At 34.7% G+C, this 72,089-nt stretch overlaps 1 protein-coding gene across 1 annotated transcript; it reads left to right on the plus strand.

Moving 5' to 3' along the window:
• Positions 1-7,361: 7,361 nt before the first annotated feature.
• LOC128547024 (uncharacterized) lies at positions 7,362-58,791 on the plus strand. Its single transcript, XM_053518582.1, has 5 exons — positions 7,362-7,517; positions 35,337-35,420; positions 42,125-42,179; positions 51,372-51,506; positions 58,451-58,791. Exons 1-5 carry the CDS (start codon positions 7,500-7,502, stop codon positions 58,729-58,731), a joined length of 573 nt encoding a protein of 190 aa, XP_053374557.1. The 5' UTR covers positions 7,362-7,499; the 3' UTR covers positions 58,732-58,791.
• The last annotated feature ends 13,298 nt before the right edge of the window (positions 58,792-72,089 follow it).

Consider the following 72,089-nt stretch of genomic DNA (forward strand, 5'->3'; position numbering starts at 1 on the left):
ATAAATAAGCAAAGCATCTCCAGATGTATGTTATTTATTAGCTCTAAATTTCGAGATACTGATTCAAAATTTAAACAAGTATCTTGCGAAATTTTAAAACAAGCCCGTCTGTCAAATGCCTGATATTTCAATGTGCTATTTTTATTGATTTTAAGATAGTGAAATTGCAAAATGGATGCAACTACCTACAAAGCAATATATGATATCCTACTTGTTGAGGATATACTACCGTACATCGATGTATAACATACACTAGTCCCAGTCCGTGACTCTAGTTACCTCCCCTGACGGTCCGTTCACGACAAATAAAATCACAGGAACCCTGCGGGTGGAAATATAGCCATCGTGTTTTCTACCCGCCGTGATTTGAACGTTATGTCTCATATTTGAAATTATTTAAATTTATATATATACCAAGTTTAAATGCTTCTTTATGATATTCAGAGTTTGCCGATTATATTAAACAAGAGGGTCATGATGACCCTGGATTGCTCACCTGAGTAATATGAGCTACATGTTTAAAAAGTGAAACGTATGCCAAAATATTAAGAAAGTAGGTCGGTAGGTCACATTCATGGTAACTGAAGTCAATTTGAGATCGGTGTGCAAAACTATATTTGTCATCAAAAGTTCAAGGCTCTTAAAAAAGTAGGTCAGTAGGTCAACGTCAAAGTCAAGTGAGCCCTAATTACTTGGGATCATCAGGTAATTATAATAAAACAGTCTAGGAAATATGGTCAGAATTTTTTAAAGTATTTTTCCTATATCATTTAACAACTCCCGGGGCAGGGCCTCTTTTCAAACCAGGGGCATAATTTGAACACTCATGTTAGAAAACTACTAGGCAATTCTACATACCAATTATCAAAGGCATATGCCTTGAACTTTCAGACAGTAAGTTTTCTTTCTTTTTTTTAAAAAAAATATGTATGTCTGTGTAAAAACTGGGAACCCGCGTAGGTGTCATTTTTCACCCCAGGGGCATTATTTTGTCATAATCTTGGTAGAGGACCACTAGGCAATGCTACATACCAAATATCAAAGGCCTATGTCCTATGGTTTAAGACAAGAAGATTGTTAAAGTTTTTTTCCTATATAAGTCTATATAAATCATGTTACTCCCAAAGCGGGGCCAAATTTTCCTATTCAAGTCTATGTTAATCTACGGACCCCGGGACGGGGCCTTTTTTCACCCAAGGGAAACAGTCTTAGTTGAAAACTTCTAGATGATGTCATATACCAAATATCAAAACCCTTCTCTGTCGTTTAAGGCAAGAAGATTCCCAAAATTTTTCCCTCTAAAAGTCTATGTTCACCATGTGACCCCAAGGGCAGGACCATTTTTGATCCTGCGGGGATAATTTAAAACCTCTTGGTAGAGGAACACTAGATGATGCTACATACCAAATATAAAAATCCTATGAACTGTGGTTTTGGACAAGAGGATTTTTAAGTCTTTCCTTTCGGTTGCCATAGCAATCAGAGTTCTGTATGAAATCTGTTGGTTGACATGCTGATGAATGATTTTTATTCACAGGTTGAGTGTATTACCTTCAGCAAATTAAATCTTTTTTTATTCGTTTCTTATGTTCGGGAGCTTACAATGTATGTTAGGGTGAGAATCACTAACGATTACGCCTGTTTTTGTTCGTGGTTGAGTTGGACGTAATATCAGACTGAAATGGAATGACAGTGATAATTACGTCCATGAGTTGGACGAGACCTACCCCAACCTCTATAGCTACAGTTACAAGGATAATACCTGCTGTTATGTTAGTATGTTTTATGTTTTGGTGGTAGGGTTTCGAACTAGGTCGAAAACCTTCCAGACATGGTGAAAATATTGAGATATATTTACTTCAAACACTTCAACTTCCAGGATCTCTCCTTAAAATTGAGAACAACCTACTTATCTTGAGTGGACTCATAAGTTCACATTTATGTCGACTATGTCTTTATTTCTTTGCCATGTGGGTTCAAACTAGGTCGAAAAGCTTCATAAATTGAATATAAATTCAATAGTGACATTTTATGTGCGAATGGTGCAAGATGGTTACGCAAGGTACCTCATGTTGGCAACGACATATGCGCATACTTCCAGTTAGACATAAACTCTGAATAAATCTTATTATTATTCAACTTAACAATTCAACACACTGTACGAGGGTCCTGCAAAATGATTTGTCACTAATGGACTTCCGTAGTTTTATCCCAGGTACTTTTTAAACGCTTCATTGCACTTGAATGGTGTGTCCAGTCGCTAACAATATAACAATATCCGTTTATTTTGTGCGAATTGCTTTTCAATAACCGGGTTATTTCAAACTGAAATACATGCAGTCATATACACTGGTGAATTTACTTGTCACACTGTAAAACGGACGGAAAGACTGAAATTCGTAGCTATACTAAATGCCGATTTAAGCTTAATACAGATTCAAAGCGGATATTTGATGAATTGTGTGGTATATATGGACCTCAGGCTTTTCAATACGCACAGTTTTTAGGTGGGTTGATACTTTCAAAATATGGAAAATATCTGTCGAAGATGATACCCGTTCTGGTAGGCCTAAAACAGTTGTTACCAAAGCAAACACCGGTGTTGTAAAAGCTGTGGTCGAACAGGATGCGCGATTGTTGGTAACAGATATAGCCAGTTGTACTGGCATATCAGAAGGCAATGTGCAAACAATTCTGAAAAAAAAGCTTTTGGACCTTAGAAAGGTTTGCGCTAAGTAGGTACCTCATTTGCTTACTGGGGAGGAAAAGAAACAACCCCTTATCTGTGCCCGTGAACTTTTGAAAACATACAAAGGCTGTTATAGTCGGATTATTTCTAACTTGCTAACAGGCGACGAAACCTGGGTGCATATGTTTGAGCCACAGAGAAGGGATGATAATAAGCAACGGAAGCGAAAAGATCAAACACGCCTCTGTATTCCCAAAAGAACCAGAAAAAAATACGTTGTAAGGGATTTTCTTCACGAATGAGTGTATAATATGTGTAACATACTGACTAAAGGTTAGGATTAAGATTACCATGGTTACAAAATATATACATTCAAGATACTTATTCAAATCGCTCGAGTCTGGTACATACAGGAGTCTGTAAATTAATCACAAGCACTACAGGTCTGCACAGGCACTCCAAGTCTTTACTAAATTAGAGGTTGTTCTCTTCTTTTTAGACTAAAATCCTTCTTGAAAGGCAGTAATTCACTTTGAAAAAATAAATGTTTTCATATTTCAGTTGCAATTGTATTCTTTTTCAACTACCGTCATGAAGTCTACCATATTTATTTCATGCAGGACAAAGCATTATGTTCAAAATTCTGACCGAGTGTGCTGCAGCGGTGAGAAAGAGTGTTGAAGGTATGAATTATGTTAATATTATAGTATGGGGGAGACATATTGGTTTTGCCATGTCTGTCCATCACACATCATTTCTGGCTATTGAGTGGTGAACGGCCATTATCGGGACTAATTATGATAATGTGATAATGCACTATTTTTTCTAATTTAAGCGCAATGACTCTGTAATTACTGCTTAAAGCACTAATTACAGTCATGGCGCTTGAAATAGATAAAATAGTGGATTTTTTGTTTGTGATGCTCTTAGCTCGAAAGGTATGTCTTAGAATAATGAATCATTTGTATAAGAAGTTTGTTGAGGCTATACCCCCTTAAGACTGCAAACATTTGTGTTTTTGCCCCTTGTGTGTGACAAGTGTACCAGTGGGGACACACTCTGGGTCCTACAAATACGTTTTAGTTATACTATGGACTGTCTCCCTCAATATTTCTACAGCTAATATCAACATTTGTATTAATATTCTTCTTATATAAAGATGATGCTACATTATCGATAATACTTTCGAAGTGTTGTATTTATATACTTCAGTTTTACATAACACACAATCTATGAGACTACACCCTCGGTTATTCACAAATGTAAGTATTCCTATCTTAACCTTTTCTATCACTTACAATTCGAAAATATTCTTAGCAGTAATATACCGTTATTCTTTATATGACCCTGGTTTTGAGAGCACCTTTGCATTTCAACTTCAGTAATATTATTATCTGGAAACATGTCTGTGTGAGGCAATTATTATCATTTGAGACAAAGTCTGATAACAACGATGTTCTGTAAATGTAGTCTGCTATAGTGACAACCAAGACTACTACTGTTTTCTTCATGTATAACAAAATCGGAAAGTCTATCACAAATGTTGTTTTCTACCATAATTTTCCCAGTGTTATCAAGACAAATCTTACTTGCTGATTTATTACACAAATGATATCATCTAGACTGGTGAAAAATACAGTATTCTCCGAAAAAAGCTCATTTCAATAACAATGCTACCGGAATTGCATTTACTCTTACTTTATTCGATTTAAAGCAAAATGGTCAAAACCTTCTACATATAAATCTGAGTATTAGCCATTCAAAGTTTCTGTGAACAATTTGTGTTAAAGAAATGTTAAAAAATTAGAGGTTTTTTTATCAATTGTTTTCTTTAACAGACACTGTACTTTTAGCGATGTGCATCGTAGGCGAACCTTCTCCGCATCGTCCTGCTTTTGAAGTCGAGGATTATTGCCAAGGTTACCATCGCGATCATGATCTTGGGAAAACCCGTTCTCTATTTGTTGACACACTACACCAGCGGGGTTTTGTGTGTCTAATACTGCGTTTATGTTTACTTTATTTGCGGGGACATTAACTAGAGCATTAGACCTAAAAGTAGACTGTTCACTGTTTGAAGAATACAACCATTTCGAAATCGTGACATGTGCAAATTCTTCGGATGATTTTGGATTACTTATGTCTGCACTTGGAGTATTTCATTATTACAATGACTAATATTGCTTTTTTCGCCTTAAACTAGCGTTTCATCATAATTTGATAGGTCTACATCATTGCTGAGATTCCTCTTTCCTTCACTTTGAGGTGTAAATGCGGGTGCATAATCTGTCTCGTATATGACTGTCATTACCCAATGATACAGGTGCACCTTGCGCTATGGATACTGTTACAGCTTCATGGGGAGATAAGTTTACTATTTCATTAAGTGTGAGCCCTTGTCAAGTCAAAGTCATGTTTTGGGTTAAAGGTCATACAGGAGGTATTTTACAGTTGTCACAGGGATAGATTTATTGAAACAGGTGTGTTTTATTTAACGAGATGACGGGAAATTAAACAAGCCCACTTACTTATTATACAGATCTATGTTAAAGGCATTAGTTAAGCATGACATTGACCTTTTAATTTCATACCATGGGTGTGGCCACGTCTGTGACATCAAATAAAATTCGTTTATTCCAATTGTTATGCTAAATATGTTATATTTTTTATATTAATCATAATAAGAGTAAATGCTACTGTTTGTTTTGCATCGATAAATATGCACGCGCTCCTTAACAGGAACGTTACGTGTCTAAAGTCACGCAATATATCCGCTGCAGAACTCGTGCAAATTTCTCCATACATAGCTGATAACCAATACATATTGTGATAATCATTGTAATTGTACAGAGTTTGCAGAGGTTAAAATAACTATGTAGTACAAAATCTCTTCACCAATTTCTAATAATGACGGTATTACTATTGATTAAACACACTTCCATTTTAGTTAACTAATACATCGCTATTTTCAAAATATTATTCGATTTTGTTGAAATCGCCGAATGTTATGAAGGCAATAGTAATAGTTTAAAATATGTTGGCCAATTATCAGGTTTATCATTAAAAAGTTAAATATTTGATATGTGTATATCGTAACTTTTGACAGGAGAAAGTTGTAATTTTGTGTACGATAAATATTCTTTTTGTTTCCAATGAATGACATATTATTTACACTTACCCTGCTAAATTTCTAAAATGGACTGGTCTGTCATTCAGTTTGGGCAGTACCATTCGAAGGGGTGTTCACTGAAAATTTACTGACTGAATAGCTAACAGTGCAGACCATGATCTGACTGCACGAATGTTAAAATGACCAAAGTAGGCAGTTTTGCAATAACATGACCAATAATTGTATAAGCAGTATCAATTTAAGGTGACTAGTATAAGCAGTGCCACTACAAATAAACAAATAAAGGTTAAGTCATCTGATGAGTGTTTAAAATGACCAAAGTAGGCAGTTTTGCAATAACATGACCAATAACTGTAAAAGCAGTATCAATTTAAGGTGACTAGTATAAACAGTGCCACTACAAATAAACAAATAAAGGTTAAGTCATCTGATGAGTGTTTAAAATGACCAAAGTAGGCAGTTTTGCAATAACATGACCAATAACTGTAAAAGCAGTATCAGTATAAGGTGACTAGTATATGCAGTGCCACTACAAATAAACAAATAAAGGTTAAGTCATCTGATGAGTGTTTAAAATGACCAAAGTAGGCAGTTTTGCAATAACATGACCAATAACTGTAAAAGCAGTATCAATATAAGGTGACTAGTATAAGCAGTGCCACTACAAATAAACAAATAAAGGTTAAGTCATCTGATGAGTGTTTAAAATGACCAAAGTAGGCAGTTTTGCAATAACATGACCAATAACTGTAAAAGCAGTATCAGTATAAGGTGACTAGTATATGCAGTGCCACTACAAATAAACAAATAAAGGTTAAGTCATCTGATGAGTGTTTAAAATGACCAAAGTAGGCAGTTTTGCAATAACATGACCAATAACTGTATAAGCAGTATCAATATAAGGTGACTAGTATATGCAGTGCCACTACAAATAAACAAATAAAGGTTAAGTCATCTGATGAGTGTTTAAAATGACCAAAGTAGGCAGTTTTGCAATAACATGACCAATAACTGTAAAAGCAGTATCAGTATAAGGTGACTAGTATATGCAGTGCCACTACAAATAGACAAATAAAGGTTAAGTCATCTGATGAGTGTTTAAAATGACCAAAGTAGGCAGTTTTGCAGTAACATGACCAATAACTGTATAAGCAGTATCAATATAAGGTGACTAGTATAAGCAGTGCCACTACAAATAGACGAATATATATGCCGTATTATTACAAAGAGAACAGAATATGCCGTATCATAATAATCAGTCGCGAGAAAAATAAATTTATGAGTTCATTGCACATGAATATGTAAGTATCTAATATAACTAAAAGCACAAGCATATTCGAATAAAATATGATAAATACAATCATATGAAGTTTATCATGTCTTTGCATAAACGCTTTGATACAAAACGTGCCTGGAAGCCTGAATCATCATTTTGTCAAGACAAAGGGCTGTCACTTTGTTCAATACATTCCAACAAAAACAGAACAATGCACTGCAAATGATCAAAAGCCGTAAAGCAATTCTTCCTCTTCGCTTCGTAAAAACTTTGCAACAGCTGACATAACAACTGCACTTTTATAAACAACTGCGCATTTAAATTATTGCAATTTTGTCTCAACAATTGAAGAAAGTGAGCATTTTGACGCTGCCTTTACGTGATAACAGAAGTGTTTTACAAATATGATGATCTGGATAACTGTAAGTAACTTTTTGAAGTAACTTAGGGTTAATTATATTAAGAAAACATGGTTATGATTAATGTTTAGATTATAATAATCATACAGATATATTGTTTGTTTTTTTTTCAACCATTTTGATATAAAAATAAACAGTTTGTGGTCTTTTTCATATTTTTAAAACAGATAAGATTTTTTTTCGTTTTGAAAGAGTTATCTTTACAGACAATTAGGACACATTTCTATCTTAAATAAATCTAATTTTATTTTATAACTAAATATGAAATAAAACACAAAGATAAAATTAACATTTTTTTTTTATGAATCTTTAGTTTTATAAATTGAAATACTTTTTTAAAAAAAGTTACGAGTGACACATTTCACGTTTAATTACATTCAAGTTATCTAATAATTGTCGGAGCTTATTAAGCATAACATGGGCTTAAAGAAATTTTAATCTTCGCTCCATCTTTACCTTTAAAGGGTGTTTCCCCACTTTAACCAGAAAATGTATTTTATTCTAAATGTTTCTGTGAATTCTGGTAGGGATTAGAAGACCTAGAATAATGCATAATTTAAAACGTATTTGTTTGGCATTGTCCGTATACATGCTATCATATTCAAAATACATAATTATGTATTGGACAAACAGAAAGTAAGAAAAGTTAACTGATGAATGAAGTAGTGTTAGTCTTAACCTAGCAGACAATGATCCGTGTATTTACCTTAATTTCACAGACATGATTTGAGGTTTTGATTTGATAATGTACTTGCATACATATAGCCTATCCCCTTAGATATTTGGTCTTTTAAAATGTGTCCGATAAATTTATTCGAGGTGCATGCTACAAGTTATGTTACTTCTTTTAGACTTAAAATAAAAGTTTTGTTACAGGAATAAATAAAAAAAAATTGTCTGAATGTTTACATTCCACATGCTTATTTGAATAAAAAATAAAGTCCTCAGTATACGCATACTCGTTCGAAACCTCTCTCTCCGATACATTTTGCAATTAATACCACCGTTTGGTGGAATAAGCATTATTCAATAAATTTCAAATAATCTGATTGCAACATTAGCGAAATGCCATGATTAAAGGTAAAACGAACGTTATCACCCGTACGCCTGTCATTGTCTCTTTAAATACTTTTTATTTAAGGATGTACGAGCGTTTTTCTTTTCGGGATGTTAGCCATTTTGAAAAAAAAAATCTTCAAATATTTCTTTCTAACAAAATTTATGCCGAAAATTAATGCTTTAATAATCAAAATATGGCTTATTATGTACCATTTGACCAAACGGATTATACTTGTTGTGAAAAACAAAATCACCCTTATTTTTGGCTCGCATCTTCCATAAATTGTTGTAAGATGTACAATGGGGTAGGGGTTGGTAATTTCAAATATCTACTAATAAAAAGTAGATTAGGTCTGTTTCTGATATTTTTTTCTGACTGATATATATAAACTAAAAGTTTTCATCATGGCACTTTATGTTACCTAAAAAGAATAAGTTAAAACAAAAAGAACTAAATATTTCCAAACGTTTTCTTTCTCATTAAAGCAGCAATTGCTTCTTTTAGATTAAATTACGTTTTTTTTATTGAAAATAAAGTGGGTCGGGTAATTATGTCAGCAAGTAAAAGTGGAAGAAATTTGCTAGTGACATTTATGCTTATATAATACTGATATCATCTTGTTTTCATACTAACCTGTAACACCTGAAATCCCAAAACATTAAGTAGAATAGTATATGTTTTATAAAGTACCCCCATTTTTCAATTTTACATAATCTGAGAAATGCTTAAACAGTGGGTGAAGTAAATGCGCTATAAAATAAAATACAAGTTCGATGACCCGTGTTTTTTCTGCTAATGTTTGTCTTAGAAATTAATGTTCTTCAAGCTCACAGAGTATGAAAAGAACGATCCTACATCCTGAAAGAGGAATTCATATGAAATTCTGTTGCAAAAGATTTTCAACGCTTGTCCCCTCTCATACTTTTACTATTAAAATGCCGGCTAATCTTATATTAGTGTAATATACAATTTTATTCTTCGTAATATTGAACCAAGTAAATCGGCTGAGGTAAAGTCTATAGCAATGAAAGAATAAGCAAAGTACTCCAGAATTGGGCCATGTTGGTATTAGCTAATGGGTCACAAGTGGCGGATGTTGACGTCGGTAGTACCGCAGCTGCAAATTGAAATTCATATTTCCGCGTCGTATATTTGATATTTCATGAGTATCAGTTGTGCTACTATGTTCGAATGTCAACAGTACATCAAGACAGCTCACCTTTCCACTGTGATGTCGTTTCGTATTTTGTATAATGATATCCCCTGTGTAATGTTTCCTATTTCTTCACACAAGGTTTCAACTAAATACCTTTCAAAATATATAGAACTAACTTCTCCTAAACAAGATAAAAGAAAGTAATGGTAACAAATACAATGATAAAACAATTATATGTAGGATAATGAAGAAGTCATTAAATGTCATAAAAATGTTTGAAGACCTTAAGCAACTTAACATGTTTCTTGCTGCAATGAAACAACCTCAAGAGAATGAGTTGACGAAACGCACTATCCGTAAGTTCTGCAGTAGCGCTTTATGTAATAAAGTTTAGTATCATTGTTATCAAATAATGTCCATGAAACTAATACCAGCTTATGATATTATCTTTTAAGCTATCATAGTTGTGAAGCTGTTCGCAGTCATCCTTACACAAAATACACCATCAAAACTCTTTGCATGGTTAATATAGAATTTACTACCTTTTATGCAGTTGTGTGACTGATGAAATCGAATAAAAGTTATTCGCACAACCATTCCCCACTGACAATTTTGTACACCATAATTTTTCTAAAATATATTACTTCGGAATTATTTTACAAAAGTTTTCCATTATGGCATTTTAAAATACGTTAAAATTTCATTTTCATATTTGTAAAAAAAGTATGAAAATACAGAAGTGTTATCAATTGAATAATGCTCATGCAAACTAAATTGTATTAGTATGTAGTGTTAACACATAATATAATTATTGAGAATTATAATAGTACCACATACTTTGCTTTAATTATGTTACCAATTAACTTGATGAGCACTGGGGAGGCTTGAGTCTTGTGACAGAATGACTTAAATGAGACGATGTGGAAGTTAGAAGTTTTGATTCAGGTTCTTTATGCCATGGAATTTTAATATTAGAAACAATATGCTCATTTGATGATTTCGAGTTTACTCCACATGCAGTGCAAGTTATATGGCGTCAAAAAGAATTTTAGTTTCACATCTCATTTACATTGAATAAAAGGATAAGGTATGGAATCAAACCTCTTATACCCATCGCAGTCACAGAGATTCAGCAAAATTAAGTGTCCAGATACTAAAAGCGAACGACTGTATCATATGCGACTATGAAACTATATTGAATGAGAAATCTTCTTCTAGATCATGTAAATAACGGGAACGCAAAGCAGTGAATATATTGCGGTCCATTTCTATTCAAAATATTTAGGGCATGAATAAGATGGATTTCAACAAGTCCTTATCTCAATTCAAGCCATCACTTTTCGAGAGCACTTTGTGTCCGTATACAAATGTACACTCTTCAATAAAATGATGTATTTCTTTATGGTGAGATTGCTCTGTAACTGTTGTAGTAGAGATTGAATTTGGCGCCTTTTATGTGAAGCGCATTTGAACGTGTTTGTCATGAAAAGGAGTCTGTATAAATCTGGTATGATATATGTCTTTTAGCATTGCTAATATAATATCATAAAGACTTACCGCTCATTACAACTTTAATAAACTCTTCCTCATATATAAACATGTGTGCGTGAATATATATATGTGTGTGTTTCTTCTAGAAAAACGGTTTACGGAGTAAGCAAAAGGTGTAACAAAATATTGAATGACAAAAAAGTGTTTGTTGCCAATTCCTTTCCAAAGCATATGCCTCTACCATATCATTTAAAAATATACTACTAGAGTATTACCATCTTAAAAGAGTCTGGTACTTTTTTAGTATTGTAAATTGTGGTGTTATCCATAGAATGACTTACGTATTTACTTATAACGTCTATTTTTCAAACAATTATGAATACATAATCAGTGTTCCCTTAGGTTTACCAATTATTACTACAAGGGCCCTGGAAATGGATTCCAGCGTATACTATGCAACAAATTACAAACAGTACTCTGTGTTAGGAAGGTATCGTGCATGACGAGCAAAAAAGCTACTGCTAAAATGAAATGCAATGCACTTTGTATTTGACTTACCCTACTATCTGACAATGTAAACAAGGTATTCCATGCATTATGTGTTTGGTATTGTGGCCGATTGCGGCCATTTTAAACCCGCGAGAAATTTTATCGTTTGTGCATAAAATGCCGCGGGCAACTTACAAAACTGCGAGAATTTATGTCGTGATCGTACAAAATGTCGCGAGGAACGTATAAACCGCGATATTTTATAATAGTTGTTGGAAACAGCAATAGTGGAGCAGCTTAGTGAGAAAATCTAAGGAAATACTTCACTTGATGATACAAGTATGAAATTTACACTAAATGTTCATCATATGTCCCAGATTCAAAAATGATCGAGGGCCATCTAAAAATCATCCATTTTCAAGATGGCCTCCAAATTTCAAAATGGCTGCCAGAATTGAGGCATTTTTCATATAATCAGGATCTTTAAAGTTCTAAAATATCATATTTGTTGGGATGTAACATGTTTTTCCCTATCAGTTCGTTCCCATAGGCTGATAGTTTTATTTTTAATATTGCCTTTTCCAAATATCGACCCATTTAAGTAGGTCGCCATCTTAAAAATGACCGCGAGACTTTTAGATAACGTTCTTATCACGGCCAAGTTTGAGTCTTCTATTTTCAGTGCTATAACCATCGACTATTGATTAGATCCTGGTCCCAGATAAACCTGAAAGCATTTTATTATGATATTGGCTGAAATAAGCTAATATGGTTTATATGGACGTCTCTTCTTTTCAATCTCTTCTCTGTTCTATCCTTCATTTCTTGCTTTGTTTCACTGAGAAACAGTCTCAAAATCATGGCAATACTGAACCACTGCTTATCAGCTGAAACAAAATCTTTAATTAAATGATATGTGTAATGATTCTATAGAATGAACTACAAACACTACAAGGGCACACTGATATAGTTCATAATGTCATGTTACTCAGCATGGGGTTCAGTGACAACTTCAACACGTATATGTATCAAAAAGACCAAAATAAATCGTATCCCATACAGCAAAATGTTAAAATATATATTGAAGGCGGTAAAAGGATAGTCCTTGGCCTTCAAATTATAATAGTACATACTTTGTATTAACAGATACCAAATTTGAATATATCATTGTAAGTTTACGTATCTGTGCTTTTGTTTATGTTCTATTTCAAACTCTTGATAATGTCGAAAAGAAAACCTCCTAAACTATGGAATAGCTTTCTTAGATGCGTTGAAAATAAAACTAAGCTATTAAGTTTTCGTGCGGATAAAACAAGACGCATCACTAATGGTGATGAATACCCCCATACATCAGCTTATTGTCAGAGGAACAGGGTTATTGAAAATATGATACATTGCTTTGTATATTGTACAGGGAGAAAATGTACAAAGACGCACAAAAAATGGTGTGCAAAACTGTGTAAGATCTCTAAACTTCACTGCTGTACCTTAAAAAGAAGAAAGTAGGTCAAGATCAAGGTCACTGAAATACAAGTGGTTCGAATTTTATGGCAATAACTTAAAAAAAGAAATTAAGTCAGTAGGTCAAGGTCATGGACAAGGGACCATGTAATCTGCTTTTTAATATTGTCTTTTGGCAGTTTCTGTGATATCAAGCTCCATAACCACAAATCAAATCAAGCCTGCAGTATTTTCGTTTATGTCGTGTTTGGAAACCTGTGGGTTTCCACTTTTTTATTTTATTATATCACCAAGGGTCATCAACTAGTTATACTTAACATATAAAGTATGGTAAAAAATCCAATGTAACTCTGTACGTATTTGAAACAAATAAAGGGCAACAACTTAGTCAAAATCATTTAAATGGAACGTGTTTTGCACATGCATAACTACACTTGGTTACCATTGATAATAGTAATAACAAGGTGTGATAAAAGTCTGGCATACAATGATTGATAAGTAGCGCGGACATTTTTTTCTATATACATATAATTATAGAAAAAAATAATAAAGGGCTATAACTATATAAAAAATAATTCAAATGGAACATGCTTTGCACATGTACAACTTGACTTGGTACGAACGATAACTGCAAGGTTTGATAAGCGCGGACAGAAGTTTTCCATATACATATAAAAGAAGAAAATTAAAGGACCATAACTAAGTGAAAAAATCATCCAAATGGTACCCGCTTCGCACATGGGCAACTTGGCTTTGTACTGATAATAATTACAAGGCTTGATTGAAAACTGGCAAATAATTGCTGAGAAATAGCACAGACAAATTCCGTATACAGAAGGACGAACCGGAATCCAGAATAGCCCCTAGATATCTCGGGGTATAATGATAACTGTGCAAACCAATAAAATGATCATAGCAACAAAAGGTGCCGATATTGTTTGCAATTTATATAGAAACAGAAATGCGCTTGCTCCATGTAATCACGAAGAAGCCGATAATTGTGTATTTGTTCATGCAAAGCATGCCTCATTGACAGGAAACCGAACAATTACAATTATTAGTTAGTTCTTGCTATGGCAGTGTATTGATGATTTGTGGCTTGCTTACTTGGTCCTCACTTAAAGGCATTGCAATTGTTTCTTGCTTTTACCCGTTACGACACTGTTTCTGCATTTGTCGACTAGGGCAAGAAATCTGCATGGCAGGAATAGAATGTTGTGAAACAGCTATAGTTCAAAGTATTTCATAGTCTCAGTGTTCCCAAATACACAATAACTGAGTAGGAAATGGATACATTGGAAAATTGTTTAGTTATATTGTATGCTCGATCAAGCACGACATGCAAGATGGATGAAGTTCGACTTGATATATTTGCCCGGAAACAAAGAGCGTATAATGCGATTCCACCAATAAAAGGTGCTCTGAAACAATTCACCAAGCGAGCAATTTTTCAGGCAGGCCATGTCTGGGGTAAAGCAGCTGTTACCATGCAGCAACTGCCGCCTCCATCAAACTTGGGATGGCTGAAGCAGAACAATGTGTGGATCCCTTATCGGATGGAATTGTCGGTTATATCAGAATGCTTCCAGCTCCTTCAAAGGTGTGGCTGCAAAAGAATTTCCTGTACTGGCAATTGCAAGTGCCACCGCTTAGGTCTGTTCTGCACAATAATTTAATGTTGCAACTGTTAAGAAAATGACTAAATGCAGTATATGCATATTATTTTGTTTCGGTTAGAACACGATTTCCGATGTGCATAGTTTCATGGGTATAGTAAATCAACAGAAATAGTTTCTTAAGGTTTGCCTTATAAGAAAACGTTGCTCTTGACTGTGCAAGTGCTCACAGTGTCCTATTTCTTTATCGCCTCGTGGTTTTTATAACACGCATTTTCTAACGATCTTAATTTATTGCATTGAATGTTTTTACCATTGTTCAAAAACAAAACTGCAAGTTATAAAAACTTAAGTGTTGTGATGTCTACAGCCATGAGCTCAGTCATACAAAATTTGATTACAAATTAAAAGAATATGATAACAACAGATGATATTTTGTAGTAATAAAAGAAGTGATAAATTAAAACAACATGTGTGAAACGCTAGCAACTACATTTCTTGCTGGAATCGCACTAATATTGGGTTGCGAACGACTTCCGTAGTTCTGCGTTAGCGCATTATAAAGTTGTTCATGTTTCTAATGTCATGAAATCAAAATCAGTTAGTTTGTTTTAAGTTCTAGTGGAAGCTGTTCGAGTATTACACAAAATACACCATAAACTTTTGCAGTAAATAGAAATTATACTTTATGCATGGGAGAGAAATGAATAAAGTATTGCAACTCCTGACAATTTGTACACATTATTTTTTAAATATATACTCTGGTTATTTACAAAAGTTCCTGTTGGCATTAAAACGTTAAAAATCAAGCATATTGAAAAATATGAAAAACAGAAATTTTTATCATTGATAATGTCATGCGAAATAAACGTTTAATGTATTAGTGTTAAACAGTATATATTATTAGAATTTAATAGAAATATTTGCTTTAATAATGTTAGCAAAAAATGATGACATGGGGAGGCTGGTCTGTGGAATGATTTGGCGTTTGGAATTAGAAGTTTTATTCAGGTTTTTACGATGGAATCATTTGTGAAACACATTCCGATGATTTGTGATCATTATACCCCATGCAGGAAGTTATAGACGCAAAATGAATTTTAGTTTCAATTCTTTACATTGATAAAAGTTTGGGGTTATCAAAAAACCGTCGAGTCCAGAATTAGCAAATTAGAGTGTAAAAAGGAAACTTCATTTGGTTAATCATATTGATTAGAATCTTCTTAGTCATGTAATTGGGAAGCAAGCTGAATAGGGGTCAATTACTAACAAATATTTAGGGCAGAATAGATGTATTTCCAAGTCTTAGTCTCAATAGCACATCTTTTTCGAGAGATTTTTTGTCTATACTAATGACAACATCTTAAATAAACTAGATTGTTTTTTTAGGTGCAATAGCACTGAAACGTTGTAGTAAGCATTGTAAGGCGTATTTAAGCGAATTTGAATGCGCGTTTACAGACAAGGAGTCGGGTTATAAACTTTTGGGATGATAGTTGTCTTTTGGAATTTGCTAATAAATATCATAAAACTGACGCTCAGTAATTTAAATAAATGTTCACATATTAAACATGTGTGATGTGTATAATGTGTTTTCTTGAAAAAGGTATTACGAGTAAGCAAAGGTCACATATTGGAACAAAGTGGGCCTCCTTTAAAGACCAAAGTCACCAATAAAAAATCAAGGCAAGTATACCATTGAAAGGTCAGTGACTTTTTAGTTTTGTAAATGGTGTCCATAGGTAATCTTATATTTAGTTATCAAGTCTATTTTAACATTATGAATACAAACGGTCCCTTGGTTAAATATACTGACAAGGGACGGAAATGGATTCGGATACATGCAACAAATGACAAACATAGCTCGGTTAAGGTAGTGCTGGGGCATAAAAAGCTATGTAAATGTATTACATGCATGCCAACTTGTATTTATACCTACTACTGAAATGTAAAACAAGGTATTCTGGCATTTTGTTTGGTATTGCGTGCGGCCATTTGAAACGCAGATTATTTCGTTTGATCTATAAAAGCGCGCAACACAGTGGAGTTATGTCTGTCAAAATTGTCGCGAGGAGTATAACTGATATTTTAATATTCCTGAACCACGCAAGGAACAGTTTGACTCCGGTGGCCGGTACAGTCGGTGGTTTGTCTCTATATTTTATCCCTCGTTTGTCTATAAAAAGTCGAGGAACAGAAAAAAAATCCGCGACATTTTTTGCAATTGTTGTTGAAATTCTACATCAAGTCAAGGGTAGAAATTGAAAGCGGCTTTTTGTTCCACAGCAACGGTCTCATAAAATGTCGTGGCGAATAAGCCGCGACATTTTATGTAGACGGAGTGATTTAAATACACCTGTCCTTTTTGCATTAAAATTGATATGAAGTTGGCTGTAGCAGTAGCAACAGTAGCAAAAAACATGAAATGGGCAGTAGCAGCAGTAGCAGTGACAGCAGCAGTATCAGCAGCAGCAGAAGCGGGAGTAGATGCAGTAGCAGCAGAGCGGTAGCAGCAATAGCAGTAGCAGCAGTGGCAGAAATAACAGGAGCAGTAGCAGTAGCAGCGGTAGCAGTAGTACCAATAGAAGCAGTAGCAATAGTAGAAGAAGAAGAAGAAGCAGTAGGATAAGCAGTAGTAGCAGTAGCAGCAGTAGCAGTAGTAGCAGAAATAGCAGTAGGATTAGCAATTGTAGCCGCAGCAGCAGCAGTACCAAAGTAGGAATAGGAGCAGTAGCAATAGTAGCAGAATCAGCAGTATTATTAGCAGTAGTACCAGAAACAGCAGTAGGATTAGCAGTAGTAGCAGCAGTACCGATACTAGCAGTAGTAGCAGTAGCAGCAGCTGCAGCAGTAGCAGCAACAACAGTAGGAATAAAAACATTAGTATTAAATGCAGTAGTAGAAGTAGCTTTTTTATCAGTAGCAGCAGTAGCAATAGCAGAAAAGCAGTAGCTGGATAGCAATAACAGCAGTAGCAGGAGTAGTAGCAGCAGAAGTAGCAGTAGCAGGTGAAGCAGCAGCAGTAGCCGTAGTAGCAGGATAAAAGTAGCAGTACCGGCAGTATCAAAAGCAGCAGTAGCAGTAGTTGTACAAGCAATATCTGAAGCATTGCTACTGCTCACTGCTATGTTATCTTCCTATACATCTTTTAAAACCCGTTTTAGTTCCGGGTGAATCACGCTGTGCATTCGTATTTTCATAAAAAGTCGTGGGTAGGAAATTCGCGATTTTTTAAAGAAGCCGCGACATTTTATGAGACGTTTCTTGGCATAAAAACTCGAGGTTTAAATGTTTAAACTCAACTTTTTATAAGGTGCGCATCAAAAATATCGTCGATTAAAATGGCCGCAGTCGGCTACCTAAATTAAGAATATGTTTGCGTGGCTTATTCTACTATGTAGACAGAAAAAGTCGCGGTTTCGTCTTTTATTTGCGACATTTTACGACAGAAGTATGACAGAAATCTCGAGAATTTCTCTTGCCCTCGATATTTGATAAAATTTCGATATAAAACCTCGCGGATTTGGAAGTTGTCCGCGACATTTTATAAACTGACGGTAAAATTTCTCGCGGCTTTAAAATGGACGCTATCGGTCACCATAGTTTGCTAATAAATTGTACTCGCCCTTACACCTGATACTTCACTTGAAACATCATCCGCTCTACTAAAAGGATAGACCTCTGAAGGGAATGATAACATTTTGTATTCCTGACCCTACTTCCTTAAAAAAAAAAATGAAACATGGAAAGAAAATTTGTACAAAAAAAGGCACAATACAGTAAAGTCCTTCCTTAGTCTTGATTTTTTCCTGAATACACAGATATGATTACATATGACACTAAAACATTTATAAGACGAGACAAAAAGTTAATGCCAAAACGTATGAAATATACACTGATGAAGGAGACTTTTATTGAATTAAAGACCTTGATGTGACTAGATGTAAGAGGAAACAAGCCAGTTGAAGATAATTCTATAGATCCGTAGAAAAAGGGAGAGTAGGACCAAACAAACCAATAAAATGAATGATTAGAGAACTACATGTCATATTATAACTTTGCATTGAGTCCTTTTAGTGGATACAAAGTTTGTAATTAAGCGGGATAGTTTCTCTTAATGCATTATTGTCGTAATTCAAATAATATATTAACAAACTTTGTATTATTAGAAATGATATATTTTGCTAAAGGCCCACCATGCTAATATGCGTTAAGGTATGATGATGACTAATCGAATTACTGATGTGAATTTGTGTCCTTCACATATATTCAGTGAAGATTTCAGATAATAAACCTTTCGAAACTATAACATCCAGAAAAGTAACGGACGTCTGTGTAATGGTTCACTTAATGGAGGAATGAAAGCTTTTGATTTTCCCAATGACAATATTAAAAATATCTTCTGACTCATTCCACATGAAAAATTCTATTAAGAACTGTAGTCATATCTCTAGACATGTAGTTAAAGACTTCATAAAACCCTCTTGAAACTTTCCAAAAATAAAGATGCGAACGCCGTTGCCATGAAACTGCCTAGGCCATATCCATTTTCTGTACTGGATTGAAATCAAAAACAGTAAAGAAATCAATAAGAGTCCGGCAGAGTGGACGACAGGAACAAAACAGTTCTGCAGATCCATAAAGAAAATCCTCTTTAACGGGTCAGTCGCTGGACTGAAACCCTATAGAAGCAATTAAAGGCAAACGAAGAATACGTCAATGAACGAAAGTTTTAATGCAAAGCTCTAAGAGGATTAATGAGGCAGTCTCGTAATTACATTATAGTGTATGTAGAGTTTGTGGTACTTTTTGGTAGCAATGTAGAGACTTACCCTAAGCCCTCTTTACATCATTCTCGCATACCAGAGGTCTACCGTGGTTCCCCGGATGAACCTCTGGCACATTTCGCCGATATTTATGGTTTGGTTACTTTACAGGTAAAACGTTTCAGCCAATCAGCGTCGTTTCGCAACAAATCGTAGCGAACCAATCAAAATCGTCCGTGAAAAGCGTGACCGCGTCCTTTCCATATTATCGAGGGAATACGATGTCCATTTACGACGAATATTATTATTTCTTGATGTAAATCTCTTAACGTCGAATTACAGTAATAAATCTTTATTTATCGCAATCATGGAATACAGCCTTTATCCATTGTAAGCAAGTATCTTGTTTACATATTTTTTGAAGTTTCAATTCGGAGTTCCAAATAATGGCGAACAATGATTGGCTGAAACCACTCCCGATAGTAATTACGAGTGCGCATGCTCACCAAGTAAACGATGGAAATAAATCAGAGGTTTGTCTCGGGATTTTGACGAACCTCTGATGGATGAGAATGTCTTTACACAAGGGAAACAAACTGTTTATATAGTGAAATTGTTTAGTGAACACCGTTTGTTAGTCCTAATCCTGTCCATGTTATGTCAGTGCAATGGAAAAGTAATCTATCTATGTTAAATGCTATGCATGACAGGACATTCATGCATCTAACAGTCCTGAAATTGATTTCTTTGATTTTCTCCTATTTCTAGATGTTTTTCTCATACTTTGACGCATAAATATGGGTAGTAGAGATTATTCTCGTTCCAGTAGTAGTCTTTTCAACATATTTTACCTTGTGAAATTCTGTGGGTTTTGACTTTTTTTTAAAAGTCGTCTGTTAGTTGACAAATTTCACTACAGAAAATGTCACATTTTCCCCAGGGCATTAACTTATTTGATCTTTACACAGTTTTCTATTCAGATTGCTTATCCTTGTGGCAATTGTGCATGCTTTTTCCTGCTTAGAGGTAAAATGTGCATAGTTTGCATGGGGTAGTAGGTCAATAGCCACTTAAGCCTACTGTAAAGTCATAGCGGAGTTGTCTCCAGTTTTTCAAAATATTTTACCCGGGATCATTTTTTCTGCTCGAATAACTTTTTTTACGAAAATGATATCTAAAATATTTTTACAGTCTACATACTTTGATGCAGTTAGCTACTCGTATATCTGAAATAGATAGTTCCTACTTGAAGTTTGTATTTTTAGTTGAAGCTGATCCCTTCAGTGGAAAATTGATCAACATATTGATTCAATTCATGGTCTTTATGTTAGCTTCCTTGTTTTGGTCAATTTACAGTTGTTCCCTTTAATTTTCTTGGATTCGTAAATATTACACAGGATATATTTCTGTTATACTGTTGATAGGCAAAGATCTTAACTTTCAGAACATCTCTGGTAAATCTAACAAAACCATAAAAACTCATTAAGAATTCATGAGAATTTAGATAATAATTATTTCATATAATACTCGGTATGTAAGGTAACATAAGCACAACTGAAACTTTTACATAGTTTAGTAAGATTTAATATCAGCTTTTATATTTATATCATTTTGTGGACAAATGATGGATAGCTGGCGTAAACTGATGTAAAATATTGTTATGGCAATTTTACATGTTACATAGTTGGAAAAAGGCTACATAACACTTTGTAGAAACGTTCATAACTGCATGTATTTCACATATAATACAAACTCTTTTAGTGGACAGTGCATGTCTTCAGCTGTTATGAATCTTTTAGAACGGAATATATGACTTATAATTCTACCTGTGAATCACGCTTTCAAATACACTTGACAACGTGTTTTTACGCTGTTATTCGCCTACTAAATGCGTTAAAACCGGACGTTGATGTCTGTGTTCTGTATACTAAATATCACAAATATCATCAGCATCACTATCAGCATCAACAATATTGAGTTGCTGTTACTGTAAATTGACATTTCTTTTTTTCATATATCTTGATGATCACAACTGTCGCCGCTGGAATGCTTTCTAATCGATTAAGACAATTTAAGTATAGCAGATGTCAGTCCGTTTGATATGGTAATTGCAATACCTACATATAAAAAGGGAATTAGAAAAATGTCGCATGATTCACTGTCAATATGAAACATGCCGCTACTCATGTTTCTTTTAACAATCTCGACATATACCATATCGGATTTTCCAGAACATTTGGCATTAGAGTCGACAAAAATTGCAATACTAAACGTTTAGCTGTGTTATTGTAAATATTGATTTAGCCCGCGATCATTACTGAGAACAAGAGCGTGTAGTCATGTTGTAAAATATATAGTTGTATTGGTCCTTGACCTTGTTATAAATTTTGTGAAGGCAGACTCTTTTATCCTCTTTTATCAAAATGTCTATCACAATATCTGAATTTTGTTGTTTTTTCTTGCTGCACTTGCACTTGTTATTGTAAATACTAGTTTAAATCTAAATACATTTAACATTCTAAATACATATATGATTTCGGATGCATATATACTATAGCTTTATCGACCATAAGAACAATCTTCTTAATGGCAATTATCCATCACTAGTAAAATTTAGAAGGATAAACAACTGCGTCTGTAACAACTATGAATTTCAAAGCATTATTTCTTATTCGCTACCCTCGAACAAAAATAAAATATCTATCTTATAATCTAAGACAATCAACGGGAGCAAAAGGAACAAGTTCACGAATTAACATTTGGGCTTTGTTATCCGTATTGCCATAGTATGACACTTAACTTCAGTCATATAAACGATCAATTCATTAATTTCTACGTGGAAAACATACGGTTATGAATATACTTTCTGGGTCATTATGCTGCGAGTCACGTACTCAACACTACTTTACCGTAGAGGGAGGGGTAGTATAAAGAAACCAAGCTTCAACACCCGTCACCTTCTTTTTATGCCCTGACGACCAATTCCCAAAATTTATTGCCGACAAAATACATCAATTAAAATTATTTAACGCATGAAATAATTATACATCCTACACCTCAATACCTTTGAAATAACCAGCAAATATTTAATTACTAGAGTCGTCTACACATTTCTTATATCGTTTCGTGAACTTAGATTTTATATTTCAGTCTAAACATCTGTCACAAGACTTTTGTTCTATATCATTATTTATCTGATTTCCAATGATTGCGATATTAAAATGCAATAGGGAAACATGCGAATTGCAAACAATAGCTTTTAGTAATAACCTTGGTCTAGAAACCAAGATGATGTTTACAACCTTTTTCTATAACTGCAATGTTTAAAAGAGACTTAACGAAACATGTACTTAAAGAATGAAATAAGAATCTGTTGAAATACCTTCAGCATTTTGTCTGTTTTGAAATTTTGCATTAGTCAAAGTTTGTCCTCTGCAGTCTTTTCAGTTCCTAGGCAGTTTAGAGAATTTACTGCAAGGAGATTTGCTATTTACTGTGCGTTTATACAGGTATAAATCACATTTGGACTTCTTGCAAATTAATGAATCGCGCTAGCGATACTTGGATGGTTAGCAAAGAGCCTTTCAGTTTGATTCATACCCATATAAAGCCATAAAATAGTATTTAATTCTTAAATTTACATTTTATATACGACAACTCTCTACAAAAATAACTGTCTCGCTTTCGTGGAGTATCAGAACATCAAAATAAATGTCATGGTGTCTATCTTTTTGTCATCTTATAACAAAACAGTCAAAAGCGCCCGCACACGCTCAACTGTAATTCGCCATCGATAAAAATACAGTTCCTGGATTTTGTTTAAAATATTTTTAACCCCAGTGAAAATTTATACAGTCTTGTCGATTCAGTTGTATTCTTTGACGTCAAAACGCCCCTGCATAATCTGTTTATAACATTGCTAAAGATGGAGAGATTTTCATTTGAAAAAAATCTGTAGTGGTATCAAAAGCGTTAGTTCCTTTATCTTTTTGTTTAGAGCTTCGAGCATTAAATATTATAATAAACAAGTTCATTTCAACTAGATACAATACTGTAACAGATTTATTAAACATCATTTAAAGTACTATTGAAAAAAACTTGAATTATTTGCTGAATAGAAACAAATTAGGGTTTCTTTGTGCTAAAAGACGTTGAAACTTTTCCTAATTATCGTAAGCCTAAACACCGGAGATCTTGTTGTAAATTTGTCGTACATCTTACGTCAAGCAATTTAATTATCTTGTCAATGATTTTTTATTTTTTTTGGATTTAACGTCGCACCGACACACGATAGGTCATATGGCGACTTTCCAGCTTTAATGGTGGAAGAAGACCCCAGGTGCCCCTCCGTGCATTATCTCATCACGAGCGGGCACCTGGGTAGAATCACCGACCTTCCGTAAGCCAGCTGGATGGCTTCCTCACATGAAAAATTCAACTTCCCGAGTGAGGCTCGAACCCACATCGATGAGGGGAAAGTGATTTGAAGTCAGCGACCTTAACCACCTTTTTGACTTGTTACGGCTAGAAGTCGTAAAAAGATAAACATTAAAAAAGAACGTGCGTTAAGGAAAGAACTGGTAAACACATTACTGCTAATATGCTGAATTTTATAACCTCGTGTCGAAATGAATAAAAGATTATTAGAAAAATATAATAATGTTATATATTTTATCTCTTTGTTGCGAGATACAAACATATTTTTTATTTTGTTAGATTCAAAGTTACTCGCTTTGACTTGTTACGGCTAGAAGCCGTAAAAAAATAATCATTAAAAAGGAACGTGCGTTAAGGAAGGAACTAGTAAACACATTACTGCTTATATGCTGAATTTTATAACCTCGTGTCGAAATGAATAACAGATTATTAGAAAAATATAATAATGTTATACATTTTATCTCTTTATTGCGAGAAACAAAAATATTTTTTATTTTGTTAGATTCAAAGTTCCTCGCTGGTAGCCATAAAAGTACAAGGATCAAATGCCAATTGGGCAAAAAAAAATGTGTGCAAAAGTATATCCGTAACAAATACATGTTTTTTTCCAAAATCGGGATTAAACCGTCTTTATGCCTATTTATACCGGGATCTACTTTCCAGATTATATTAACTTCACAACAGCGGGTGTTAAGTGCTGCGTGGCGGCCGTAAAAAGTTGCCCGACTTCATCTCAGTGTTATATTTTCTGGTCTTTCGAGGTCATTGATTTCATCTCATTTAGATTTGAGAATTGAATAATGCTTAAGCCGGTGCTGGGGGGGGGGGGGGGGGGGGGGGGGGGGGGGGGGCTTAAGCCGGTGCTACGGGGGGGGGGGGAGGGGGCAGTGTTGCATTTTCCATTACTGCTCATTACCAGACTCAATCAAAACGAGTCTGCAGTTTTCACTGCTTCCGAAGGATCCACTTTCTACATTATATTTATGATAGTTATTTGCGCTGTAAGATTTGAACCATTGCAACGCATATTAAAAACTTTAAATCGAATGAATATTCATGTCAGTAAAATATTGTTACGGCCGCCATATTTGAAAAATATGCGAATCGAGGAAAGAAATATTGTGTCATTTCGGAAACAAATACTTGATTTATTTTCATGGCAATGGTAAAATACCAATGTTTATTTTGATGACGCGTTTATCAACATAACAGCAAATGTGGAAAAAATTCATTCAAGGTGTAATTGGACTCGGACGACCAAAGAGAATTGACTATTGCTGAATTAGAAAATAAGATATTTGTTTACCGACCTGGCAATATAATGTTTTTGTGATTTATTTATTCAATGACAGTTGCGAGCCAACAAAACATTCAGACCAAAATTAAACTTAGTTAATCGCACACATGCACCGAGAAAGAAAGAAACAGTTTAATGTAGTACAAATAAAATCTTAATCAATGTTTATGCATAGCTTCTACAATAAATGTCTACACTCTAAATAGGAGCAGTGTAATATAAATATGAACAGTTGTGATATTTTCAACTTTGTGAAATGCTTATCACTGTCAGAAGCTTTTCATTTAGGTCAATGTCAAAAGCCTTTCACCTACAACCATGCCAATAGTCTTTCACCTTCATCATGTTGAGACAATTGAACGATTGCCTTCTAAAAGTCAAAAATGTGCTCAACTTGGCTAACATGAGAACTCGAAGCAAGTATAGGACATTATATATTATTACCTCGTGTGTCAAGTCGTATTTGAAACAGATGTTGCACCAATGAGAACAATGTACTGGGCTTGATTGTTTCAGTACAAAAATACTTTAAGTGCATTTTTTAAAGATTTTGTAATTTTAACTTTTAAAACTGAACCGCATATTTGATTTATTGTGTATTTTCTGTTCACACCGTGCCTAGAATATCTAAAGATGCTATAGGTACCATAAGGATATCCTTGCCAAACCAGGATTTTGGCAAACTCTCTAAAACTGAAACTTAAGTATTTGTTTGCTTGGTAATGAAAGGAGCAATGTACGGCTAAAATGTTTTGAAACTTCTTGACAGTTCTTATTTTTGAACTCTGACTGGATATACGGTGTCCGTTGCTGTTTTTCTAGATATATGTGGTAAAGTCAGACAGATGATTTTTCCTAGCTGAAGTATTTTGGGCGTTTGTTTGTTTGTTTTGGGTTTAACGCCTTTTTCAACAGTATTTCAGTCATGTAACGGCGGGCAGTTAACCTAACCAGTATTCCTGGATTCTGTACCAGTACAAACCTGTTCTCCGCAAGTCACTGCCAACTTCCCCACATGAATCAGAGGTGGAGGACTAATGATTTCAGACACAATGTCGTTTATCAAATAGTCACGGAGAACATACGCCCCGCCCGAGGATCGAACTCGCGACCCCGAGATCAACGAGCGACCAACGCTCTTACCTATTGAGCTAAACGGGCGGGCTATTTTGGGCGTGCTAACTTGATGTTGTTTTCTTTTTGGCAGAGATGGTTAACATTTTAACGCTAAAATTGGAGTTTTATTTCATATAATTGTGTGTCCTTCTGTGATTGTGCGTGCCTCCGTGGCCGAGTGGCTAAGGTCTCTCACTTTGAATCACTTACTCCTCAACGATGTGGTTTTGAGCCTTACTCGGGGCGTTGAATTCTTCATGTGAGGAAGCTATTCACCTGGCTTATGGAAGGTCGATAGTTCTACCCCGGTGCTCGCCCTTGGTGAAATAATGCACGGAGTAGCACCTGGTGTATTACTCCACGATCAAAGCTGGAAGGCCGCCTTATGTATTGTGTCGATGTGATGTTAAACCAAACAAATCAAATCAAATTACGCAATGACTTCTGTTAAAACGAGTGTTAAAACGAGTGTTACTGTTCTCTTGTATCATGTAAGTATTTGAGGGGTACGTAACATAAATAGCAGCAGTTTGTTATGGTTTAAAGAACGAAAAAAAAAACACTTTTGAACTTGGTGGACTAGATACGAAAACTGCCTTTTCGAACTTGGTGAATTCGGTTAAATATCTGTCCTTTATAACTGTGTGAATTTAGTAAGGAAACCTACACTGACTGTCCCAATATAGATCTAGGAAGTATTTGTGTATAGCAGAGGAAAATAATGTAATCAATATAAGGATAGTTTCCAACATGTTGCCACAAAACTGACTATAGTTAAATCGCGATCAATCAAAATGCCAAGGGACTTCGATAAAATTTCGAGGGAATGCTTTTTCGGAAATTCCGGAATTCATTATAACAAGCAATCGTAAAAATTACAATTTGTTATAACAAGCAAATCGTAAAAATTACAATATGAGAGGCAAAATAACAAAAACAGTTAATTTGATTCATTTTATTTAAGCATTTGTATTGATGTTATTATAAAACAAATACAATTTACACATAAATGAAACATGCAATGCAGAAAAGAAACAAAGAATATAACATTTTACATGTATGATATATTTACAACACATGACAATCGATACATTTTATCACTTATTTCAATGTGTATCACACTCATCCTGAAAAAGTCAAACATTTTTTAAAATGCAAACACAAGCCGAGGCAAGCCGATGCAATTATTCAATCAAAGGTGCAAAAATTCGACCAACCGTTTCGAGTGACGGAGAGAACAATTAACAGTTTTGAGACAAAATGATTACAATTGTTGTCGAGTCATCGCATTTTTTGAGTTATCGTATGTTGAGCTATTGCATTTAATTTATATTGAATGTGGAAGGATACAGGCCGGGACTTAGTGTTTATTTCCAGTGAGCCCGTCATATCGAGTAAATGCATTTCGAGTCAACGCGATTTGTAAATTGAAATTGTACTTATAATTTTAGTATACTCGAAAAAATGCCATGTGGCATACTTAACATAGTATGGTAAGAGAAGCAGGGGCATTTAATGACAATAGAAGTTTTACATTTTTATCTTAGGAAAGTGTTTACCTTATGGGAACTATGCAGAAATTATTTAAAGAAATGAATGGAATACCAAGGTATTTCAAAGCTACATGCCTCCAGATTGATGTCAACTTTTTTCGAAATTTAGAAAATGCTTTCATTAGTTAGTAATTGCAATAAAGAGAAAATATGAAGTATCGTGGTGCTTTTTAGGGCATTTGTATCTATAAAACACTTTTTTATTCATTAAGATACAACTCTCTAAAGCGTTAGTCAGGCTATTGAACAGCGATGCAAAACAGAAGGAATTCAGTTGTATATGGTACTCATTAAGGTATCTTCTTAAACAATACTGGTTTATCACTTTTGATTAGTTAGATCAAATGATATATTTTTAGTGAAAATTTAATCTTCATCTGGCTGGAGGCATGTCCCTTTTTCGGAATCAAAGTCTTTGGAACATTAAGGGATACTATGTATGTTTAACTGCTGGCTGGCCTAAAGTGACGGCAAAGATGATACTATTAATAAAACTTAAAAGGATTAAATACAAAATGGTGGAAAATTCTTCGGCTTAAATTAAATTCTTGCTGTTTATAAATGATTCCTAGCAAGACTGTGAAAGTTAGAAAAGTCACACTAACTTCAACCATCAAACAGAAAGTTTATCAAAATCTGTTTACGTGTCTTTACTCTGAATATTGAATAAAAACAAAACTCTGAATATTGAATGAAAAGAAACAAAGATATTGATTAAGGAGGAAGAGAATAAAAAATTTGAAAGATATCAACAGCTGCTTATCGTTGAAGCATATATATATATATATCGTGTAGGGTTTACGATTGCGTTCATTTTACTGTAAAGCTATAAGAAAGATTTTTGTCAGTTGATAAAACCTGTAAGAAGACCCGTTTGAAGTATAGGTCGCATCCAGTCCAAATATTAAATGACATGGTTTGATCGAATCTATTTTTGAGAGGTAATGAATTATGCAACACCTCTCAAGATTCATCCAAAAAGTCTTGCAAATATATCTGAGCCTGAGTACGGACACCATTGTACAGACGCCTTCTAAAAGTAGATTCACTCTGCTGTTATTTTGCCATATCGCTGTTTACGCTTCAAACAATTGTTTACTTAAAGATTATAGATGTTCTGAACATATGTGGTTATAACAAAAAATGGCATATTGTAGAAACGTTCCAGCTATGCTTTTATAATAATTATTTCTTCATATCCATATTCTTGTAGCGAGTGCATGCTTCATTCCATTTATACCTTGAAAAGTGTTTTCATATTAAGCTGCCTATTGTGGTCAAAACAGGCTTTTGGCAGTTCCTGTGATATGCAGGCTGTATAACATCAGATCCCCTTTCTAAATTCCAGTTTGTTTAGTTCTGCCGATTGTTTTCTCGTTTAGGGCGAACCCATTATTTTAACTGGAGACCATACGCCGCTTTTCATGGAATTACACGCTAGTGTATCATTGAAGGTTCCATGTGTACCTCCGTATGCCTAAAAGATATAGACTGGACACGAAAAAAATCAAACATCATTTTGTGACCTTGAACTGACCTGATAGACCCGGGTAATAATGACAATGACAATGGCAATTCTTTATTTACTTCAAGGCCTCCGGCCCATGCAAGGTATATACAATACACATATACAAAGCTTTCAAAATCAGTACAGTGTGCGTATATAGATATAAACATATATAACACTGTTGCAATGTGGGTATTTGTTTCATAAGTATTTACCTCCATCAATCTAACATCAAAATATCTTGCTCTAATAAAGTTTGTAAAAGTGTCTTTCTTTTTTCAAATGCATAATAAAGAAATACTGCTGTTGATTTTATCAGTTCTTCATTTCTTGTAGACATAAGAATATTAAATTTATTAACATCTGGACGAGTATAGTATTTGCTTGGTATATGTAGTTCACGGAGATCTCTATAACATTCACAGCGTAACAGGAAATGGTACTCGTCCTCAACAGAATTGGTATCGCATAGTTTACATTTTCTATTTTCTCTTGCGGTATTAGTATACCTTCCTTTCTCAATTTCTAAATCCATACTACCTAATCTAAAATTAACATTAACGTATCTGAACCTTCTCAAATTAAGTACATGCAGGTATAGCTCAGATTGAAACTCATTTTTAAATTCTTTATAATGCACAAGTTTAGCATTTAGGTTTAAATTTACATTCCAGTCTTGTTTATAAATATCCTTTAACCTATTTTCAAACATTTTTAAAAAACCCGGCTCATACTGCACATTTTGACTTAACCATACATGACCAAAACCATGACTCATCAAGTAATTTTTAACAACAGTTACCCAGTTTACATGCCCATTCGTATCATCATTTAGCATCATATTATAGCATTTCTTCCAGTACTTAATTGACCTTTTATATGTTGTTATTTATAATGGGTATCTACCACAGTCTCCTAATATTGCAACATTAGATGTTTTCTGTTTAGCACACATAAACCTTTTACATGCGTAATACTGAGCACGTTCTAGTTCGTCAAACTTATATATGCCCCATATTTCAGAACCGTATAGCAATTGAGGACAAACTTTACAATATTTTGTTTTTAAAAATACAGATTTTGGCAATTGACCACAGTTGTACAGTGAATTTAGAATAGAGATTAGTACTCTTTTTTCTTTAACACATAGGTCATGAACCATACAATTCATAGATAACTGTCTAGTAAATGACAATCCAACATAACCAAATTTATTTACAACTTCAATCTCAGCATCTTTATATTTCATATTTCATTCCTCGCAAGTACGCCGCCATTTTTAAAGACTACAACTTTAGTTTTGCCTTCATTTACTTTTAATTTAAATGTATCACAAAAAACTGACAAAATATTCAGTTGCCTTTGAAGGCCATACCCTGTGTCTGCTAATAATGCAACATCATCTGCGAACATTAAAAGGAATAACTTAATAGTATCTGGGTGCAATGTATACCACCTACGTTATTATTTGAAAGACATCGTTCTAGTTCATCTATAAAGAAACAAAACAAGATAGGACTGGCTGAACAGCCCCGTTTTAAGCCGATCGTACTTTGTATATATTCACTTCTTGAACCATTACATCTAACGCATGCCTTAACATTATGATACATACTTCGAAAACATTTAAAGAAATTACCTTTTATACCACTTTCCTTTAAAATATTCCATAGAATCTGCCTATTTCTAGTGTCAAAACAGTTATGAAAATCCACAAAAGCAACATACAGTTTATGTCTCTTTGTTAAAATGCGGTCTATAACATACTTTAAAATAAAGACATTATCAACAGTTGAATAACCTGTTTTAAATCCGGCTTGATTTTCCGAAATCTTATGGTACATTTGTACATAAAAATTTAACCTCGAGACAAGAATTCCACAATATATTTTACTCAAAACATTCTGTAACGAGATGCCTCTATAGTTCTCTACATTATTTACGTCTCCCTTCTTATGAAGTGTTATTATAATAGATTCACACCAACCTTCAGGATATTCCCCAGTAGTAAAAAGACTATTAAACAATTTTACTAAAATATGAATAATACTCTCAATACCATAAATAAAGAATTCTGGCAATATGTTTTCTGGACCAGGATTTTTCCCTTGCTTGAGATGCTTTATTGCGAGTCTAACTTCATCTTCTAAAATTTCTGAATTAAATATATAATTTTCAATATCATTATTTGGTTCATCTATCGAAATGCCAATGTTTCCTATATTATTTTCGTTTGCAGCTACAGGATTTAATAGACCTTCAAAATGTTCTATCCATTGAGAAGTGCTTATATTATTACTTCTTGTTTGATTATGACATGTAATTTGTTTAAGTTTTGACCAAATGATCGTTGGTCATTTACTTCATTTGTAAGCTGATTTAACTGTTTCACATAAAACTGTCTACACTGATTTTCATATAAATTTTTGAAATCTTTCCTAGCCTGTATGTAAGACCTAAGATTTTCATTATTTCTTTGTTGTCTGTATTTTCGCAATTTTTGATACTTTAAACGTTTTGAAATTTTAAATTCTTTATCAAACCATCTTGGATTTTCATCAGCAGTTCTCGCTTCAAAAGAATGTTCAAACTGTTTACCAACTTCTCTTAACATTTCAACAAAGTTAGATACGGTGTCATTAATATTATTCTTTGGGTTGTCTATTTCAAATAAAAGTTTGTTAAGTACATCCTTTGAGAATGTCTCTTCAGCTTTATTTTGAAACGACAGTTTATGTGTACAGTTTAGTTTATATACAGTCTCTTTTATATGAAGAGAGTTCTCTTTATTATAGTTTTTAACTGGAACGTTTAATTCCACATTTATTGGTAAATGTGAAGATTCACCTCGTTCAGCTACACAAAAATTATTTATAAGATTTACAATATCCTTTGAAACCAAACAATAATCTATAACAATACAGCCATTTGTTGATGTATATATAAAGTTACCAATATCTTTATTTTCACCCATCCTAACATTCATAATATATAATGAAAAAATCTTACGTAATTCTATCAATTGTCGGCCTTGTGCATTAACAAGCGCGACACACCTAAATATGGTTAAAATTTGTGTCAAAGTATTGTCAAATTTCCCTATGAATGTAGAAGTCACAGCATTTACACAGACGCACACATACGCATGCACGCACGCACGCGCGCGCACACGGACGGACAGTGCGATTTGAATATGCCCACCTTCGGGGGCATAGAAATGTGAAAAATATGAAGGAAAAGTTCAAAATTTTATGGTCTTCTTAAATACGAGTTTTTTTTACATAAATAGGTATCGGATTCATCCAGGTTATGGGACTTGCAAGGCTATTATGTATCTTTAAAACACAACTGACGACGGAAAATTATAAAGAATAAAACATTAAAAAAATCAAGATGGCCCTATGTCGTTCATCTGAGAAACACACCATAAATGTGTTAACATTTTTGACCTAGTGACCCAGTTTTTGATACCGCATGACCCAGTTTCAAACTCTTTCGAGTTTTCAAGGAGATGAAGATTCTGACCAAGTTTCATGAAGATAAGATTAAAAATATGGCCTCTAGAGTGTAAACAAGATTTTTATTCAATTTTGCATAATGACCTGGTTAGTTATCAATATAGAGAAAAGTGGAAACTTCCCAGGTCGCTCAACACGACAAAAACGAAAATGTTGCAGGCTCGGTTTGATTGAGCCTGTTCACGGACGGTAGTGGAAATGCATGCTACCGTCCACGTCCAATTTTTAAATCATCCGAGACATATATTCTGACAAAGTTTTATTAACATTGGACCAAAAATGTGGCCTCCTGAGTGTAAACAAGCACTTTCTTTAATTTAACCTAGTTTTTGACCCTACATGACCCAGATTTAAACTTAAACAAGATTTTATAAAAGCAAACATTATGAGAAAGTTTCGTGTAAATTGGAGTTATTAAGTGTCTAAACAAGCTCTTACTCTGATTTGACCTAGTTACCTAGTTTTTTGACACCATGTGACTCAGATTTAAAATCGTCTTAAACCTTATAATAAAAAAAACCCATTCTGACCAAATTTTATGAAGATTGATTAAGAAATGTTGCCCCTAGAGTGTAAAACAAGATTTTCCTTTGATTTCACCTGTTGACCTAATTTTGACCCCACGTGGCCCAGATTTAAACCGAGATTTATGAAGACGAACATTCTGACAAAGTTTTAAGTACATCAAATGACAAATGCAGCCCCTATTTCATACACAAGGTTTTCATTTGATTTGACCAGGTGATCTAGTTTTTGATCCCAGATGACCTATTTTCGAACCTGATTTCAACAAGAAAATCATTCTGATCAAATTTCACGAATATCCAGTAAAAATGCAGCTCCTATTGCACACACAGAGAATTTTATTTTCATTTGACAGGGTGACCAACTTTTTGACCCTACATGACCCAGATTCGAACTGGACCTAAAATTCTCATGAGTTTTTAATTTGAACTGTGGACTCTAGAGTTTTAACAAGGTTTTCGTCTGATCTGGCCTAGTAACCTTGTTCCGTTTTGACCCCACATGACCATGATTTAAACTTGACCTAAAAACTATCAAAATAAACATTCTGACAAAGTTTCATAAAGATAGGTTTATAAATGTGGCCTCTAGAGTGTTAACAAGCTTTCCTTTGATTTGACCGGGTGATCTGTGTTTTTACCCACATGACCCAGATTCAAACTTGACCTACAGATCATAAAGACAATTATTCTGACCAATTCGCATGAGTTTCAAACTTAAACTGTGGATTCCAGAGTTGTTAAAGATTTTCCTTTGATCTGGCCTACTGACCTAGTTTTATATTCAACATGACCCAGTTTCTAACTTGTCTTAAAAATTATCAAGACAAATATTCTGACCAAGTTTCATAAAGATTGGGTCACAACTCTGGCCTCCAGAATGTTAACAAGGCAGATGTTGACGGACGACTGCGACGGACGACGGACGCAGATGGACGCAGGACAGTGAGCGGTCATAATAGCTCACATTGATCACTTCGTGCTCAGGTGAGCTAAAATAATAAAAAAGATAGAAACGTTTGTTTTTAATGACCTTTTTAAAAAATCTCTTGCATTTAGGAAGATTACACTGGTTTAGATCATCAAACATGATTTCAATGAATCTATTTACGTGCCTTGAACAAAATTCAAAAGTCTGCTTATTTTGTTGAAGATAAGAAACAAATATGATTGATTTAGAGGACAGAAAGTAAATGGGTCAAAAGATATTAATAGCTGGTTATCTTTGAAGCGTGCTAGTATACTAGTATACTTAATATACATGAATGTTTGTACATCTTTCGATATACTTATATATATGTATATACATATACTACAGATCGTTCACCACGACATTTATGTTGTGTTAGTGTACTGTTTAATTCTTCAGCATGAATATTTCGGTTTGGGTGGTTCCAATGCAACCGCTTAAATAACTTTAGGTATTGTTTATACACACCTTGTAAACGGTGCCTGCACAGCAGTTTTCAGTATTTGTGACTTATCTAATATTTCTTAATGAAAAATGTGCAATACTGTACTAAGTCTGGTTACTTATCATTTACCACAGTAACTCAAAATGTTAGTAACTCAAAATGTTAGAGATCTCGGTCGTTTAATTGCAAAACAACCGAAAATAGCTGGGTGTCATTAATTGAACGTGTACGTCTAATTCATAGGTAAATCAGTTTCGGTTTAAAATCGCTCTTGATTACAGAAAGCAAAAAAATCTCACTGAAAATTATGTTCTTCTATCGTATACAACGGACTGCCAATTTCTCAAATTTAAACAGCCAAATTTAAATATATTCAAGGTATGAAGTGTTCCATTAAGTATTTTTGATAATTTTAGGTTGCGTGTTTGTTAGCAAGCATGGTTCAACTCTCTGAAGCTGAATGCGAAGGTAACAAACAGCCTTGTACAAACCACATGGACGTATGTATACAGTTACTAAATATTAATTTTTGAACAATTTAGTTCCTCAGTTCTGTCGATAAATGAGTTCATATTACTACATTTTACTGTGTGCATTGTATAACACCAGACCAACCAATTGTAATGTCGTTATTGAAAATCGTATTGTAACTATGTTTCAATATTTTAAACATTTATTCATGAGAAAGCCAGGCTGTTTTGATTCTTGTTCACGCATGCATGTGTACTCGTAAATAATAGTGTCTATTCTTGGTGATGAAACATTGCTTTTTTATTTAGCTGTATGTACAACGTAATTCCTTGGTAATAATACTTTGCTCATTTAACTATTTTGAGGATTGAACACGTTTGTTAACTAGAGGTGTACTGGTCAGGAACCCAGACAATCCTTGCGTGTATTAGTGCTATACACTGGGCACGTTAAAGAACCAGGATGTCTATTCGCAAAGAGCTAGGCTAAGTTAGCCGGACAAGCCTGTATCTGATTTCTGGCCTCTCTGTCACGTGGGCTTTGTCTCACTCTGTCCCTCCGGTCAGATCGCTCTGTATCTGTACTAGTAGAGGATGAATTATGCGCCGTGTGGCTGCATTTGAACTATGTAAAGCGCCTTTGAACGTGAAATTGATCATGAAAGGGCGCTATATAAATCTGGTATAATAATAATAATAATAATAGTATATTAGCCGCGCCATGAGAAAACCAACATGATAGTGGTTTTGCGACCAGCATAGATCCAGACCATTCTGCGCATCCGCATGGTCAGTGACAAAAACACTGCTTTGTTTAGATGTATGAGAGAAGGCATATCTCTTTAGTGTCCATAACTTTAAGAACTTTACAAAGCGCACGTATTTAGCTAATTTAAACGATGATTGCTATATACTCATATATGGTTAATTAAAGGGCCCCTATAAAATTTGTATATAAAATGTTGACCCACCAATCAGTTATAATCAAAGAGACCCACTTATCGGTTCCTAACACAGTAGGCTAGTTTCATAGCGGTAACCTCCTAGATTGTTGGAGAAATGGTAAAAAATTAGTTGGGTGTAAAAGACCCACTTTTCCACTTCGTGACCCGACAATCGACTTCAGACCCAACTGTTGACTTTCCGAATTAAATTAAACCCTATAATTAACTAAGTTTTCACTTAATTATCGTTAATCGTTAATTTCAAAATTGCATATGACGTGAAATGTACATATTCATCAGTAAATTTCTACATAACCCCCAGCAACTTCTTTTTACAAAGATTGCAGCTATTTCATATGACAAATATAAGTCTTTAACCGCAAGTGAAAAATGTATTTCTTGCTGTTATATCCATTAAGTAGCCTGTAAAAAATATCAGTGTAATTGTTTTTTGGACGGTAAAGATGATTTCAGATATAAATGTATTTACAATGCATCATACATGGGTTTTTTAGCTTGATCTTCAGGCTTGGAGCAAACTGTGTGGTTTTGTACTAGTTTATTAGATGTGTTATATTAATCACTCTAAACGTCAATTAAAAGAGAATACATCCCAAACCATGCGGCTGTTGAAGCAGTGATTATAATGTTAATGAGCGTAAATGTTTAAAATTCTAAATTATATCATTATAGACTCTATTTGATGGCTCTAAATAAGGTATGCAACGGAAATCAGTTTTATTTTTGTATTACAAACAATGGGAGAAGTGAATAAATTCCGTAATTTGTATGAATATTTGTTTTGTAAAATAAAACATATGTTTTGTTTAAATGTTTCAAACCTTGTCGAATTAACTGAATGTTTATCATCACTGAATTCTACTTTTACAATATGTGTATAACATTCAGGATGGATCATTTTTGTTTGTTGCTTTTCAAAGTCACAACGGCATAAATTATTTTAAATGGCTGCTACCCATTTTTAATTGCAGAGAAAATCTCTAGATGCCACATTGAGCTTTTAACAAAGAATAGGCAGTCACTAGCTTAAAAACCTTACATAAAATTATACTTCTCAAGCGAGGCTTCGAACCGCAGCTGTGAGGGGCAAGTGATTTTAACCAGTCTCATACAGAAGCTACTCTATAGCATGGCAAGGACTTTTGCTATCAATTCATATATGAGCCGTGCCATGAGAAAACCAACATACTGGCTTTGAAAGCGAAAAGCATGGATACGGACCAGCCTGCGCATCCGCGCAGTCTGGTCAGGATCAATGCTTTTCGCTTTCAAAGCCTATTGCAATTAAAGAAACCGTTAGCGAACAGCATGGATCCTGACAAGACTACGCGGAGGCTGGTCTGGATCCTTGCTGGTCGCAAAGCCACTATGTTGGTTTTCTCATGGTGCGGCTCATATACAAAAAAAATTGAAATGCTTCTGTTTCCGCATGACATTCACTATACATAAACGTTTCCCTCACTGGTTTGCTTACGTTGTCGTTATAAGACGTTCCGATAGTCTGTTATACAAAGGAATTATGCCTTCCAATTTCACTGTGAAAGATGATTATGGAATAAAAAAGATCTTATTATATATTAGAATTAGAAGTTAAAAACAAGGCACAACTTGTTATTTTTAAAGTTGAATAAAACCAGCGAATACATATTGCAATGGATAAAAATAGCCATAGATTTAGGAATACAAATTTGCATTGTTTGAATGGCTGGTGAATCAATTAAGGGCCTTCCAAGAAAGTGAAACATTAGATGTTAATAGAATATCATAGATACTATGACGCGATAGTTTTTTGAAGATATATTTCAACACATCTAATTACAAAATATATATATATAGGGATGTATACAAAAAAAATCCGTTCTGCGTTGACATTTACGTATTTCCTTCAAACAATTTTATTTTATGTCATATATTTTTGCGTTTATTAACGATAAACATCATGCGCTTAGAAACAGCAAAAGTCGAATAATAGACTTGCGATTCCAATATAGGCGATTAAGATTCTGGACTCCGATTTGATGACGGGAAAATAAATATTACTGACATTACATTAGAGCTTCGAATGTGACATTTAATCTGGACCCAAGAACTTGGTTTTGCACTTTGTATGTCGTCCTTATTTGGTTATCAATTTATTCCGGTGTTATGATAATTCTTTCTATGGTTACAAAAGTATGAAGTGTCCACACATTTGAGCTATTGATATTTGACCACCAAGTATAATCTTGGCCTTCAACTTAGTGACCAAAAATTGATGCTATTGTTTTTAAAAGGTTCCCTGCATTATAGAAGTGTTGTGACCTCCATTGACCTCCGTGATTGACCTTGACCCGGTATGCAGTGACTTGGTTTCTGCGCATTGCATGTCAAGTTGAAAAATAATTGATTTAAGAAAATCTCGAAACGATTAAAAAGACGTGTAGCGGACATAAAGCTAAGCTATATGACTTTTGACCTCAAAGCGTGACTTTGACAGTGGACGGTCTGGACGTCGTTGGTGTGAGGTAGGCATCTGATGCTAGTTTTATAAAATTTCTCTAAGTGGTTTAGACAGTATGGATCGAAAATGAAAGTAATCTTTTTTATATTTTACCTCCCAAGTCAAATCTTGTCTGTGTTGTAATCTGTGCATGTAGTCTTGATGAGGTTAACAAATGTTGCTAGGTCTAAGGAAAATCTTTCTAACGGTTTAGAAGATATGGAGCTGATATAAAGATTTTGCCTTCCTTTGATTGTGGCACCGACCTTGGATCAAGTGACCTTGATTTGTGCTCTGCACGTTTCCTTCGTTAGATATACAGTTGGTGCTAGTTTAATTGTAATTTTCCAAGTTGTTAACAGAATATGAAGCTGACACGGAGTTAATCTATTTGACTTTTGCCCTTGGATCTAGTAAGCTTGACTGTACTCTCTACATGTCGTCCTGGTGAGTTTAACAACTGATGTTAACAGCTGATGTTAGGTTTCATGAAAATCTTCCTAGCGGTATTGACAATATTGAGAGGACACGATGGACGGATGAACGGACGGACGGGCAGACGGACATGCGTGTCTCCAAACAATGATATTCATCAAAAGTCAGGAAAACTAATGGAAAAATGATAAATAGACTTTACGCAAAAGACAAGGTGCTTAAATATGACATTAAATTAAAATGTTATGCCATCAAAATTGTAAAAGTTTAACAGAACATAAGATATGGATATGGACAATTGTTGTATTCTGATGACATGTGTTGGATTTATTTTGACTTTAAAGAGACCAAAAGAAAGACAGCAAAGTAAATCTGGCTGTGCGCAGAGTACATGCACACAAACTACGAAATATAAAATTAAAAATGATGTATAGGAAAAAATGTGGGACACCCCACTGGAACGGTCAATGGCAAATAAAACACCACAGAGGGGTTTAATCTGGATACGTGCACACATTTATTATCCCCCCGCCAAAGGCGAATGGGATATTAGAAATGCTCTCCGTCCGTGCGTCCGTCCGTCCGTGTGTCCGCAACGATCTTTGTCCGGAGCATATCTCCAAAAGTAGTGGAGGGATTTTCTTCAAACTTCATATACTGATAGAACACATTGGGAGGAAGTGCAGTGAGCAAGAACAATAACTCTACCTTGCCTATTTTTTGAGTTATTTCCCTTAATCATATTTTCTGAAACATTTTTGTCCGGAGCATAACTCCAAAAGTACTGGAGGGATTTTCTTCAAACTTCATACACTGATAGAACACATTGGGAGAAAGTGCAGTGTGCTAGAACAATAACTCTACCTTGCCTATTTCTTGAGTTATTCCCCTTTATCATATTTTCTTAAAACATTTTGTCTGGAGCATAACCCCAAAAGTACTGGAGGGATTTTCTTCAAACTTCATACACTGATAGAACACATTGGGAGGAAGGGCAGTGTGCAAGAACAATAACTCTACCTTGCCTATTTTTTGAGTTATTCCCCTTTATCATACTTTCTTAAAAAAATTGTCCGGAGCATATCTTCTTCATGCATGGAGGGATTTTGATATATCTTGGCACAAATGTTTACCACCACAAGGCGGAGTGTCATGCGCAAGAACCAGGTCCCTAGGTCTAAGGTCAAGGTCACACTTAGAGGTCAAAGGATACAAGAATAAAAACCTTGTCCGGAGCATTTCTTCTTCATGCATAGAGGGATTTTGATATAACTTGGCACAAATGTTCACCACCACGAGACGGAGTGTCTTGCGCAAGATCCAGGTCACTAGGCCTAAGGTCAAGGTCACACTTAGGGGCCAAAGGTCAGACACAAGAATGACTTTGTCCAAAGCATTTCTTCTGCATGCATGGAGGGATTTTGATGTGACTTGGCACAATTATACACGATCATGAGACGAAGTGTCATGCGCAGTTCCCTTCTTTAGAATTACTTCCCTTTGTTGTTACTTTAAATAGCTTTTATTGTACCTTTTTCATTACTAGTCGTAGGGAAAAATCGAGACCACTTTTCTGTAGTACAACAAGCATGCTAAATCCAATTTTGAGGTGTATTTGACCAATCTCTACCTGATAAAGATTTTTGTGTGGACTTGCATTTTTTTTTTTTTTAAAGATTAACTTCCCTTAGTTGTTACTATAAATAACTTATATTGTAACATTTTTAGAATTGACCCTAGGGAAAAAATAAGACCACTTTTCTGTGGTACAACATAGATGTTACTCTCCAGTTTTAGGTGTATTTTATTATATATAAGGTATCTCTACCTGGTGAGGAGTTTTTTGTGGACTTTAAAAAACAAAAGACTTGCAATGATTATTAAACAACCACAAAAACATTCCATTTGCAAATACAGCTGCTAGAGTAAAGAAATTTGCTTTGACGGGCATATATTGTGACATTCTGGCACCCTTGTTCCCTGTTAGCTTTCCATTCCTTCTTTTTACAGTAGCCATATAGAAAAACATCATAGCTATACTGTTCATGAAAATTAATAAAATTTAGCAGTAAACCACCTCACTACTGACTTATTCTTTCTTCCACATCTTAAAACCCCTGATGCGGACCACAACTAAACGGTTCTTGAAAGCTTTCCCCAAAATTAATACTTTCAGACACTAACTTGCCAGGAACTTTAGCCTTCAATTATAATAAGCCTGGCGGGGGGATTAGCCATGTGTAACATGGCTCTTGTTTATAATCGTGTTCCAAGGTTAATTTTTGTTTTCTCCGTCGCACCACTAATAAGCATAATGTCAACAAAAGGCACGATAAAATACAACATAAACATTTCTTATAAATGAACTAATTATATCGAGGTCCCAGAAATAGAAGCCAAAATTGACAAACAGTACTTTTGAGAAAACTATGAAAAAAAATAACGATTTCTCACCGAAACTGTTCTAATCCAGTTGATAATCTCATAGTTAAAGCTTTTGAACTCTGATTTATATACTTATCAAGTTGATATTATATAAGAAATTGTTTATACGCCTTATTGCAGTCGTCAATAATGGAAGTTTGTACGTTTGTATAATATACTATTGTTGTATTCAAAATCACATAATATGCAGTCTTAAAATGTTGTATTTTGATTTTTTTATATAGATTTATGACTATATACATGTACCTGTATAGTGTCATTATGAATATGATCACAATAATCATGCTTCAGCATTTGTTTGATGTATCTATGTAAAAAACAAAGCATTGCTTCAAAATGTTTGGACATGTGTAAAATGTATAGTTTTTGCAATGTGTATAAGTTTAAATGTTTATTATCACTTTTTTCAGTGTCCGGCAAAGCAGGCTTGTTTGCTGTGGAAAGGCGTAAAGCATTGCTATTGGTGTAAGTTACATTATACCTATGTGTTTTTTTTTATCAAGCAAAACATTTTTGTCATTATATATCATACTATATATTTTCAAATCTGTTCGAAATTTCATATGTTGCCTCCGTCAATAATTCTAGAAAATCAATTTTGTTTAAATAGCTGAACGCCCAAAATGTAATGTTCTTAAAAAGTTTTTCAGGTGTAGAGCTTTAACTTAGTTTTCGATATTCCGTCATTTCTCACTTTTAAGACTTAAGCAAAACAATGCTGGAGTTTTTTATTTCTATGGGCTTCGTACAAATGCCTTCGAATTAGGTTTATATATTTTGTTTCGTTAAAAACAAATTATGAACAGCAGAGGCTCGTCTGTCTTGTATATTTATAAAGAAAACTTTTAGGATGTTTACAAAAACTGCTATCCCTATTTAAGATCGTTCCTTGAGCAAGTCTCTGTAAATTACCTTCAAATCATTTCATTTTTTTTTTCAAATACATGACAGCGAGGGGACTCAGCATGTTCTCCTAAGATGGCTGTAGTGAAAACTTTTGAGAAAATGTCAGAAACTGCTAGCCTGATTACAAATTATCAGAGTTCCTTGAGCAAGTACTCTAGTAAGCTTAGAAACAGACGGTGCAACAGTCCCTTCTTTAATGTCTGTAGTGGAAACTTTGAGAACCTAAATTATGTTTTATGTTTTTTATCTTTATCCGACAAATACATTTTTTTCTTTCAGTTTGAAAATGCTCTACAAAGCTTTGAAATGTCCGATTGATATTTTCAATAGACAATCATTCATTACAGTTATTAGTATAAAGCTAATACGAGCACAACATGCTCACTTACGGATTAACCGTTTGTCCGTGGTATTTTCCTGATATAAAGCTAACATGAGAACAATGTACTCTCTTGCGGAATAACCGTTTTTCCGTGGTATTTTCTCGATTTAAAGCTAACATGACCACAACGTGCTCAGTTTGTCTGTGGTATTTCCTGATATGAAGCTAACCTGAGCACAATATGCTTAATGGCGGTAAGGCCACTTGTCCGAAGTATGTCATAAAGTTTACTTTTAACGAATAAAAGAACCTTGTTTTCTGAACAATCTCCCTGAAACTTACACAGAATATTTATGGTTGAAACACCACGTCAAGGATGGATATTGGCAAAACATATAAATATCACCATAGTCATTAGTCATTAGTCATATTTTACATATATTGCCAATTCGTTATCTTATTTATTAAATATTATTCCTGAAACTCACATATTATATTTGTGGAACACAATTGAAGTCATCCACTTTAAGCGATCTTCATAAGAAGTAAAATTTAACCATACAGCACAGTAAGGTTTAGCACAATGAAATAATATATGGGTGACTTTCAAAATAACTGGACAAAAGTGTGACATGGGAATACATACTATAGCGTTTTATGACAAGGAAATATCTATAAAAATATTTTTTCTACATATATGATAAGTGATTGGTATATGTGTATGGTTTGAAGATTAATTAATCAGATTTTGTGGACTTTGCCTTTATAATTCTCCATTTCTGCATACATTTGACATGAAAATGAAATAGTACATGAAAAAGATATTTTAGGTGCCCTATGGCGGCTGTAAAAAGATTCCCGTACTTCATTCAGTGTTGTTATATTTTCTGGTCCTTTGGGATCATGGAGTTCATTCAATAGATGCTAAGGGGCGTGTGAGGTGTTACACATTTCATTACCTCTTATGAACAGACTCAATCAAACCGAGTCTGCTATTATTCTGCTTGGTTGCATTCTATGCTTCCAAAGGATCATTTTACAGATTTTATTGCTGAATGAAAAATAATTAATAGACTATTATAAAACCTATTTTTTCTCACAGTTTACATATTGACCGCATGCCAAGTTTCAAGAATGTTCAGTAATTTTAATTGCCGAATCGGCCACTCAAAATTGAGTTACAGGGGACACATATTAAATCACTGTTATATTAATAGTTTATTAGTTTATTGTTCATGAAAAGATTATTTTTGATCAAATTAAGACATGTCCTATCAAACAATTAGGATATTCTACAAAATAACTAAACAATTTAGAATTATCACAAAAGAAAACAACAGGAAAAATCATCAGCATGTTGTGTTTTAATTGAAAAATAAGTGATTTTAAGCAGAACTTACACGTTGTTATCACTAAACTTACATGCATTGCTTCATACAAAATATAAAAATGACAAAATGTTATGAATGGTAAAATTGAATATTACAATTGATACGTACTTCGTTATGTTACTGAAAAGGTACACGGGACAAATTGCAGCAAAAATTCTTTTTTCTAGGATAATTATGTTCATAGTAAGCATAATTCTTTCAACTACACAACATTCACTAGTGAACATGAACAGAAGTAGGTACAATTAAGGGCAATAAAATTAATGTTTCAACTATTTAACGTGAAAAACGACCGCTTTAAAAACTATACAAACAATGCATTTTAAATTGTTTATAATTCAACGTCAATTAGTGAGGCGTGTATCATCCGCTATCCTCGGCGTTTACCCCATATTGTTATGAGCTAAAAGTGCAGACACGCCTCGATGCATAAAGTTGATCTATAATGCCTCTTATATAATGCTTACAGTCCCTGGCTCGCGAATTTTGTTATTTTCCGCGTTACCACCGGCACAAATATTTACCCTAGGTGGAAAATCGTGATGATTATTTCACATTGAACGACTACTGAATAGTGCGATAAATCGCGATGATTGTGTAAGACCCTGCGATCTACTACAGATAAAATGCCCGCGGCGAGTCGCGCTGAATTGCGATGGATCGCGGTGAATCACCGGCTGTCGCCGCGAAATCCAGGTAAGAATTGCTCAGGCGCATATTCATGCATTTAACAAATGATATTACGTACTATTTGTAACCGCGTTTATTGTAAATATCTTAAAAAATCATACGTCCTCCACCTCTGATAATTCATGTGGGGAGGTTGGCGTTACTTGCGGAGAACAGGGTTGTACAGGTACAGAATCCAGGAACACTGGTTAGGTAGCTGCCGGCCGTTACATGACTGAAATACTATTGAAAAACGGCGTTAAACCCCCCAAAAAACAAACCCGCAATTTACCGCGAAGCACCGGCACTTTACCGCGATACGCTGCAATATGTCCTTGCAATCCACCGCAATTGATTTATTGCCTTTGGTCGCGGTGGATGCTACAAAATATATTACGAGGAAGTAGGAAAAAACGCGCAATCGCGGGGAAGCGCGGCCAGGGACTGTAGTTATCAAATTAAGCCTCAATTTTGTATACACATTCCTAAAATATAGAACTGACACCACATATTACAGTAAAGCCATGGTAATTGATGAAATGTCAAAAAAGTTACAAAGGAGACATCACCATTTGCTTTGTGAATGTTCTACAGTCTTTATCATATAGGAAGTTGAAAGGTGGTTTTGTTTCTCTTGTAACTCCCTTTCCAGGAAAAAAAGCGAAAAAAAAAAAAAAAAAAAAAAAGAAAAAGAAAAAAAACAATGATGAAAGAATAAAAGAAATCTGACACTAAATTGCTGGAAAGGTGAACAGGGGACATTTTGGGGTCTATAGATTTATAGACATGCATCATGATTCTGAGAAAGTCGATTAATTAAACAGAAAAAAATCATTAATTTTGTCTTCAAATATGAAAGGCTGAAGGTCTTAGTCTAATAGAACTTTAGAAAAGTATTGCAGTTATGAAATTCAAGTGTTCAGCATTTAAATTTAGTATTTTTTCACTATTTTTTGTGAAGGGTTCCATTACATGATTTAAAATATTGGTAAGAAAAAGACGTAGTTAAAGACAAAAAACTTTTCTTTAAATGTGCAGTGTTTAAGTTACATTAAAACAATCAAAGTTCTAATAATAAAGCTTGGTTTGAAAAAACAAAACACAGTTGAAAACTAACCTTCATATAAAATGTCACACTTTTTGTGTGCACAGGGGACAAATTTGAATGACTTTAAACTGACTGAGCCATTAAGCTGAAAAGGCACACACTTATTGACTACATTGATTTGGATATAAATTGTCCCAAAGACACTTTCCTAGGTCACTCAACTGAGAAACACACCATAACAGTGTAAACATGTCTGACCTAGTGATATCATGGAAACAAATATTCTGACCAATTTTCATTAAATTTGGGCAAAAAATGTGGTCTCTTAACTGTAAAAAAGTATATTCTTCAATTTGACCTAGTGACCTAGTTTTGAACCAACATGACCTACATTCAAACTTGACCTAGATTTGATCAATGCAATCATTCTGACCAAATTTCATCTGTCTCAATTGAAAAATACATCCTCTATCGCATACAAAACGTTTATCTTCGATTTGTCCTAGCAACCTAGATTTTGACCCCAGATGGCCCATATTCAAAATTGACGTAGATATTATCAAAGCTATTATTCTGACCAAATTGCATGAAGATCAATCTATTTCTTACACAAGGATTTCTTTGGTTTGATCTTGTGATCTAGTTTTTGACCACAGATGACCCAAATTCTAACTTGACCTAAATTTCATCAAGGCAATCATTCTGACTAAATTTTATGAATATCCAGTGTAAAATGCTGCCCCTATTGCGTACACAAGGTTTTTCTCTAATTTGACCGGATGACCTAGTTTTTGACCCTAAATGATCCATATTCAAAGTCCTTCTAGATTTCACCCAGACAAATGTTCTGATCAAATTTCATGAAGATTTGATGTAAAATGCAGTCATTATTGCATACACAAGGTTTTTCTTTGATTTGACCTAGTGACCTAGTTTTTGACCCCAGATGACTAATATTCAAACTTGATTTAGTAAGGATAAGTACGTAATGATGCATGTCACTTTTCTGTTTTCTGTTTTTCCTGTCCAAATGATCAGCATTTGTAAATGAAAGTGGATGGGGTAAGGAATTTACGTTATGTGTTGTGTTCAGACCAATTTAAATCTTCCAATTTTCCAATCCTCGAGTAGAATAATGTAAATGCACGTTAATTTCCATTTCAGGCCTTAATTAAGACTTTGTTTCAATAGTTTTAATCCGTTAAGAAAGTTTAAAGTTAGAACAAGAGCAGTCCATATTACGCATGTTCGACTTTTCTCATTGCTTGACTCTGAATAAAAGGGGCACAATAGTAAATAGCTTTGAAAGAGATATTGGAATTGTTATATAAAATTTTAGCCAAATAATTTTAATTTAAAAAGGAGCGTAACTCTGTCAAAATTCAAATCAGAGTTATGTGGATTGTTTTCCTGGTGTAGACTTTAATAGTAAATAGCTATTTAAAGTTTCAAGGCAAAAGCTTTAATAGTAACAGAGATATTCAACTTCATCCAAAACTTTGAAAACTGGATAAGTCAAGCTAAAAATGCTACATTTTATTCAAGTCACATATCTATTTCATGATTATGGTTTAAGGTTATGCATTGTTGTATATTACATTTTCTAAAAGCATTTTCAAACGCATACAATCATTGATTACACTGTGCTGTATGCCAGTTATTACCTTTTTTCACGAGTTCGCTTTCTTGTGCGCCTGCAGGTCAAAACTTACGCAAACCAATATGTACCCAATATGTTTTCTCAATCCCTGGTGAATGATGTTTAATGTGGCTGTACATTCTTTTTTAAGGTTTTTGTTAGCTAATCGAGACCCAAAACAAGACAAATATATTTCTTTGCTCTTCGCTCGTTTCTGATTTTCTCAAACAATAAAAAAAATGTATTTAAATTTGTTTTTCGCTCGCCGCCTCATTTTTTTTAGAAAAAAGTCCGATGAGCAACTTTTCAATTTGGTAAGGCCTTAGGGGAATAATTTGAACAATATAAGTAGAGGACTACTAGATGATGCTACTTACCAAGTATCCAAGCCCTAAGCCCTGCGGTTTTGGACAAGAAGTTTTTATTTCAAAAAAAAAAACAATCCCTATATTAGTCTTTATAAACTATGTGACCCAAAGGGCGGGGCCATATTTAACACTAGGGGTATAATTTGAACAATCTTGGTAGAGGACCACAAAATGATGCTGCATAACAAATATCAAACCCTATATAAGTCTGATCCCCAGGGCGAGGCAATATTTGAACCTACGGGGATAATTTGAAAACTCTTGGCAGAAAACTATTAAATGATGCTACATACCAAATATCAAATCCCTATGACTTGATGTTTTCGACACGAAATTTTCAAAGATTTTCCCTATATAAATCTATATAAAAAACGTAACCCAAGGGCGCCATATTTGAAACTAGGGGGATAATTTGAACTATCTTTGTAGAGCACAACCAAATGATACTATATACCAAATATCAAAGCACTAGGCCCTGTGGGTTTGGACAAGTAGATTTTCAAACATTTTCCTATATATGTCTATATAAACCATATTTCCCCAAGGGCGGAGGCATATTTGACCCCAGGGGAATAATTTGAACAATCTTGTAAGAGGACCACTAGATGATGCTACATACAAAATATCAAAGCCCTAGGACTAGTGGTTTTGGACTAGAAGACTTAAAAAATTTACCTTTCGGTTGCCATAGTATCCATGGTTCGGCATATATTTTAATTCTTTGGGCAATTCTGAAAGGGAATTACCCAAGGATCACTCCTGTGAAGTTTGTCGTACATCGGTCAAGTGATTTTGAAGAGGAAGATTTTCGAAAATTTACATTATAGCCATACAGGGAAAATAAGCTCTGTCCCCTGGTGTCCATGTTTTTTTGCCGAACTAGAACGGCTTGAGCAATTTTGGTAGATGATCACCAAGACATCATTTCTACAAAATTTATTTGAACTCTAGCTGACAGTTTCTGAGATGAAGATCTATAAAGCTTTTTCTTTCGGTTGCCATGGCAAACACAGTTCTGCATGGATTTTTTTCTTTGGGCAGTTTTGGAAGAGAGCCTATTGAGGATATTTTCTTTGAAGTTTGGTGTAAATCTGCCAAGCAGTTTTGAAGAAGAATATGTTTTTAGAAATTGTTGACGGACGGACAACGCACGACGCACGACGGACATCAAGCGGTCACAAAAGCTCACATTAAGCCTTTGGCTCAGGTGAGCAAATAAACAGCTCACATTCTTTACAACTATATAATTAAAGGTTTGTGTTTTTTATAGATATTTTGTGTAGTTAAGTGTGTTAAAATATCTATGTATAGCTCGAAAGAAAAGTAATTGTGATTTTTTTCATCAAAACAACAGAAATTTTGTTTTTAGTATTGGTTAAATATCTCGAATCTAAAGGAAAGCATACACGTAAAGTTGTGTACCAATCACACTCACGAACGAACGTAGTCATGGTGTTTTATAAGTTAAAATGTTGCAGGCTTTAAGCATTCCGAAACGGTTTTGTTAAAATGATAAAACATTAAAAGATGAAATTTTCTTTGGCAGACAATTTCTAGTATACATGAAGACTAAGTTAGCTGTTTGCGATACTTCAATAGGATTACAAGTTTAGTTATGTTAGTACCAAAAAGCATTTGAGATATTGTTAACAAATGGATCGGGAAACGGTCCAAAATTGCTCACTAGATATTCATGTGATGAGATGGCAGTTGACAACTGCGAATATGATGTTCCATTTCACAAATATTTTCTACAAGGTGACCTACAAGCGAGACTTTCAAGGAAAGAATATTTACTCAAAACATGACTCAAAACTGACATCGACATAAAAACTGCAGAATACTCAACTGCAACACCACACAATTATTAATATGAATATTTCCAAGTAATGATAAGTATTCAAAAAAGTTACAAGATCAAAAAGACTTTACTTTGATGGAATTTCTGTACTAAGTTAAATGTATTGTTACTTGGACATTGGCAGTTTAACATCACAAACAACGGTTTCTGCACAAATAAACTTTTGCAACCTTTGATAAAATAAAAAGTATTCTGTCTCAAAAATGATAAAAGATTAATGGTAGATAATCAAAATAAATCATTTTTAAGTACTCAGAAAAGCCACGTTCTATCAAGGCCCGATTCGTTTCAGTATTAAACAAAGAAGACTGAAATACATACGCACGCACGCACGCACACGCACACACACAGGGTTTTAACGTTACATTTATAACGTCATAGCGTCAAACGTCACAGCGGCGCTCCGGAAAAGAATTCCAAACAAAACAGGCATATAGTTAGGAAAATTTAAACCTAATATTTTATAAAATATGCAAACAGGCATATCTGAAAAAAGTTTTCCATTCAACCCTCTATATTGCCCTTGGCTTTATTGAAATTACATTGTAAATAAACCATGTACTATATTTCTTAAGTTATAGCCATGAAACACGTAGAAAGCTCATAACCTTTTCAACAAGTATGAAATGTCGAACATCGCAATGTTGGTCCATGCAATAAACAAAATTGACGGTCCTAGGCTATTGCATTTAGTCTTTATTTATATCGTCAGTCTATATATGTTACCTTATAATCGCTCTATACTTTAGCTTCTATAAACAAGCAGTAATTGAAAACTGGAACAAAATTCTGTTTACTAATTGTAATGTCGTAATAATGGCTATCTGATCAACAGTCAGCAATATATACCTTCGGAACTAGGGTAAATAATGTAGACTATTGACAGGCAAACGGTTTCAAAAACCTATACTGTATGACAGATATGTAGCTTTTAATGACGGTCTATAGTAATCGAGTGTGCTTATACTTTGTACGGATAACTGCAGATAAATGCAGATATCACAAAGTGTGACCAGGACTTAAAGAATTGCAAAGTATATGAGGAAGATAATTTAGAAAACTTGGAAAATACAGACATATCATGAAATAATAAGCAAATCGTAGGTCACCAGAAACAGACGACAAATAAGCATAATTATATATTAGTGCGTGTATTAATTTTCTAATTACATCATTTTATTTTCATGTAAATGAGGTTTGAAGAAGAATTTGAGTACAAGTGTAATGTTTTGCCCTTTTTACTTTTAATATTTATCATATAAGTGTCTATGTGTCAATATGCAAAACATAATTAGTACTAAAATTTAAACAAAGTAACACATATAGTGTTTTGAAACACTTGATATTTTATGGAACAGCTTTAAATTGTTGCTCATCACCATGTATAGGTATTGCAAACACAATGTAAACACGTGTACATGCATATTAGAATGTGCTCTTTTTATGACTTTAGGCCACTGCGCCCATAAAAGTGAATGTGAATTTACTCCTGGCCAAGGCAGGCTTATGAGGTGCAACTGTTCGAACTCTGGCAACAATGGCAACACGGGTTATGCTTGCGATTGTCCACCGCAGCAAACAGTCCCAGGTAATTACAAATGTAAGGGTAATCAGCGTAATATGTCAATCTTGTAGGTGCTGTAAAATCACGCAAACAATGGCATATTAGAAATACCATATGAAAATAGGTCTGTGACAGCTTCATCTTCTTTGTTTTTTGTCTTTTTGGAATCATGATACCTGTCCCGTTTGATCTGTTAAAAAAGAAAACAGTTACAGACGTATAGAACGTAATAAACGCCATCAGATTTTAATTACATATTATGCATAGTCCCATAAATATTGTAAGAAACTGATGACAGCGAAAATTAGTGCAGTGTAGCTTGCCATTAAAAAGTGTCTGGTCTAAGCCTCAATGAAAATGTATATTCGAATCGCAGATTTAAATCAACACTTTCGAAAAATCAATTCAATGTTCGATTTACTAGAAAGCTGTTTGTAATTGTCAAAATCGGAAATGGTTAAATATGTTAAGAACAAATGGATGAAAAACAAAAGAACTCAGCGAATTTAAGGTTTGTTTATGCGAAGATTTCACTGACTGAAAAGCGACAAAATGTTATTTATTTTCAGTTTAAGGAGTAATGTATATACTGAAAAGAATAGTAATAGATCTAAATAATGGTGTAATATCGTGTTGTTAGTTTATTAATTCTGTATCATAATTCTTGTAAGAATAGACCGTCGTGAGACAGAATTCTGAAATCTTGAATTTTTATTCAACTGCTGATATAGAAAAAATGCTCGGTGTCATATTTGACTTTTTTTACAACTATTCTTATAGTTTCATATATTCCTCTCATTTCTCATGACATTTATGTTGGTTTACAATCACTTTAATTAATTAGATATTTCACTGTTAAATATGCTAAATACAATCATTTTAGCCTTTGGTTAGTATTTTTTGCAGAACTTTATGCCAGCCTCACATTGTACAAATGAAATATACAAAATACAGTAGCGATATGTTATGTTTTACATAAAAGTAAATTAGACCTTCAAACAAAAACAAATAGACAGACTGAGTAAAGTGTAAATATCAAGTTTGATGCAATCCGGATTTTTAATTTTAGGAACTTATTTATACACCCGTTCTTAGGGGCTACTGGTGTTTTTGCTTTCCTGAGGTACCAATTATCTTTAAATGGAATTATACATTATGACTTATCGTAATAAATATACTACTTTTAAAACACTCTTCAAACATTTTTAAAGGGCAAAGATATTTATTTTTTCTGAATTATGTTTCTTCGTTTTTTTTCTTACCTAAGGGACCAAATCCCACACAAAGCATTTGACAAGTTTCTCGCAAAAGGGTACGAACAAACTAGATACGAGTTTGTTCGAGTTTTGTATAAAAATGGTGATTGTCCAGATTTTGGTGCTCATCTTTGTGGTCATTTGGACTCATAGTTATTGCGAAGTTTTACATTATTTTCCGTAAAGCCTCTAGGCTTTCACATGTACACACTAGCATGTCACCCTGATTTAACCAGAGTAACAGAGTAATCGACGTTAAAAAATCAAATGCAGATGGTCACGTGACGACACCCCCTGATAACGGAAGTAGTCCTTACAATCATAGTTAACTTGGCGAAGCGAGAGATAAGATCTAACATAGTTTCAATATCGTTGCTTAGTTTTATATTTTCTAAATATTAGTTTAACAAGTTGATTAGTTCTACTTTATCTCGAACATTTCACGGAAGTGGTAGTTATCATGAGCTGTGCCAGAAAGGAGGAAGATGTTTTGTCTAGGGGAGATTTGTCTTCTGGTGAATTTTCTGGGTTTAATGATATTGAACAGTAGAAAGCCGTGAATGACTATATTGATAGTGATTTAGATTTGTCGCTTCAGCCCAAGGATGCTGCTGTTTCAGATGAAAATGACCCTAGTAATAACGGAGGTCTTTTTATGTCTTCAAAACGTGCTAAGTCTCAGACTCAAAAAGCAAAGCTGTGAATAAATCTTTAGCTGATTTGATAAATTATGCATGAATGGAGCAGTGTGACATTGATTGATAGTTGTAGAAATTCAAAATACCCGAGAATTGCTCATATATTAATTCTCCTTCAGTAAAAAGGAAATGCGGAAAATCCTTGATAAAAAAGCACAAAGCCAGAACAGGTCTCATTTTAGGACATTCAAGTTTTACTGGCATCTAGTATTATTACTATGATAAGGTTGTCTGGAATTAAGAAGCCTGATATTTTCACAAATTTAGATGCTGAATCTTTGTTGTCGGATGCTTTAACAATTTACTGCCAGATGCAATTAAATCTGTTCCTTCGTACAAGGTATAATAAGGCCAAACCTAGGTAACAATACTTCAATTTGTGAAATAGTAAAATAGCTATGACAGACAAAATATTTGGTGATGATTTGGCCAGAGAATTGAAAAATTATGATGCATTCAGTTACATAGGTAGGCCCTAGAAAAACCCTAACGGAGGAAGAAGTTACAAGTATGAAAAGGCGCCTGTACAGGTTTTCATATAAGATTCTTTCACTGGTTGTAGGTGAAGATGGGAATTTCCGGTCTCGAGGGTAACTGTTTAGGCGGTTACAAGGCTCCAGCCGAGTGACCGCGTAAACAGTTACCCGAGAGACGGATATTTCCATCTGCACCTACAGCCAGTGATAGAATCTTTTTCTTGCATACCATTCAACAAAGAAAAGTAAAAAATAAATTCAAACAAATGATTTTCTTATAGCACTTTTTTCTTAAAGTAGCGTATTAACAAAACGCGGGAACTTTACGTCCGTAAACAGGAAGTACGTCATGACGTTACAGAGACGAGAACAACGTAAGAGTTCCGGTTTTGTTTTATCATCTGCAATGAAACGTTATGTTATTTCCTTTAAATCACGTTTTTTTTAATCGAGAAATATGGTATAAGGAACGAAGTGGAACTATCAAGGTAGTCAATTTTTATCCCGTTTTACGAAAAAGATTATTATTACTACACACATCTTCTGTACATATGTAGTTCGTTATACGTCATTTACAGCACGAGAGTCATCTTACACCCCGGGGTGTAAGATAGATTTTTCCAGCACCGGTGATATCACCAGAAATCCCCATCTGGTATGCAAGAATATAAGATTCTCTCACTTGTTATAGATGCAGATGGGAATTTCCGACCTCGCGGTCCGCCTAAACAGTTACCCGAGAGCCGGATATTCCCATCTGCACCTATAACCAGTGACAGAATCTTTTTCTTGCATATCAATATCAAAATATAATAATAAAAATAAAAACAGTCGAACGGCTTTCTTTTTAGAACTATTTCTTATAGCAGCGTATTTAAACAAAGCGCGGGAAATCCACGTCCGTAAACAGGAAAGACATCATGACATTTCAAAGACAAAAAACAATGTTTAGCTCCGGTTTTGTATTATCAGTTCTAACGTAAAGTTATGAAAATTTGATAACATAACGTGTTTTGAATTGAGAAATTTACTATCAGGAACAAAAAGGAAATGTCAAGGTATTGGATTTTTATTCCGTTTTTCGAAATAAAATATAAATAACTTCACAAATCTTCTACATATATGTAGTTCGTTATACGTCATTTAAAGCACGAGAGTCATCTTACACCCCGGGGTGTAAGATGGATTTTTCCAGTACCGGAAAAAATACCGGAAGTCCACGTCTGGTATGCAAGAAAACAATGTCTTCCGGTCTAATGGAAGTAGAGTAGAATTGTTATGGTGGAAAAATGATTTTCACATTATATGGTACAAAAATAAGACTAAAAGAGGTAGAAATAATCTTCAGGTATGACGCAAGCCTTAATGATCTGGGAATTTGCGAGGTCAGCTCTGGAAGACATGCTGGTGGAAGATGGACTGTTGAGAAAGCTCAGAATATGATTTGTTATCTTGAACACTTTGCAACTTTCTACGGCTTAAAATCCCTTTACTTGGATATATCTGGTATTCATATATAGGTCTAGTCAGATAATACTTCAGCAATTTTATATGTTAATGACATGGGAGGTATGACCTTAATTGCTATGGTCAATGTAGCTAGAGGTTAGGAAGTGGTGTTGTCTTATACATATTTTCTTACAGCTATTCATATTCCTAGGAATTGCAACATCAAAGCAGATTTTTTCTGTTCTAGAAACGTCTCCAAATCGACTGAGAGGATGCTAAAAAATGTATTTTAGTGTTTGTGTCAAAATTCCTTTTATCAAATAATGATATTTTTACTTCTAGATTAAACAAAAGAGTTTCAAGATTTATATCTTGGTTTCCTGAACCGGGTGCATTTTATGCAGATGCTTTTTCTTTATGTTGGCATGACTTTCTGCCATTTTATGTTTCCCTCATTTAATCTTGTAAAAGTTTTAAATCAAATTTTTCAAGGTCATCTTCAAGATAATGTTGAAAAGGCTATTTTGATAATTCCATTTTCGAGAGCACAGTCCGTCATGGTTTCTTGTTTGATTAGAAAGAATAATAAAGACACAGAGATCTTCTTACTTTACTACACAGCAATGACTAACATCCTCTAGGCAAGACACTGAAGTAGTATATGTATCAAAAAGGCTCTCGGCGGCGTTTCAGGAACGGTTTTGAGACATTTATTAATTCATGGTTAACAGAGACCAGGAAGCAATATGGATAATGCATGAAAGTGGTTTTCCTGGTGTGCTATCAAGTGTAAAAGTCCCATCTGTTCGTCTGAAAGTGTTGAACTATTTGGGTTCTCTTTTTTAACAAAGAAAGTCATATTCTGTTTTTGTGTACATAAAGCCATGTTGCTTCAAACTTTACCATTTTTTAAGTATGTTATACTTAGTGTTTTAATATCGAGATTTATGAAAGGAGTTTATGTGAAAAAACAACCGAAACCATTTTACCTGGGACGTTAATTTAGTATTAAAATATTTGTCTTTGCTTGTTCCATTAGACAAGTTACTGCTAAGTTTCAAAGTATAAGCTCTTAATGCTCTAGTAGCAGCACCAAGAGCACAAACGTTAGCATTGATGATTTTAGATCATATCGTTGTGGAAAAAAACACGGTTAGTTTTTCTGTTTCCGATTTTTAACACATCTAAGAGACGACAAACCTATTATTTGTGTTTCGAACATGGTAGAAATGAATAGTTATATTTGATGCCTACTTTATTACACTATATTTCAGTATCTAAAAAGATAAGGAAGTATCGCCATGTACTTGTGTCTTATGTTTCTAGTACAGTATCTTGGTGGTTGAGAAGTGTACTGGAACTGTCAAAAATTGTCTGAATTTAAGGCACATAGTTTTAGTGGTGCCACTGTTTCAGGTGTCTTTAATAAAGGGTTCCCATTAAGCACTATTTTTGCGTACTGCAGTCTAAAAGTATTATAATAAATTCTACAATATTTACTACTGTATTTAATTAGGAACGTTATTTGTAAGTTGCTTTGCTTGAACTGTGAGTAATGACAAAATACACGTAGTTCATTGTTTTCATGCTTTTTGTTTTGATACTTTTACTTATATGATAAGTTTTGTTGTTGGTTTTCAAAGACGCTAGTGTGTACATGTGAAAATCGAGAGGCTTTACGGAAAATAATGGCCCCTCCCCCAGGCGTTCGTGAAGAATAAGGGCATTATCGGAGTAATTCAGGAAACTGAGCATGTACACACCCTCCCATATAAATTGTTCTGTTTTTATACATTTCAAACATTCGTACAGATTCCAACGACAACATTTGTTATGTTTTAAATTATAATTTTGAGGACTACTTCCATTATATTTATCAGGGAGTGTCGTCAGGTCACGTGGCCGGTTGTATTCGATTTGTAAACTGCGATAACTCTGGTCAAGTCAGGATGGTATGCTAGTGTGTACATGCTCATCCTCTATTTTTTCTCCAATAATGTCCCTCATCCTTCACGAACGCTTGGAGGAGCCATTTCCTAAATTAAAGACTAATTTTACTTTTTCTGCTGGAGATTTAAATAAATCTTAGGTCTTAATATTTGATACTACATAATCTAAACAGTGCACAATTTAAGCATGATAATATCCTTCTCCAGTCACCAAAATATATGGAATGAATTGATATATTTCCTAATATTGACCATCTGAAAATGGTTAAAACTTTTGGAAAACAAAACGTAAAATTGCTATATTACCAAACAGTTTCGTGACAATAGATTAGACATATTTGACTCACATAAAAATGACTCAAGCGCACAAATTAGGTTCATGAGGACCTGGGAAGAATAATAACATGATACCAGTTGCTGTTAACAATGTGACTACTGTGTAAAATAATTCCTAAATTCTAGACAACAATATTTCATGTCGTTCATTATATAGTTGTAGAAACTATAAACATCGTCCATGCCGGTCTTTTGTCTTTAGGAAATTTACGATGCCTGCGGGTGTCTCTAAATTTTATTTCGGTACTTCTAACATAATTGTGTAAATGTTGCGTTTTGCTCGTTCCGGGACTAGAGAACGTAGACGGTAGCTTGCATTTTAACTACCATCAATGAACAGGCTCGATCAAATCGAGCCTCCAACGTTTTCATTCATGTAGTGTTGGGCGACCTGTGATTTTCCACTTTTTCAACTCAACTTCTTTAAAAGAGGTTCGCCAAAGAAACATTAATGCACAATTTAATGCAGATATCTCGCCAGTAATTTCAAACCTGAAAATGTTCAACGTATTTAGATAAATAAGAATAATTTATGCATTTAAAACTCGAAATGGCTTGAACAACTTTGGTAGAGTCATTAAAAACATTGCTGCCAAGCTACTGAAAAAGTATACTGCAGTTTCAAGAAAGAAGATTTTCATTTTTTTAAATATAGCTTTTTTGAATTATATAATTAATACAAGAAAAGTATATAAATGTTTCAGAAAGAAAGTCAAAATTTGGCGAATGGAATAGAAATGTTTTCGCTTATTTTGAAATTTAGTGTTTAACATATATTTATCAAAATATACTTTTTCCATTTAGATTGTACATATTCAGCCGACTTTGAAGCGATAGACAATGTTATCGTCAGATCTGATATCGTGACTAATGCAGACGAAACACATGACGTTGGTGAGGCCTATTGCAAAATGACGTGTGAAGTTAAACCTAACTGTGCCTGGTTTTCTTCTGAAAGTTCAGAAAACAAGTGCTACATATTCAGAAAAGATCAGCTACACTATTTGGGATACACGGAATCTTCGGCCGATACTGACAATCGAATACAAATAAGACGATGTGTGACACTACTTATATCGGGTTAAAAAATGACGGCTACACATATACTTGAAACTACACAACATAATAAAGTAGAATTCGTGTATAATTTTTGGTCTTTGTTATACATAATCTAATCCTAGATATGCTTGCTTAACAATGTCATTCCGTACAAAACATATTTTCTTATATGTTTGTTTCTCTTAAAATACGCGGGCGATGACGTCATTGTTTTTGTTGCGACCAAGAAAGAGCGCCTATATATTTTTCTTCCGTTTTTAGATAGAGGACATATTAGAATCGAAATAATGTATTGCAAAATCGTGATTTACTAAAATTAATACACTAAAACATCGGTTATACGTCACCAGAATACGCCCTCGTAAAATTATTTCGCAGACGTATAACCTCTTTTTCATGTAATGATTATATTAAAGCATGGAAGTATTGATAATAGTGTGGTTGTGATTCTTGTACGTGTACGCAAACCTGTATTTAACTGCTATCATATAGGTACATGTAATATGTGAACATATGTTGAAAATTGTCCGATTAATTAAATCGGTTGGTAAATCTACGCGTTTAAAACTGTATTGCTTATTTCAGTCCAGGTAAATAATAACACGGGTGGTGAACGCTAAATCCAATTCCCGCTGGAAATAAGCTCAAAATGGGTTGTGCAACGTCCGGTGCTGGTTTTGCACGTTAAAAAAGCTCCACAAGAAACTGCCAACTTTCTCAAATAAAGAGACAGTCAGTAACAGGGCTCGAACCCATGCCCCAAATCAGTTAGAGGTTACAGTGATTTCAAGTCAGCAGCTCTTAATCACTTGACCACAGAAGGGGTCTGTGATATTATAAGTTCTCAATAAAGTAATCAAGCCGATTTTTTAAAAATATCATGCATACTTCTTTTGCATTTACATTTTAGTTGATTGGCATTTAAATAATTTGTACATTTATAAATAAAGTGTCAGACAGATAAACAAAATTACCTTTAAGTAAAGCCATTGTCTACGGCCTCTGTCATTTGATGTGTCACATCTCTATTGCTCTGTGACTATTAAAAGAAAATAATCTCTCTTTTGTGTTGATCTGCTAATACATTTAGTCAGGTGTGCATATGATGTGAACTTACACTAGAATAAGTCTGTAGGACACAGGGTGTGCCCCCATTGGTACATTTGTCACAAATAAGGGGCAATGATTCATTAATCTAGGCCATATACATTTTGAGCTATGAGCATCACAAACAAAAGAAATACACTATTTTGGCTATTTCAAGGGCTGTAACTCTGTAATTAGCGCTAAAATCTCAAAACAAATAGCAAATATCCAAGATCACATCATGATAAAGACTAGTGTAAGATTCCTCATCAGTTCATATCAAATACTTTTTGAACTAGGCACGTCACGATAACTCTGGTTACTGAAGTGATCCTGATGAAAATTGCACATGCAAAGCTGCCCTGTAGTGATTTATATTTTGTAAAGTTTCCTGAAGATCAATCAATAAATACAGGAAAAAAATCCATATTTTTTTTACAGAATCAAGGGGAAAACTTTTTCTTTTACTGGGTAAATGGGGATTCTAGTGTTTATATATATAATTGGTCTGGTATATTGTGGTGGTGATTTAGTTTGTATCAATTCTCTCTACTATAAAATAATTTATAATGCGAACTTGTATCCTAGCGGATCTCAGTATGGGAAAGTCAACTGCTCTGAATATAATTATATCCCTTAATGTAAACTATCTCTATATATTCAATGTATCCTCGAGATCCAGTTAACTTTCAGAGAGAGAAAATATAGCTTCTCTGGTCCCAATCAGTTAAAAAGACTAAAATGCCACTACTGATTTGTGAGGCATGGAAACTGAGATTTGAGAATATATATGCAAATGTGGAACCAGTACGAATGTGCAGGGCAATATGGGCTCGTATAAAAAGCAGCATCGAAACTAATCTTATTGGGTTAGTGGACTTGTTGTGGCATGTGCGTGTTCGTTTGTACTGCTAGGCGCTTTGCCGTAATTGGTGTGGTATATTGTGGTGGTGGTTTAGTTCGTATAAATTCTCTCTACTATATAATAATTTATAATGCGAACTTGTATCCTAGCGGATCTCACGTATGGGAAAGTCAACTGTTCTGAATATAATTACATCCCTTAATGCAAACTATCTCTATATATATTCAATGTATCCTCGAGATCCAGTTAACTTTCAGAGAGAGAAATATAGCTCCTCTTGTCCCAATCAGTTAAAAAGACTAAAATGTCACTACTGATTTATGAGGCTTGAAAACATAGATTTGAGTATATAAATGCAAATGTTGAACCAGTACGAATGTTTAGTACAATTCGGGCTCGTATATAAAGCAGCATCGAAACTAATCTTATTAGGTTAGTGGACTTGCTGTGGCATGTGCGTCTTCGTTTGTACTGCTAGGCGCTTTGTCGTAATTGGTCTGGTATATTGTGGTGGTGATTTAGTTCGTATAAATTCTCTCTACTATGTAATAATTTATAATGCGAACTTGTATCCTAGCGGATATCACGTATGGGAAAGTCAACTGTTCTGAATATAATTATATCCCTTAATGCAAACTATCTCTATATATGCAATGCATCCTCCAGATCCAGTTAACTTTCAGAGGGAGAAAATATAGCTTCTCTGGTCCCAATCAGTTAAAAGGCAAAAATGTCACTACTGATTTATGAGGCATGAAAACTGAGATTTGAGTATATATATGCAAATGTTGAACCAGTACGAATGTGTAGTACAATTCGGGCTCGTATATACAGGAGCATCGAAACCAATCTTATTGTGTTAGTGGACTTGCTGTGGCATGTGTGTGTTCGTTTGTACTGCTAGGCGCTTTGCCGTAATTGGTCTGGTATATTGTGGTGGTGATTTAGTTCGTATAAATTCTCTCTACTACATAATAATTTATAATGCGAACTTGTATCCTAGCGGATCTCACGTATGGGAAAGTCAACTGTTCTGAATATAATTATATCCCTTAATGCAAACTATCTCTATATATTCAATGTATCCTCGAGATCCAGTTAACTTTCATAGAGAAAATATAGCTTCTCTTGTCCCAATCAGTTTAAAAGGCTAAAATATCACTACTGATTTGTGAGGCATGAAAACAGAGATTTGAGTATATATAATGCAAATGTTGAACCAGTACGAATGTGTAGTACTATTCGGGCTCGTATATAAAGCAGTATCGAAACTAATCTTATTGGGTTAGTGGACTTGCTTTGGTATATGCGTGTTCGTTTGTACTGCTAGGGGCTTTGCCGTAATTGGTCTGGTATATTGTGGTGGTGATTTAGTTCGTATAAATTCTCTCTACTATATAATAATTTATAATGCGAACTTGTATCCTAGCGGATCTCACGTATGGGAAAGTCAACTGTTCTGAATATAATTATATCCTTTAATTGCAAACTATCTCTATATATTCAATATATCCTCGAGATCCAGTTAACTTTCTGAGAGAGAAAATATAGCTTCTCTTGTCCCAATCAGTTAAAAAGACTAAAATGTCACTACTGATTTGTGAGGCATGAAAACAGAGATTTAAGTATATATATGCAAATGTTGAACCAGTACGAATGTGCAGTGCAATTCGGGCTCGTATATAAAGCAGCATCGAAACTAATCTTAATATATTAGTGGACTTGCTGTGGCATGTGCGTGTTCGTTTGTACGATTAAGCGCTTTGCCGTAATTGGTCTGCTATATTGTGGTGGTGATTTAGTTCGTATAAATTCTCTCTACTATATATATATATATATATATATATATGAATCGCATAGAGTAGCAACTACACATGTTTTAAATGTCTGCCCTGATGAATATGATATGAATCCAGCAGGTAGACAGAAATACAGATAGAGGAAACACATTGGACGTTTTTCTTTTATATGCAATCCTTAAAACGCATGGACTCAATGCCTTTGCAGAAGACAGAATAACAAGGGAAACACCATTAAGGGCCCGACAAAACAGACCAGAAGACGGAAATCACAAAGAAAGGAGTACTTATCAGAAGAAACAGACTCTCAGACTAGTATCGGTGCTGAACAGTTAAAAGTAGCACAGCATCAGACAGTTATTCAGACAGGGTTTGATAAATCCCAGTATTCGGGAGATGTTTCAGAAATAGATTCAGATCCGCAGAATGAAAATACTGGTATATTACATAAGACCTAAAAGTATACACGATAACCAGTATGTTCATCCAGAGTTAAAACCGATCATGGAATATTTATCTACAGGAATTTTGCCCAGACCTCAGATAAAATTTTGACAGATTTTGCTTCAACAGTCTGATTACGTGTTAATTGATGGAGTGTTGTTTCATGCTCGAGTTTTGAAATCTAAGCGGACAACATTGTTGAATCATTATAACTTGTTGATTATATTCGTTCATGGAAACAATGTCAATGTCGCAGAGTTACAAAGTTGCAAACTAAAAATGCAATCACTTCATATCCAACCCTTAGTGAACCATTTTCGGTGTGGCAAATCGTCCGTACGGTAATCTTCCTATTCCTAACTGTTAGAGGAAACACGTATATTTTTACTGCTGTTGACATCTTCACTAGTAAGCTCTTTTATGCCAGGCCTATTTCAAGCAAAGATACAGTAACTGTTTCAGAGGCTGTGTTTGAAATGTTTACCCAGAACGGAACCTGCGACACTTTGATTTCAGATCGGGGAACTTAGTTTACTGCATCAGTTACTTCTGAACTGTATCAGATGTTGCAGATTCAACAACAGTTCACTCCCAGTTTCGTTCACTATTGTTTAGGTATGTGTGAACGCCAACATCACACATTAGCTAAAAGACTGACACCATACTGGCTAGCGACCACCAAATCCGGACGACCACCAAACCGGACAGTCCTGTAAACGCTTCTTTTTGTCTTTAACCTTGTTAATCTGTTTACGGTCAAATGGATGATTGATTTTCAACAACAAGGCAAAGTTACAACAGTTAAATTTAAGTATTTTACAAGAAATGCTACATTCCATTTCGTCTGCACTCACGAAGCATGTTTACATGCTGGGGGAAGTCGGAAGTGGCGTGATGCGCATGCGCAGTATTTCCGTGAGGTCCCGCCATTAAATCTAAAGGTCCCATGCAAATTTGAGGTAAGCAGACGAGACGTTTAGTAAACACTTATATCGGGGAAATACAACTTTGATAATTTAGTGCATGGCTTTTACACACACTAAAACAAATTCTCATATCAAAATATTCACTCCGAAAAGTGAAATTTTAAAAGATTTGGTTGGGAGGAATACGATCAAATTTATAGATTCAAGAGAGGTAATTCGTACAATTCTTGGACTCAGACACTGTACGACAACTTTCCATTGATTGAAAATAAAATTTAATTCAAGGTTGATTGTAAATTGAAAATCAATAAAGTGACAACTCGCTGTCCAGAAACATGGTACTGTTAGACCTTAAAATAACGTGATTCGGTGGCCCTTTGTGCGGGCCTCGAAAAAGTACTTGACCTAATTTTAGAAGTAAACAAATTAGTTCTATAGTAAGGAGGAGAACCTAGCTTTGTTCACGTGAATTTTCAACCACTAGATATATCTATTTCCCGGAGTTATCGTGAAAAATATTCCAAAAGTGTCCAGTTGTAGGATGCTAGCCAGTATATGAATGAGAAATGTAACAACTGGGATCAAGTGCTACAAACCGTTTTGTTTTCCATGAACAATTCGGTGTATTCTACTTTGGGATATTCGCCATTTTAACTTGTATATGGACAAAGACTCAAATTCCCATTACGCCCTAGTTATTACGAATTAAATCTGAAATCTGTTCCTAAGGATATTCACGCATTTATAGCAGAAAAAGCTCCTCACAACAGTAAGAAACGATATGAAACCGCATGTTGAGAAGGTAAATGCAGACATGCTGACACGCTCAAATCAGAAAGCTCAGATTTTACAGTTGAAGACCGGTTATTACGTTTATTTACGATTTACCCACAGGATCTGCCAAGAAACTACAGAATTACTACTCAGGACCATATGTGGTGAAAACTGTTATACGCCGACACACTGTTATATTGGTTGATCCACAGGGAACGAAAACTATTAAACAACCAATTCACATAGACAGATTAAATTAGCCGCTATCCGTCAGTCCGAGTCGGTAAATTATTTCAAAGTTGTGACGCGCTCACCTGATGTGATTACATTTTCAACCGCTAGTCAGACGCTTGATCTAGAGGCTGAACCTATATCTGCAGTAGTTAGCCATAGTTCTTCACAGTCAAATTGTGAACTTGATAACTCACAGGGACTTGTAAAAACTTTGCCGAAAGGGCCGGAAAGCAAGTAATTCCAGCCGAGTCTGTTGCTCGTAGTAGACGAAAACGCGTATTAAGTAAACCTCCCCGTTTTCAAGACTTTACTTCTTTTGAGAAAACCGACTCAAGTTGTCTTCTGGGGAGTATAGTCATAAAGTCAAACGTGTTTTAGCACAAAGAAACAGCCCGAACGGTACAAAATATTTAGTACAGTAGGTAGAAGAACGAGCTCAAAATGTTCAGTAGATTCCTGGTTCGAACCCTCCTCTCAAAGCACGTAAAGCTATACAATCTAGGCCACCACTTTTAGTCTAGGAAGTATAATTATATTGTTTTTACTTAAGTGTTTCTGATGTTCAAATTTAACATTTTCTTTTTTGAAATACATTTGTTTGACATTCATATAATGTATCATTTATATACATGTTTTGTGTATTACATTAGGCTTGATTAAGCCTATACCAGTATTTTATATACATGGTAGGCATATGAGACGTACATGTGTACTGTAAATTTCCTTAATATTTAACATGATGTCTAGGGACAAACTTTTTCTGTACATGTATTGTTGATATATTATGTGTTAAAACGCATACATTTTTATACTTTTTATGCACAGTACTATACATTTTCAATTTACTTGTTTTTTGGACAGGAATATACAGTAATTTCCAAGATATATAGATTATATAATTCCATTTTTTGTACCTTGCATCCAACAGATACATGATTTTAAGTATAGAATTTTGCATTCTTAAGAGAGTTTGAGTTCACCTTAAAGTTTAGTATTTTATGTGTTGAATACACATGTACAGTGTACTTTGAGGTAGAAGATTTAAGACTGCTGTTTATATTTTTCTGTTGTAATACAGGGTTTGTACAATGTGCAGATCATGGTGCATTGCAGATATACCTATTGTCAGGTTTGTGCTGGAATATGTAGCTTAATATTGCATATTGTGATACATACAGAATATAGTGATGAAGTTGGTACAGTAATACATGTATTTCATTTCAATATTTATATACATAACTTGAATGTTTGTTTTGGTTACAGTTTAATGTTACTAGTTGTCATAATTTGTATTGTTAGCTTGAAATGGTTGCCAATGATAGTTCAGTCGAGATGTATTTCTGTCATGACAGTGTATATTGTTGTCGGAATCTGATGTTGATATGGTAGACCTTCTGTTTTTCACCCATAAATATCAATATTGGCAGTGTATCAGGGCATAGTGAACATTGAAGACTGTTCAGGAACAGTTGAAACACATCTATTGTCAGCTTCGATCACTTATTTCTTATTTATAATGTCAAATCAATCCACATATGTACAATGCATATTTTTTGCTTGATATTCGACAGATTTTCTAAAGCTTTTCAGGTTAAATTTGCATTCAGTTCACTTGAACATGATTTCTAGATTCCTCACAATTATATATTGTTGTGGGCAAGTTACTGACAATTTCCAAATGTAAAATAAATACACTTTAGATACATTTTGATTAGAAAGTTTTGCCAGGGATTCAAACCTTTTACACTTTTACAGAAGTCTTTACAAAAAGTGCTCTATGTACTGAGCTAACTGGCCGGACCATAATTATTGACCCATTCAACAAATATGTATAGTGTATTAAGTGAGTGAATAAGTAATGATACATAATGATTAAATATAGTATGCATGTATTTTCATAATAAGGAAGTTATTTTTACAGTACATGTATTCAATTTTGTTGCAAATTTTGATTCCATACCTCTTGTTTTTCTTTCGATGTAAATGAGATGTGGAACCGAAATTTGTAGTCCTGTTTGGCGCCATATATCCTATATTGTGTTGGTGCGCCGTAAAACCGAAGTAAATAAATAAATATTAAATTGAATGAATGCCTGAATTGTGTGTATTGTATGTCAGAATCTTAGCTAGCTTCTATATTCTTGAAAGGCTAATTTTTTCTTGAAAATTGTTAGATTCTTGGATGAAGTGATACATATCAATCCTGCTTTCTTTTAGCTTAAACAAAAGGACAAGCCTTACAGTATTATATTTTGTAACCTTATCTCTGTAATACAGATGTTGTATTTTTGTTTTTCAGAGTAACGAAAAGTACTTTATGAATATGTCAATGGGAATAAAAAGAATTAATATGTTCTACTGAGCAACCAGTTGAAACCATGCCTATGGAATAGAGCTCATGTAACACACATTGATATTAGCAGTAACCTTATCTTGCACAAATAAGGTCAGGTTTCCTGTCTTCACGCCCTGAGAAGGTTAAACATTTTGATTTAAACTACAAATGTGTTTCAAAAATACTTAAAAGAAACAGAACTTCAGAAGTAAAGGAATCTCCATTTACTTCAATTATTCTCATATAATATACGTTTTCATTTGGAAATGTGGAATAAACGAAATTAAAAATTAAAGGAATATTGTCTTTCAGGTCTTGTCTCGCAATATATCGTCGTGTAATACGCCATCAAACCTATCCTTTTCGTGTGATGGCTATGTGCGTGAAATTAGCCAGAGCAGCCAGAGTAGCCAGAGTTCAGCCAGAGTTAGCCAGAGTAGCCAGAGTTTAGCCAGAGTTTAGCCAGAGTAGCCAGAGAAGTCAGACCTCTGGTTACTCTGGCTAGCCAGAGTAGCCAGAGTTCAGCCAGAGTAGCCAGAGTTCAGTCAGAGAAGTCATAACTCTGGTTAATCTGGCTGGCCAGAGTAGCCAGAGTTCAGCTAAAGAAGTCTTAGCTCTGGTTACTATGGCTGACCAGAGTAGCCAGAGTTCAGCAAGAGTAGTCAGAACTCTGGTTAGTTAATCTGGCTGGCCAGAGTAGCCAGAGTTCATCAGGAGTAAACAGAGTTCATCCAGTATCCAGAACTCTGGTTACTCTGGCTGGCCAGAGTAGCCAGAATTCAACCAGGGTAGGCAGAGTTTCTAGATTTCAACATGTTCTGGCTACTCTGGTCAGCCAAAGTAGCCACAGTAGCCCGAGTCACCAGGATATCATTTGCTCTGGTTACTCTGGCTGTTTCTAACAGAGTAGCCAGAGTTCAGCCAGAGTAGCCAGAGTAACCAGGTACCATAATTAAACATTTTCAGTCTTAGCTAAGTTTAATTATGAAAATTAATATGTCATTTCTATCTTAATAGCATATTTATTTTCAGGTACATCTGTTTTTCACTTTCAATTTGGTGCCATTTTTTTTTCAACAGAAAGAATATGAGACAATACACTGGGGATAAAATATGCCACGAATAAGATCCAGAATGGGTCAATGAAAAACAAAAGACCATGACAGCCAGGTCGCACTGCACTAAATCACAGTCCAGTGTGGAATGGCATACAGCCGTATAAGTACTGAAGATCCAGGATGGATCGGTGTCGCTTCGTCGTATCTACCCTTCGTGGGAGGCAGGCTACTTTGTAAAATTACAACTTATATAAAAAGAAAACATAACTAAGCATTATTTACAATGTATATAAACAAACAGCCTTTGCATATACCCGTTTATTTATTTATTTATTTATTTGAAAGTGTCATTTTCTGATTCGTGTTATTCTTAACTTTGTTCGAAAATCATGCTGTCTTACTGTTTCTTTGTTGTTGTTGTTTTATTTGATATTTTTAGGCTTGTTTTAAAGATTTTCAATCTACCTGTTCGCTTTAATCTTTGTGAATTTCAGCCTTCATATACCACACACACAACACGCAACAGGTCTAACTTTTTATTTACATTATAATTATATACAAGAGTTAGTGCAACCTAATCGTGTATAATATGATTTTTATGAAAAAGGGTCATACATTTTAAAAATGGCTATAGTTTACATGTTTGTCTGTATTTTCTCTGGCTGATCTGGCCAGCCTGAGTAACCAGAACCCGTGTGCATTTCATTTATTCCTGGTTACTCTGGCTAGCCAGAGTAGCCAGAGCAAATAAAATCATGGTCACTCTGACTACTCTGGCTGACCAGAGTAGCTATAACATATTAAAATCCTAGAATGTCTGACTACTTTGGCTGCTGTCTGAAAAATAAGACAATTTTTTGAAGTCCGTTTTATGAATCACTTGATACATACAAAACACTAAAAATCAAACCTGAGAGAACCAAAAGGGTCATTTCGCAATAGGTATTACAGTATTTTCTCTGGCTATTCGGGCTAGCCTGGGTAGGCCAAAGTAGCCAGAGCAACTGACATCCTGGTTACTCGGCTACTCTGGCCAGCCATAGTAATTAGGTTTCTGGCTACTCTGGCTGAACTCTGGCTACTCTGGCTAAACTCTGGCTGAACTCTGGCCAGCCATAGTGACCAGAGTTCTGGCTACTCTGGCTACTCTAAATAGCCGCTTGAAAATAGTTATTAACTTGAAATTTAGTTTTAAACATGCTATTTAGATAGAAATGACATATGAGTCGCGCCATGAGAAAACCAACATAGTGGGTTTGAGACCAGAATGGATCCAGACCAGCCTGAGCGTCAGAATCCATGCTGTTCGCTAACAGATTCTCCAAGTCCAATACGCTTTAAAAGCGAACAACATAGATCCTGACCAGACTGCGCAGATGCGCAGCCTGTTCTGGATCCATGCTGGTCGCAAAGCCACTATGTTATGTTTTTTCATGGCACGGCTCAATTATTAAATTTCATAATCAAATTCAGCTAAGACTGAAAAACTTTTGTGAACATGGGACCTGGTTACTCTGGCTACTCTGGCTGACCAGAGTTGCAAAAACATGTTAAAATCCTACAAACTCTCTACTCTGGCCAGCAAAAGTAACCAGAGCAAATGAAATCCTGGTGACTCGGGCTACTCCGGACATGTTAAAATCCTAGAAACTCTTGCTACTATGGCTGAACTTTGGCTGAACTCTGGCTACTCTGGTTGAACTGTGGCTACTCTGGCCAGCCAGCCAGAGTAACAAGAGTTCTGATACTCTAGCTACTCTAAATAGCCACTTGAAAATATTAATTAACTTGAAATTCAGTTTAAGCATGCTATTTAGATAGAAATAACATATTAAGTTTCATAATCAAATTCAGCTAAGACGGAAAATGTTTTATGAACCAGGTTACTCTGGCTACTCTTAAAATCCTAGAAACAGCCAGACTAACCAAAGCAAATAAAATCTTTTTAACATCCTAGAAACTCTGGCTTTTCTTGCTGAATTCTGGCTAATCTGGCTGAACTCTGGCTACTATGGCCAGCCAGAGTAACCAGAGTTATGACTTCTCTGACTGAACTCTGGCTACTCTGGCCATCCAGAGTAACCAGAGTTATGATTTCTCTGGCTGAACTCGGGCTACTCTGGCCAGCCAGAGTAACCAGAGTTATGACTTCTCTGGCTGAACTCTGGCCACTCTGGCTGAACTCTGGCTACTCTGGCTAGCCAGAGTAACCAGAGTTCTGACTTCTCTGGCTACTTTGGCTAAACTCTGGCTGAACTTTGGCTACTCTGGCTAAACTCTGGCTACTCTTAAAATCCTAGAAACAGCCAGACTAACCAAAGCAAATAAAATCTTTTTAACATCCTAGAAACTCTGGCTTTTCTTGCTGAATTCTGGCTAATCTGGCTGAACTCTGGCTACTATGGCCAGCCAGAGTAACCAGAGTTATGATTTCTCTGACTGAACTCTGGCTACTCTGGCCATCCAGAGTAACCAGAGTTATGATTTCTCTGGCTGAACTCGGGCTACTCTGGCCAGCCAGAGTAACCAGAGTTATGACTTCTCTGGCTGAACTCTGGCCACTCTGGCTGAACTCTGGCTACTCTGGCTAGCCAGAGTAACCAGTGTTCTGACTTCTCTGGCTACTTTGGCTAAACTCTGGCTGAACTTTGGCTACTCTGGCTAAACTCTGGCTGAACTCTGGCTACTCTGGCTGCTCTGGCTAATTTCACGCACATGTGATGGCTGTAAAATGTAAACAAGTACTGGGATTTAGTTCTGTTACATTTTCTCGTCCTTTGAAATCATGGAGTGAAGTTTCGCCACGTGCAAGCAGTGGCAGATCTAAACACATGACTGACATGTTGATAGAGAAGAAAGTCAAAGCTGAGACTGCAAAAGCTAGATTGCTGTTTTTGCAAGAAGAAGAAAAAATAAAAATGGAACAATATAGTTAGAACTGCAAGTAAAGAAAAGTCGAAGTGAAATGTAAACCAACTTGAACATACTGAAATGTAAACAAAACATCGTGGAAACAGAAGCAAAACTGAAAGCTGTGGCGGAAATAGTAGAAGAAGGTACCATTTCAAGCCGTTCCAGTGCTGGTGAATATCAGCTGCCTGCAGAAACCATTAAGAAAAGTGATATTGTGAAAAACTTTATCGAGAAGATTCCCGATACACAAGAAGTACATATCGAACCTGTTGTACCACCACTAGATAAACGTTTGAGTGCAAATGCTGCTTAATTTGTCCCAGAGGCTCCAGATTACGGAACATCTATATTAACAAAATATATCATAAAAAAGGATCTGTTGTTATCAAGACTTTCAAACTTTGACGACAAGGCAGAACGATATGTTAGTTGGAAAAACAGTTTTCATAACATCACAAGAGAGCTAGATGCGACGCCCACAGAATAAATAGACTTGCTGCTTAGATACCTCGGCCCAGACTCTAAACGTCAATTTGTTTCTGTTCGCGTCACTAACTCGCAAGACGATAGCGGCGCATTGGAGAAAATCTGGAAGCGACTGGACCAAAGATTCGGAGCCCCAGAACAAGTAGCAAAATCCCTGTGAATCAGAGTAGAGCTGTTTCCAAACGTCGCTGCTGACAAATCCAAATTACAACAAATGTATATGACTTGTCATACATGTTGGAAGAAATAGAGTGTTTGAATAGCAAAGAAAAATATCATATGTCAATGTCATATTTTGATTCATCATTAGGGATAAACAGTGTCTGGTGTGAACTTCCCACATTCATCCAAAATAAATTGGTTGATCATTTTCTGTTATTGTTGACTTTGTGAAAACGTTTGCAATAAAGTCAATGATCCAAGCAATAACTTCGACAAGTCAGCGAGCCTGAAGTCAACAAAAC

Source organism: Mercenaria mercenaria, chromosome 11, assembly GCF_021730395.1.
Source record: "Mercenaria mercenaria strain notata chromosome 11, MADL_Memer_1, whole genome shotgun sequence".
Classification (NCBI taxonomy): domain Eukaryota; kingdom Metazoa; phylum Mollusca; class Bivalvia; order Venerida; family Veneridae; genus Mercenaria; species Mercenaria mercenaria.

Coding starts and splice junctions, on each gene's coding strand:
- LOC128547024 (XM_053518582.1), top strand. Junction 35,421..42,124: donor CTTGTACAAACCACATGGAC/GTATGTATACAG, acceptor CACTTTTTTCAG/TGTCCGGCAAAGCAGGCTTG. Junction 51,507..58,450: donor ACCGCAGCAAACAGTCCCAG/GTAATTACAAAT, acceptor TTTTCCATTTAG/ATTGTACATATTCAGCCGAC.